The 72,089-nt window shown below is 37.1% G+C and overlaps 3 protein-coding genes across 5 annotated transcripts in view; 1 reads left to right on the forward strand and 2 right to left on the reverse strand.

Annotated features, from left to right (window-relative positions):
- Positions 1 to 10,348: 10,348 nt before the first annotated feature.
- LOC121995638 (phototropin-1A-like) lies at positions 10,349 to 45,900 on the forward strand. Of its 3 annotated transcripts, XR_006115883.1 has the most exons (26): positions 10,349 to 10,618; positions 10,739 to 10,846; positions 11,038 to 11,761; positions 12,095 to 12,277; positions 12,568 to 12,659; positions 12,759 to 13,038; positions 13,243 to 13,459; positions 13,564 to 13,634; positions 14,042 to 14,148; positions 18,021 to 18,070; positions 18,182 to 18,286; positions 19,919 to 19,978; positions 20,049 to 20,138; positions 20,655 to 20,731; positions 24,188 to 24,272; positions 25,210 to 25,290; positions 29,665 to 29,768; positions 34,214 to 34,263; positions 34,586 to 34,692; positions 34,776 to 34,898; positions 42,138 to 42,189; positions 42,319 to 42,431; positions 43,314 to 43,454; positions 44,975 to 45,081; positions 45,183 to 45,275; positions 45,502 to 45,900. XR_006115883.1 is itself a non-coding variant. In XM_042549378.1 (25 exons), exons 3-24 carry the CDS (start codon positions 11,040 to 11,042, stop codon positions 45,071 to 45,073), a joined length of 3,009 nt encoding a protein of 1,002 aa, XP_042405312.1. In that variant the 5' UTR covers positions 10,349 to 10,618; positions 10,739 to 10,846; positions 11,038 to 11,039; the 3' UTR covers positions 45,074 to 45,081; positions 45,183 to 45,539. The 3 variants fall into 3 exon arrangements, 2 of the variants coding, with proteins under 2 accessions (XP_042405312.1, XP_042405313.1); XM_042549378.1 differs by having other exon boundaries at positions 45,183 to 45,539; XM_042549379.1 differs by lacking the exon at positions 10,349 to 10,618 and having other exon boundaries at positions 10,625 to 10,846; positions 45,183 to 45,539.
- Positions 45,901 to 46,797: 897 nt separating this feature from the next.
- LOC121995639 (EIN3-binding F-box protein 1-like) lies at positions 46,798 to 50,315 on the reverse strand. Its single transcript, XM_042549380.1, has 2 exons — positions 50,047 to 50,315; positions 46,798 to 49,492 (listed from the first exon to the last, which is right to left on the reverse strand). The coding sequence occupies exons 1-2, from the start codon at positions 50,069 to 50,071 to the stop codon at positions 47,556 to 47,558; spliced, it is 1,962 nt and encodes a 653-aa protein (XP_042405314.1). The 5' UTR covers positions 50,072 to 50,315; the 3' UTR covers positions 46,798 to 47,555.
- A 20,404-nt stretch (positions 50,316 to 70,719) lies between these two features.
- Positions 70,720 to 72,089, reverse strand: part of LOC121995641 (EIN3-binding F-box protein 1-like) — a 3,241-nt gene continuing 1,871 nt past the window's right edge. Inside the window, exon 2 of the mRNA XM_042549381.1 lies at positions 70,720 to 72,089. This exon is cut by the window's right edge and continues 1,286 nt beyond it. Coding sequence (XP_042405315.1) covers positions 71,433 to 72,089 — 657 coding nt within the window. The 3' untranslated portion in view covers positions 70,720 to 71,432.

Consider the following 72,089-nt stretch of genomic DNA (forward strand, 5'->3'; position numbering starts at 1 on the left):
AATTGAAGAGGATACTGAGCAAAGAATTTGACATGAAAAATTTGGAAGAGACCAAGAAGATTCTTAGGATGGAGATTCACAGGGATAGAGCTACAGGGAGATTATGGTTGTCTCAATGTAGATGATGCGACGATAGGAGGAGGCCCACCTGGTACAGGGTCAACCGCCAGGGTGGAAGTTAAAGTCAAGACAGTCAACGCCCAAGTGTCAAAGGGTCGAACGGAGGATAAATGCAACGGCCGGTAGGGACAGGTAGGGCTCGATCAATAGGAGACATGTCAGAGCGGACAATCCTTATGACTTGGAAAATGCCATAGGCCGGCGCTCAAACCATATTATCTAGACGCTGAGGGAGATCGGACATTTTGTATGAACTGAGGAAGGCAGGTTACTACACAGACGCTGCACGGAAGGGCAACTGAAGTTGACAGAGTGGAGGACTTCCGGCTGAGCGGCTACCAGCTCAGCCAAGCAGCAAGACCTGACCATGGATAAAGAGCACAGTCCTTGCTGAGCGACTGATCCGCTCGGCCAAGCAGCAGGACGGTGGTCCTCGTAACATCCTTTCATAGGACAATGGTGGGCATGGCCCCGAACACGTTGCAGAACAAGGCCACGAACGTGGTGGAGAACATGGCCACGAATATATCGTAGAACGTGCCCGCGCCTCAATAAAGGGTGTACGTTGCCCACCAGGGCTCTATATAAATGGGAGTCCATCACCAGCGGAGGTAGGCGTAATTTACTTTCGAAGCATAATTTTACTGCTGTTCCACTTCTTCTCTGTATTTTGGGACAGACTGGAGCGTCGGAGGGTCAACGCTGAGGACCCCTATTGGATCAGTTGAGTGCGATAGAGGGAGGGGGTGAATATCGCGCTCTTAAAACTTTTTCTTTTACTTTAGAAAACAGAGTCGTGCAGAGGAAAGTAGAATGGAAAACTCGTTCGGTTACTTGGTTTGAAGTCTAGGTCGACTCCTACTCCAAGACCCACGATCCTTGATCGCACTGATGGGCAATCCACTAAGTTTCTTCTTTCCGAAAACCTCGGAAAAAAGCAGTGCGTACAAAAGATGAGTAAGATAGTAACAACCTACTATCTTACTTGAGTTAATTACAATGCAAGCTAAAAATATACTGACAAATATTAGAGTCGAAGTTTTGGTTGATACTTCCGGACGGAGTAGCTTAAAGAGTGGTAAATGTCTTGTAGCACGAGCAGCTTGCACAGAGGAGAGCTTTGAGATGATCAGTAAGCGTTGTCCAGCCTCAGACCTCGAGCTCCTATTTATAAGTGTCATTGTCGTTCGGTCGACCAATCCCTTTATTCGGTCGACCGAACCAACTCCTTTCCTTCCTGGCTGGGTCGGCCGATCCCTTTATTCGGTCGACCGAACCAACTCCTTTCCTTCTTGGCTGGAGTCTGACACTGATTCTATCTTTTGACATTAACTGGTCATTAAGGGTTCGATCAACCGATCCCTCTTTTCGGTCGACAGAATAGGCTCCTTCACTGTCCGTCGAAATTTGTCGAGATTCACATTTAATGCTGCATTAATGGTTGATTGGTTCAGTCGACCGATCTAAGGGTTCGGTCGACCGATCAGCTCTTTTTCTTTTTGCTTCTGATCGATACTGATGAACTGGCCTATGCTGAGTCATCATGGTTCGGTCGACCGATCTTACTATTCGATCGACCAATCAAACTTTGATCGGACTCTGACCTATTTTGGTCTGATCTGAAACTGCTTTGATTTTTTCTTTGACCGGTTAACCGATCCACCAGTTTGGTCGACCGATCCAGCTAAACCTACAAAACAGTGTTAGAAAAATATTCCTACAAAACAGATGATAGCACAGTAGTATAATGCATATGTAATATAAGACAATAGAACTGTCTTGATCTCAACTTGGAAACCTTCCCGATTTCTTCAGTTGGATCAGTGATCTTAGGTTGTTCCCTTCAGGAACCTGACCTCACTGTCGCTCCTCCAGTTGTTTATCTCAACCTACCTGCCAAAACTTTGATCCTCCAGATCCAGTTTGGACTTTTCACTTAGCCTTGATCGGCTCGCTAGGACTTTTCTCTTGATCTTTGATCCTCTAGACCTCTCGATCACACCGCCAAGCGTTGGGTCCCCTTGACCCTCTTGGACTTTCACCTGGGTTCCACGATTTGCTAAGACTTCTCCTGTCTAGCCTCCAACTAGGTCTTTCTTGGTTGAGTAAACAGCCTGCACACTCAGTTAACTTATTAGATCACAACAAGACTTAACTTGAACCTTTAACAACATCAAAACTTAGGTTTGATTCTGGTACAACTTGCACCAACAACCCCTTCCTCGGCTCGGCACTAACATCATTTGCTTTGTAGAGTGAAGCGGAATCCACATCCGATCAGCGAAACCGCCGCCTCCCTAGCTTTCCACTCACCCATTTCCGGACAGGATCAGTAGCTATGTGGAGAAGGTGCTGGATAGGTTCAACATGAAGAATGCAAAGTTGGTGAACACACTCTTGGCACATCACTTCAAGTTATCCAGTACAGTGTCCAAAGACGGATGAAGAGATCCAAAAGATATCAAAGGTTCCTTATGCTAGTGTAGTTGGTTGTCTGATGTATACCATGATTTACACTAGACCAGATTTGGCACAAGCAGTTAGTATGATAAGAAAGTATCTCTCAAATCCTGATCGACGACATTGGGATGCAGTGAAGTGGATTTTCAGATACTTGAGAAATACAACTGATTATGACATCATGTTCAGTAGACAACCGGAAGATCCTTCAGTTACTGGGTACGTAGATGCAGACTATGCAGGAGATTTAGATGACAAGAGGTCTACTATAGGATATATGTTCACTGTGATAGGAGGATCTATTTGTTGGAAATCTATGAAATAATCTATTGTTGCATTATCTGCTATGGAGTCGAAGTACATTGCAACAGCTGAAGTAACAAAGGAAGCTTTATGACTTACAGAGTTGGTCAGAGAACTGATCAATGTTCAGCAAGGTGGAGTCAAGTTGTTATGTGATAGTCAAAGTGTTATCTATTTGGCGAAGAATCAGGTGTATCATGCGAGAACCAAGCATATTGATGTGAGGTTTCACAAGATCAGAGAGTTGATTGCTTCCAGGAAAATTCAACTTGAGACGGTTCACACTGCAGATAATGCTGAAGACATGCTGACAAAACCAGTGACTATAGAGAAGTTCAAGCATTGTTTGAACTTAATCAATATCTCTAGATGTTAGAGGAAGGAAGCCTAGACCCAAAGATCCAGATGGAGCTTTATTCAGATACTCGTGTTCTTTGAAGGGATGAATATTCACCAAGGTGGAGATTGTTGACGGGTGACTCATATTTGGATCAAAGCCAATGTGATAGATGTTATAGAAGAAAATTTTGTTAAGATTTTTCATAATAAGATTCTGTTATGATTTTATATAATAGAATTCTATTACGAATTTTCATAACAGAATTCTGTTGTGATTTTTCATGACAAAATTCTGTTATGATTTTACTTGATATGGGGTTTATGCATTATTTATAGGAATCACTGTAAACCTATTGTACAACAACAATCACAAGAATCATGTAATATGATTCTTTTGTGTAGAGAGAATTCTAATAAAGCTTCGGTCATTTTTTTGGAGTAGACACATCGTCGAACTAAGGTAACTCTTCTTCTTCTTCTTTCTCTTCCTCTTCCTCTTCTCTTTCCTCGTGTTTACTTTCCTTTTGTGTGCCTTTCTTTTGTTGCTCCGCGCGATCTTTTTCTCTCTTCCTCTTCTTCCGCTTTAGAGGTTGAGAGGTGTCGCCCCCTCTTTGCGCAACAGAGAGAAAAGGCGGAGGAGAGTAACACATATCGACAGAGGAGGAGAGCAGTACAAATCATGAGTGAAAACTAGAGCCGGAGATTTAATCCTAAATTCAGCGATGAAATCGACCTTCGTCGCTAATTTCAACGATGAATACCAGATTTGTCGTTGAATCTAATATTCTAATAGATAATTTAGTCTAAACTTAGGGACAGAATCTGATTTCGTAGTAAATTTAGCTACAAATAAATAATTCGTCGCTAAATTTCCTTAATTTATCGCTAAATTCATCACTAATTTGTGATAAATAATAAAGTCATCATAAAATAGCGATGAATTAAAATTTCATCCAAATTAGTGACAAATTTAGTGGCAAAGATATTTGTTGCTAATTCTATGACAAAAATATTTTTATTGTAAATATCCTTGTTGTTTTATAACAAAAGAGTTTTTAGTGGCAATATATGTTGCTGATTTGCGACGAATAAATTTCTTCTGTAAAAATTTGTCACAAATTAGAATTTTTTTTATAGTATTTCTCTTCAACTTTTCTGCTAATGGCACCTTAGTTGGGGGAATTATCAATGCTCGAAACCTACAACACACTGTCACCAACTTGGGTAAGGTTCAATACTTCATCAGTCGAGATACATTTCCTAGCTATCTCCCTCAATGGAAGAAGTAATTGAGCCACCTACGCCACCATCATGGCAGGCTAAACTCACAATATACGCGGAGTCCTCATCTTCAACCAGATGTGATAATTGTTGAGTTTCATCGCCACATAACTCTACTTGAGGAAGGGTACCGGTGACAACATATATAGTTAAAGGATCTAGGTGAGTTGAAAATCCAAGGTAAATGCTAGCAAGATTGTCTAAACTACTAGTTGTTTCTCTTGATAATGTGACTTGGATATAAACGCAGCTTCCACAACTTCCAAATGTACATCTAAATTCTCAACCTTGGTAGATTCACTAATATCAGACCCCCTTGTTGTGTCTCACCTTAGCCCAAAATGCATAAAGTCACTGAAATAAGGATTGTGTATAACCGAAGTGAAGAAAGTGACTATTCATCTTCTGTCTCATTTTCTCCTAATCAATGATCTTAGCCTTGCTTTATTTCTCTCGTGAGCATTGCTCTGTCCCACCATGTGGAGGCTTGGCCTCTGAGTTTCACGATAATCAATTTTACTCTATTGGATACTTATAATAAAAAAATTTCTCTACTTCATTAAGTCAATCAATGAATTCCTCGGTCCGTAGCATATCAAAAAAATGTATGAAGATCAATTGAAAATTCAATATCTCCATATCATTTGTCTCGACCATAGCTTTCATAATTGCGATAGGAGTTTTTAAAAGTGGAAGTAGAATTAAGATAAAAGAACTCATGAGATGTTGATTTAGTTCTACAACTTGTCTATATATGTAGATTTTCAAGTATTTTGTCTTGGGTGCTACGATTCCAGTGCGAGGCTTCTTCAGTTGGAACCTGCTTATCACGATCACGACGATTGTCCATGGGATATGATAATCTCTTATATCAATTGACGCCGAACAGAATAGCGATTATTCTACGAGTTCATTTTCTCATAGAAATTGTAGAGAAAGGAGTAGAGAATTCGGAAAATGAAGAAGAGCCGCCTCTAGGTTTAAACAAAAAAAAATATTTATTTATCAAAATAAAAGATAACGTCTAAACCAACTAAATAGACTAAAACCCTAACTCGCAAAGACAAAAAATATCCTTTAAAACAGAAAATTACTAAAAATAGAAAGAGCCTCCGAAAAGGCATTAAACGGTATTTTTCAGGCTGGAGACTGACATGCTACAAATTCCACCTAGTAACAAATGTAAATCGTTGAACGAGCTTCAATATGACACATAGATCGTCCTATCATAATACTCAAATCAAAAGTTAAGATGTATTGATGCTCGGATCCTCCTACATTAACTATCAAATGCATCAAACTTCTTGAGTTTGCTTAGATCATCCAGTCCTCCAAGCTTATGAGTCCAGTCCATTCTAGACTATCAAACCATTAAGAAAAAATCAACTCAATCCCATCAAGTCAGTAGGTTCCATGTACAGTATTTTAAATCTGTACAAATTGAAATATAGGTAAAACTAACTTAAACCACATTATTAACACATCAAATATCATAGTCAAATCTAAGTTTTTTTTCCCTATAGAGAGGTCCAGTAGAGCTCTAACTAAATGGTCAACCTTTGACCCAATTAGACTAATTGGGTTGGTTAGTTAGTCCAATTAGTTTGATTGGTCTAGTTGGACTGAACGAAGCAATTACAGGTCAATCAAACTAAGTGGGTCAATCAATTTGAATAGGCCAGTCAATTAATGATGGGTTAATTTGCTTGGATCAAGTCAAACCATCTCGATGATCTCATCATCTTAGGTGAGTTGATCTAGTCAAGTAACTGATTAGACTAGTTAGTTTGTCAAACTAGGCTAGTCTGAGTAGGCTAGGTGAGTAAGCAAGTGAGACAAGGTGCTTGTCCCTCCCAACTCAATCCATCTATGATATGATGTTGCAAGTGGATCTAGATGATGTGACAGTCAAAATTAAGATGAGAGAATGGTCAAAGTCAAGGTGAAATGCAGCCATAGTGTCTCTCGATAGGATATAGCTCTTTACTCAGTGCTAAGACCTTCGAAATAAGGAAGGCGAACCTAAAATCTGATTGGACTTGAAAGATCTAGTGCTCCACTTGTAAATAGTCGGTCGACATAAAGAAAGGTTGAACTTATGGACCTCGTTCTCTATTCTTAAGAGTACAAGTCTCTCAAGATAAGCTCGGCTACAATGCACCCACCATGTGTACGTGACTTAGCTCTCTAGCCTTCAGAGGCGGTCTCCATGCATACAACCTTGCATAACTAAGGTACTCAGTATACAATCGATCAACCCAATAACTAGTCAGACTCCCGAGATAATGGCCAGTCGATCACAACGCCGGTCGAATATACAGGGCTCAACGCCCTCATATATACGAGGTAAATGTGTAGAGCACTCAGAAAAACCTGATCGGTCTTAATGCGCTGGTCGAATATACGGGACCCAGCTCCCCACTGCTGCAATGTAACTCTCAGCTTACAATATAACTATCAGTATAAAAGTCGACCGACCCTATGGACGGTCGGACTTACAAGGCCAAGCTCCCTATTCTTAAGAGTTAATCTCCCATAATACAGCCGGTAGATCATAGCGCTGATCGGACCTACGAGACTTAACTCATTATTTGCATATCAGATCTTCAGCACCAGAGCCTACAAGCATATAGCTGCCCGACTTTAGGGATGATCGAATTTACGGGATTCAGCTCCCCGTTTAAACATACCAAGCTCCTATTACATATGGTCGATTAGACACAAGGTCAATCAGATTACATTCAAGGGATCATATTATCAGGAAATCATAACAATCTGTCAGAGAATAACATAAATTCACCAATGAATATTCTAATACAAACCTGCAACAAAATTGATATGGTGCATAAAGGTGGGGCTCGATAAGGTCAAACAGTCAAAGTCAAAGGGACATGACGGTCAATAGTCCAGGGGATGTGGCAGTCAAAAGTTAAGGCAACATAACGGTTAATAGTCAAGGGAACGTGACAGTCAATAGTCAAGGGGATGTGATAATCAAAAGTCAAGGCGACGTGGTGGTCAATATTCAAAAGGACATGATAGTCAAAAGTCAAGGGGACGTGACGGTCAATAGTCAAGGGATGTGACAGTCAAAAGTCAATGAGACATGACAGTCAATAGTCAAGGGGACGTGGCGCTCAAAAGTCAAAGCGACGCAGCGATCAATAGTTAAGGGGACATGATAGTCAAAAGTCAAGGGGCACGATAGTCAACAGTCAGGAAAAAGGAGTCGGACTGCCTCACGTCATCAGCCACATATTTCTTGAACGGTCACAGCTAGGGCAGATCTCCCAAATCTGAGACATAAGATGGAGCTCGTATGTACTAGTTCTTGACCTGCCCTTGACTAATAGGACTTCCCCAGCTTGGGCTGTGTAGCTAGGCCTGGTACTTTCACTAAGACAACTCCCGACCGGCCCTTTAGCGATCAAGGTGAGAAAGATGGGTCATTCGCCACAGCTCATCCTCCTCATCAAGACTCAAGCCGGGTGGTACATCTGAACAGTCATCTTGAGCTGTCTATAACTAAACCCGGGCGAGATGGAAAGCGCTAAGCGACAACAATGTCAGAGAATCGTAACCTTCTGTCAGAGAATAACTGCCATATGTAAAGGAATATTCCAGTGGTCTGCTATCACCTGCGAATGGAACATTCTTTCTACCAATAGGAGACCACCGTACATCCTCCCTCACCCGACAGACCCTGGCACCCGACATTTTCTGATAATAGGTAGGCTCTGAAGGCATACAACATCATATAAAAAGGGAGATCCTCTTCCTTAGCTAGGTACGCGCACATACGCACTCGTCTTCAACAGTTCTTTTTCCATCGTACATTATTTTTCTAGGGAAAAAGAACCTAACTTGAGCGTCGGAGGGACTGCGTCGGGGACTTTTCTCCTGATTTCTGGTCTCTAATGCTCCGGATCCTTGTCCGAGTGTGTGCAGAGTTCAGGTACTATCTGTCCTCATACTATAGATCAGGGAGTTCCATGCGGGGGTTGGCTTTTCGGACGTGCATACACCGGGTGCGTCAAAGTTGCATCCCCGTCAACACCAACGCCTTCTCCGTCGGCCTAGATCTGACTCAGATTCCGGACAGGATCAAGAACCTTCTTTTGAGGGTGGCTATACAGCTCCTATCATTTCTGTGGAGGTTACAAGAAACTGTTCATATACATGTAATAGAAGATTTCTTGGGGGAAGATTATACACCTTCCGTTATCTGACATCTTCTGACAACGAATTTTCTTTATCGCCACATTATTACAGAGGTTATATAACAAGGGGTTCTCTGCATTTGTGACGTACACAACATTACGCTTTACTATGCTTAATCATGTGCGCGTATCTATTGTTCATTTTCTCCACTTTTCGCTCGACCATTGCACGTTGGAGGACCTACGTCAGGGACCCTTTACCTGATTCTCGCTCTAACGTTCTGTTTGTTCTTTCAAGTGTGTACAAAAAGAAGCTAAAAGGAGGGCTAGACATCATCGTTTCTCTCTAGCAGAGTCATCTCCCGGTCAATAATAATATTATTTACCCAGTGTGTCATCTCCCTCACTTCCCGCATGATTAATTTGATTAGTTTACTGAAAAAAACCGTGTGATATAGAAAAAAAACCTACGTCTCTTTTACACCAAATAAAATAATAATCTCAAATGGATTCAGTATCATATTAAAATAATAAAAAACTAGTTTTCTTTAAAAAAAGTATTTTTCATTATGGGAAAGGAGTCTGGTACAAGCAAAAAATTCTCTACCAAACAAAAATTCTCTGATACATACACACCACCATGATCCCATGTCTAGCAAACTAAAAGACAACCAACTATAAGACAACGATCTGTACATACTAAAAATAATTTAGACAACGTGAAGCAACTCCAATAGTTCACGATAGGAGATGAAGCCCAACAGAGGGGAATGGAAAATCCAAACGACAGATATGCACATCTTGATCTAAGCAAAGAAAAATAATGAGATGGAAAAGCCACTAAGAATCCGACCATCCGCCCATCACTTTGTGCCAAAGTAAAACCTCAGAATAGGACTAGGATCTATCTCGTATCGTATTGTTAACTCTCTACCCAGCACCGTAGCCCTGGTTGCATTGTGCACGTCCCTCTCAATCTAAAACAAAGTCGATTTCCTCAAATTAATCTCGAGCTCACTGCAGACAAAAAAAACAACGACAGTGATAAAGAGATCAAGTACAACGACCGGATCAACGCTAGAAAAGAATAAGACTACTCATGTGTAGTCCCAAATTGGCAAATCAAACCGAAAAACTTAGTCTTTTTGAGTTGTGATCCGGACTGTTTTTAGTTTGAATTGATTTTATCAAACAGAGAAAAGAATCAGGATTGAGTTTGGTTTTATCAGTAGCTGAGCAGCCCTGATTTCTTTTGTCAGTTATCTTGTTTGGAACCGCCACTGTTTCAGTCACCGAGCGTGGCCAGGTTCCTTTACCAGTGACAGAGCAAATTCCATCGTTTCGAGATGCGCGAGCCGCGTTTCGAGATTTCTCCCGGAGAATAATTGCTCTCCTCCCCAACGTCACCGTGTGTGAGCCCCGACCGTTGTCACGTGAATGGACTTGATTTGGATATGGAACCGAACCATCGAGATTTAAACACGCAATTATTGGCGATCCCTCGCTAAGCTGCTGCTCCAATGCTCCATTTAATGGGGAAAAAAAATATCTAGTCGAGCGAGTCGCAGACCCACTGCGAACGTGGCTGGTTTTGTCCGCAAGCATTTTGAGCGCGTAGCTCTCAGATAATGTCGCTGGTTTTGGACCTTAATTGCCATTACGCTCTCGCATTTATTTCATCTATTTTTTTTTGCCTCGACGCCACTGACCAGCAGGAGGCCGCGAGTTCGCCGGCCCGAGGGCGACGGCGACGGCGACGGCGACTCGGTCGAAGAAGGGTGGGGCTGGGTGGGCCCCAGAGCCACGTGGCGAGTGTCTCCGGCAAGCGTGCATGGGTCAGATGGAGAGTGATCGCTGATCGCCCCCGACAGAATGGCACTGCAGCCTCATCTCGGATAAGGAGGCTAATTCTGCTGCTCCCTGCTGTTCTCTGCTCGTCCCATGCTCAAAGCCATGTGATTTTCTTCTCGCTTCTCGCAACCCAATTTTATTTATTTTTACAAGAAAAAAGAAAAAGAAAAAGAAAACTGGCAGCTTCTGCCTCGCCAATCATTCTTCCTCTTCCACTTTCGCAGATTTTAAGCGCAGTTGCTTCGGTCGAAGAAAAGATCGCCTGTTTAGTAGCTTCAGAGAGCAGAAAGGCAGCTCTGCTTTAGAGTTCTTCACCGAGACAACCCATTCAGGTGCTCGATTTCTTTCTCTATTCTTGTTCCCGTGATAATTTCGATGACATAAATAAACAGTTTTTATCAATATTCTACGAACTAATTTGTTATCGATATTCTGCTGCTACTGATGCATAATAATAACCGTTCTACCGGTCTAAATGCTAACTGAATTGATGACCTTTTAATAAAATGTAATTTTATTGCAGGAATGGAGGATAAGTCCCCGGCGAGTCGACCCGCAGTCATACCTAGTCTGCCGCGCGACTCTCGTGGGTCCCTCGAGGTCTTCAACCCCACCAGTTTCGCCGCTCGGCCCCAAGCCAAGAGCCCGACTCCTGCCTTCGCCACCTGGCAGCCCCGCTCCGACCCGGCGTCTCATCCCCAATCGCACCCGGCGTCCGCCGAGGACGACGACATCATCCGCCCATGGTTGGCCCTGCCCACCGGGCCAACGGCGGTGCCGCCGGTGCCGACGCATCAGCACTACTCCGAGACCGTCTCTGTCACCAAAAAGGATTCTGCTGCCTCGTCGTCCTCAACCGCCGTCTCCCAGGATGTCGGCGCGGCAGCTCAGCGGGCGGCGGAGTGGGGCTTGGTGCTGAAGACCGACGAGGAGACGGGGAGGCCTCAGGGAGTCGGGGTGCGAAGGTCGGGCGACGAAGTCGGGAAGGGTGGCCCGCATAGGGTCTCTGACGGGGAGTCATTCCGGAACTCGGAGGATTCGGATGCGTTGGGGTCAGACTTCGGCGGAGGGAAAGAGAAGGGAGGGATCCCTAGGGTATCGGAGGAGCTCCGAGAGGCGCTCTCCGCCTTCCAGCAGACCTTCGTAGTGTCCGACGCTACGAAGCCCGACTATCCCATCATGTACGCGAGCGCCGGATTCTTCAACATGACTGGTTACCTCGCCAAAGAAGTCATTGGCCGAAATTGGTATGCAAAATTTTGAACTAAATCATAATATATGAAGCTATGCTATAGATTTTCTTAGACGCATTCACACACACGCAGAGGCAAGCTTGTGTATCAGTGCGTGTGAAGCGCCTTGCTCATGGCCCGGCTACTCCAAAAATGTCTTTTTAGGCTTTTTATTGTTTTTTCAATTCCATTGACGAATATTTAGAGCTGTGATGTTTGAGTCCTGCGGATTGCATTTGTAAATCACCTATGTTTATGGTTTCTGAAAGGATAACAAAATTTTATGGTTTTGCTGTAGATTTTATTATTTAAACTTACAATTCTTCTGTTTGCTCTACTTTTTGACAGTCGCTTCTTGCAAGGTGCTGGAACTGATCCATCAGAGATTGCAAAAATAAGGGAAACGCTGTCATTTGGTGCAAATTATTGTGGTCGTATATTGAATTACAAGAAGGATGGTACACCATTTTGGAATCTTTTGACTATTGCTCCCATCAAAGATGAGGAAGGGAACACCCTCAAGTTCATTGGGTATGATACTGATAAAAACGTTGCTCATCATATGATGATTATGGTAAAAAAAACAAGGGCTGTTCCTGTTATTGGATTGTGTTAGACGGTACCCATAGCTATCGTCCAAACTGAATCATATATCATTCTTTTGGCTACAGTGCTTCTTACTTAATAAATGAACTGATATTGAATCTTGTATATCCTTGGACGGCAACTCCAAGTCTATAATGCTTTTGCAAAATGATTTATACTTCCGTAGATGCTCTCTTACAACTGATTTTGTTTTTTTTTAAAATTATTTCTTGCAGGATGCAAGTGGAAGTTAGCAAGTACACAGAAGGATCTAAGGACACAATGGTACGACCCAATGGATTACCAGAGTCCTTGATTCGTTATGATGGTAATGAGCCATTTCTGTATATAAAGTACATTGAAACTTTCAATTCTAGTTTGTAAATTAACTTCTAGACATGTTTACTCACATAAACAAACCTTACAGCTAGGCAAAAAGATAGAGTTCGCAGTTCAGTTTCTGATTTAGTAATGGCCGTAAAGGATCCAAGCAGACTTTCAGAATCAAGAAATTACACTCATATGAGGAAATCTGAAGGTGGTGGACAACCTGTGGCATCTGAAGTTCCTGAAAGGAGGAAATCAGAAAATACAACTTCAGTTAGGCGCAATTCACGTGGTGAAACAAGAATCTCAATGCAAAAAATTTCAGAACTCCCTGAAGCTACAAAAAAATCAAGAAAGTCAGGACTAATGTCCTTCATGGGGTAGGTTATAATGTGGTATATCTTTCAGAAGAATATACATATAATTGTGGCCAACTCAATTGAATAATCACCCTACAAGATCTATTTTCTCTTCCGGCATCGTGTAAGATGCCACTATTATATTACTGGTCTCATTATAGCAACAGAGAAAAATAACAAATGGAATAAATAACTTCATTTATATCTTTCATTTTTTGGTTGCAGACTTATTGGCTTAGGTCATGGGAATAGTGAAAAGCATGACCAGGCCGAAGCTATTGTGGAGGAACTATTGATGGAAAGTGATGATGAAAGGCCAGAGAGTTTTGATGATAAGGAAAGAAAAAAGGAGATGAGACGGGGCATTGATCTCGCTACAACCCTAGAACGCATTGAGAAGAACTTTGTGATTACTGATCCACGGCTTCCTGATAATCCTATTGTAAGATTCTAATACTTTTCATATTAACTGGGTTGTTTCTGCTGGATAACAACCTATTACGAAAATTGGAAACAAAAAATTAACATTTCAATTTTCCATCTCAGATATTTGCATCTGACAGTTTCTTGGAACTGACAGAGTACAGTCGTGAAGAAATTTTGGGAAGAAATTGTAGGTGGGCAGGATTTTATTTTATTTTTTTTATTTTTATTTTTATTTTTCAATTTCTTGCCGAGTTTTGTATTTGGTGGATTATGCAACTTTGTCTCTGCTACAGTTGATAGCTTCAACCATGCAAGTACATCCTCCTATGTGCAACTGAAGTGAGAACTAAAAAATGAATTGTGAAAGATGATTGCTGGCACCATAGTTTCCCATAGTATTGGTTAACATTTGTTTGTGTTATACTAATCTTCTAAAACACTTCTATTCTAATTTCTGTTGTTTTTTTAGTATTTGAGTATATTAGAATGCATACAATAGCTGACATTACTGGCTTTAGAATATGAAAGGGCCTCAGTTCACACCTCAAAATTCAATTTTGCCATTTCTTTTTAACTGGTGGTCTTTTTGGAATTGTAGGTTTCTCCAAGGCCCTGAAACCGATCCAAGTACTGTGAGGAAAATCAGAGAAGCTATCGATAACCAAAGAGATGTAACTGTGCAGTTGATAAATTACACAAAAACTGGTATTGCCTATTTGTTCATTAAAATGTGAATGTTTCTGTTCATTCTGGCTACTATGATTTCAGAGGACTGCACTTTCTGCTATTTTCTTAAGGGGGATAAATTTATAGAGATGGTTTCTTAAGGAAAGCTATGTTCTTTATTTATGCTATAACTATCATATGTTGCATTTTATTACAATCATGGTTTAAAGTGCCGTGCCGAGACGGTCGAAACGGGCGAAACATCTTGTTCCGCTCGGCGACCGGCACCGGCACCGGCACCGGCACGACCTTGGCACCATACCTGCAACAACTGTGACATGTTGCGCGACCCCGTGGTCGCAGCGGAGGGGTTGCTCAACCCCACAACATCAGTAACCCTTTCGCTGCCTCCGCGGAGGTATCGTGCGACCCTGCGGCCGCTGCAAAGGGACCACCGCGGTCGTGCTAGAGGAGTCACGCGATCCCTGCGGCCATGGTTGAGGGGTCATGCAACCCTGTGGCAGCGCTGAAGTCACGTGAGCTAGCAAGTGGTGTCGGATTTCAAATTTTTTTAATTAAATTTAGGTTAATTATTTTAATCAACTCCTAGCTATGATGGAGATAATCAAAAAGACTTTATTAAACCCTAATAAAATTATCTAATTAATTTTATATTTCATTTATTTTAATTTAAAAATTATAATAAAATTTTTATTTATTTATTTATCTATTTTCATATCTTTTCTTTTTTTAAAGATTATTTTTTATATTGTTTTTTAAAAAAAAAGCAGGGTAAAGTTGTTGCCATGTGACCAAAAGGTCACGGGTTCGAATCCTGGAAATAACCTCTTCTAAAAAGCAGGGTAAGGCTGCGTACAATGGATCCTTCCCCGGAACTCCGCATGGCGGGAGCTTTGTGTTCCGGGCTGTCCTTTTTTAATTAATATATTTTATATTTAGAAAATACCGAAACTATATCGGCACGGCACGATATGATACCGAAACCGTATCGTTCCGGTCCAGAACCGAAACTTCGACACGGGTCGAAATTTTAAATCTTATTACAATAAAATTATAGTTTCACCCTATACTATTCTGCCATTGGTTAAGTTGGAATAGGTTCTTGTACATCTCTGATTCAACATTTAATTGACCGACAAGAGCAAAATATTAACCTTAATATGCATCCCCCTCTCCCATGTTGGCAGAAGGATATGCCATAGTTGCATTATCACTATGATTGGATGCACTAGCTATTACGTTTTAGAATGTTTCTGGAAAAAACAAAGTACAAGTAAATATTGTTGTACTTATTTCCAGAACCTAATGCCACAATGATAACATGTTTATCATGATATTTTAATTTCAGTATAGGGGGTTATTGGAGTGATGAATTTCAAGCCAACCGATATCTTCACATGTTAAAATCTTATATTTGATGCATTTTGCCTTGTTCTCATGCTATCTCATCTGTTAATTTGAACCAACACTCCAGTAAATGCTGCGATGAGATTCATTCTAATACAAAATAAGCATTATCCCATCTGATGTCTACCTATTTAATTAACTAAAGCACTAAAGTTTGTTAGTATTAGCACTCAAGTTCTAGTACCTCTTTGATTATTACGTTGCACTTGGAATATCACATTAGAGAACTGCAGCAAATTGTAACATAGTCAACAACTGTTTTGTGTTTAAAATGACTTTCTATGAATGCAATTACAGAATTGTATTTTAATTTACTGAGGTGGTACAACTTCTGGAGTTTAACTAATAGATTTCTGGTAAATATAGTATAATTTTATAGAAGGGTAGACTAAGCTAAGTCCTTATCTTTTCAACCAGTACTAGATGAACTTAGTGGTCTTATTCAAGATACATCTCCATAACATGTCACTACTTGCAAATGATTTTTGTATTGCTTCAAAAATTATGTGTCAGAGGTTTGGCCTCTAGCTGAAACTGTGATTTCAGTTTCATGTCATGCAAACACTCAACACCTTTCCACACGCTTCATAGCATACTAAGATCAACCCAAATGATCTTTTGTTCTTATAATTCCGTTCCAGTTAGCTTGCCTCCAAATATAACATAGTAATTATAAAAAATTGGATTAAAAATTTAGAGTAATAAGGCATGAGGTTCAAAATCTCAAGTTCTCCGAAGTTTTGGTCTTTGAATAGAACGATACTCGACATTTCGATAGTACCAGTGGCAAATTGGAGGTAGAAAATAAGCTAACTATATGCTAAGTTCAAACTTTATTTTTCATTGGAATGTTTCAATTTTGATATTAGTTTGTATGGAGACAAATTAAAAAAAATAACATCATTATCTCAATTCATTGTGTTGTAGCATGTCAAGGGGTGTCGAGTGTTAGCATGAAACAATACTCATTGTCATAATTGATATAATGTTACATGAGTTTGCCGGTGCCGAATATTATTGAGTTTTGATAATTTATCGGAACGATATGTTTCAAGTACGAGATTACAAACCATGATAGGTATAAAAATGTAACACATTCCAGCTAATGGGTATATCTCCTAATACCAAAATTAGTTTCGTGCATTGGATGTGAGCATTGGTTCTTATAGCACTGTATCAAGATTAATCCCACAATTTTCTAAGAATTAAATAATGTTCCCAGTATTGGAGTTGATTGTCTCACATATGAATATTTCTTGATCAACTATTAAGAGTTGAACTTGAACAAGCTCAACTAGAATTGAAAGAGATACGTTTAGGATTGAACAAGCTCACATATGATGTGTTGCATTGCTCTTTGTTATTGCTGGTGCTTTAGTTGATGTATCTATTCTTCCCTTTCTATCTCTTTTTCGTACTCATGGAATTGAAGGATGAGTAATGAGAAGAAAATCTTCCTTACCTGTGTAGTTAGCTGGTGCTTTTCCTCTTCCCTTTCCCTCTCTTTTGGTGTGTTTGTCTCTTCCCTGTGATTGGTAGACATAATCAAAGAATGCCATATGAAGAGAATTTTCATATATTGTTCGATTTTAGATGACACGGACCCTGTTCTGGTTAGGACCATTATGTTGGCACGGACACTTGGCATTTACCTATGCTGTTATAGAATTAGCATCCGTTGGCTAGAATGATATGTTTTAGTAATGCCAAGTGTTATGGATCAACAGTTGAAAGTTGAAACCATGGATTGAATTACAATGGATGTCTAAGTTTAATTGCGGAGAAACATAATTTAGCAATAATAGAAGATCAGCAAAAGAATAATTACATTAGCTTAATATGAAATTTTTGATAAATGTTGATGTAACGATAAAGATTGGGTGGTTTAAATAAAGATGCGCTTTAGAGTGTTGTATGATTATCATATGCCTTTAAAGCTGAAAAAGAAATTTTTATAAGATTATATGTGGGTCAAATTGTTGGACAATAAAGAACAATGATATAACTATGTTGAGATGGATGCCTGTTACTGAGAATAAAAACATGTCACTAAGGTGAGTCATTACATGTAATTATGATAGATAGTAAAACAAGAAGAGGGAACATTTTCAGAGATCACAATTTGGTATTTACAAAAAGTAGATTAACTACAATTGAAGTGAAGATTTGAAGGATGAGAAAGATCAACAAAAACTAAACATAACTGAAAGAAATGGATGTTAACTAGGTTGTTCTAACAACACACTTTTACATTTGGCTCATTGGAGGGAGTAGAGCTATATAACTGATCTCAAGTTGTTGGAACACATGGCTTGCCATCTTTGGATAAAGTTCTCTTTGAAAACATCCTTTTGCACTGTTTTCTTTGTTAGCTTTGATTTTTTTGACTCTCGTATTACAATCTTAGCTAGTCAATCATCTTAGAGAAGTTTTATTGAATTCATTGAAAACCTTATATTTTTTTAAATGATTTCACATCTTAGGCAAAAAGTTCTGGAATCTTTTTCACTTGCAACCCATGCGTGATCAAAAGGTATATTCTTAAGATAGGATTATCCTTTTGTTGTTTCAGAACTTTTGACTTTGTTGTGTTACTTAGTCATGTTTGCCAGCAGATTTACATGTAATTCTGCTTCTTCAACAGGGGGAAGTTCAGTATTTTATTGGTGTCCAGTTGGATGGAAGTGAGCATGTTGAACCACTCCATAACTGCATACCAGAAGAGACTGCAAAAAAAAGTGAAAAGCTGGTTAGTAGTTCTATTCACTTGAAGATGTTCGTAGGAAGATTTGCTAATAATAAGCAATTAACACCATTTGCTGCTAAGTTGAAGTTAGATTTTTGTATCTTCCATATAGATGGTTCAGTGAGTACCTCAAACAAAATATTTTAAAATTGACGAATCAATTAATTGGCATGTGTCCATTTCTAGTTATTCATGTGGCTAATCCATTATTTCTAGATTTGATTTCCTTATTTGATTTATCCATCAGATTGAGAACTTTATTGTGTATGAGAAAAACGTTCCAAAATTAGTAAAGAAATTATAAAATACCTGATACGGTCAACTTTTCTTTTGCATTTATGAATTCAAATTATCTCATATTATCTGCTTTAGGGGATTTCTTATCTAGACATTGTGAGAGAAAACAAATTAGAGAGTATGCTGAACTCTGGAAGATATTCGAACCTCTAGTTTGCATGTTGACTTTGTTACATGAGTGTCACAAAGAAAGTCATGAGAAAGTACTTCCACCTTTAGATGAGTTGAATATTCTCTCACTAATTGAAAGGAATGTCTGAGAAGAAAGAAAAAAAGGCTTTATTTATCAATAATTAGGATGAGAAAACCGATGCAATTGTTTCTTACTAAATCGAAGCAGACTTCATTCATCAATAATTAGAATGAGAAAACCGATGCAATTTTTTCTTACTAATCAGAAGCAGACATTATTTGTCAATAATTAGGATGAGAAAACCAATGCAATTGTTTCTTACTAATTAGAAGCAGACTTTATTCATCGATAATTAGGATGAGAAAACTGGTGCAATTGTTTCATACTAATTACAAGGAGTCTCTGAAGCAAAAAGGTTATAGCAAAAATTGACTTATTGTAAAACAAAGTAAAGACAATGATCCATTAGTTTCTCACTCATTAGAAAGCTGTCCAATAAAAGATAATGACGAAACCATGCTTCACAAACTTGGAGAGTCAATTGTTACTTAGCTTTTTGAAGATGACTAAAGAAAGATGCTGATAAATTACCAGTGTTGAGTTCTTGTTGGTCCAGGAGATTTCCATTGTTGCATGAGTTTATTAAAAAAAAAAGCTTAGGATCCCATGTAATTCATTCATCTTGGAACTTATGATATATATGCTTTTTTTTTTTTCTCTGTGTGTTTTGAGTCTTTTCTTTAGCCTGGTGCTACATCAATTTGGTAATAAACTGGTGCTTTATCAATTTTGTACTTCAATGTTTCCGTGTTGCATGAGGCAGCCTATCCCTGATGCTATTCCTATGGCAAATCCCTGTCATATAGTCATGCAGAATCAATCTACCCATGACCCCAGTAACTTCTTTATAATTTGGACTATATATATATATATATATATAAATTCAACAATTTTTTTATTGTTCCTTTGAAATTTTCAGTTCATATTAAATAACCTTTGATATTTATAGGTGATGAGCAGGTTTATAATCTTGACATGATTAAAGTAAGAAGATTTCATGGATATCAAGTCTAGTATAGTCATCTCAACCTAGCACAAACCTTAATCTCATTGCCTCTTTTCATTAAGATTCCCCATCTTTGCATTTTCCATTTCCTCTTCTGATTTTTAGATTTAATTACAACTTGCAACTGCTTTACGTTTAGGTGAAAGAAACTGCTGATAATGTTGATGAAGCTGTTAGAGAACTCCCAGATGCTAATTTGGTAAGCTCCATTAATTTTCTTTTTGTCATAGTCAGTATTATTCTTCATCATATTTCGGGATTATGTGCAGAAACCAGAGGATCTATGGGCTAATCATTCAAAGTTGGTTCTCCCAAAGCCCCACATGAAGAGTAATCAATCATGGAGGGCCATCCAAAAAGTATGTGATATTGAAGTATACAAGGCTTACTTAGGGTATATAATTTAGTTAATAGCACAGTTGCCCGCTCCAAGTGGGCTGTATGGAAATTTTCCAATGATTAAGCTTTCATAGATTGAGGAAGGGCATCTTACCCTTACATAGAAGAGGCTGTTCTCATGAATTGAACCTTGTTTTCCTATGTTGCATGATTCTTTTTAGGGAAAAAAAAAACATCTTTCTGTTGCTTTCTGAAGAGAGAAAAGATGACATATCTTTTTATTAATTAGCTTGTTTAATGTTATGTTACTTCCTTTGAATAAAAGATAAGTTAATCTGTTCTATTGTCCCATCTGCGAGGGAGGAATTTGCTGCTTGAACAAGTAAGATAAAATGGTTGCATCAGTTTTAGTGGCAAGAAGCACAAGGCACAGTTAGCTGTCTTTATAGAAATTTAGTTTAAATAACTTGAGGAATGTTAATGGCTTTTGTTAGTTATGATGTAGTTTAAATATATTCAGTGTTAATTTTCTGCAGGTTCTAGGTAGTGGAGAAACGGTAGGATTGAAACATTTCAGACCTGTTAAACCTTTGGGCTCAGGTGATACTGGCAGGTGATTATACTCTTGATAATTTCTCTTAGTTACTGTCAGCCTAGCACACTAATCTGTTATTTGTATGCGTTGTTTACTTTTCTTGCTTAATATGTGTTTACTGTAACACAGTGGCCACATTTTATCTTATAATTTTGCTTTATTGTTAAAAGATTATGCCTTGATAATTTCTCTTAGTTACTGTCAGCCTAGCACACTAATCCGTTATTTGTATGCGTTGTTTACTTTTCTTGCTTAATATGTGTTTTACTGTAACACAGTGGCCACATTTTATCTTATTATTTTTTATTTATAGTTTAAAGATTATGCATTGTTAGTTCTTTGATTTGTAGGATGTGCCTATTTTGTAAAATCTCTACCACTGTTAAGGTGTTTGATATAGATTTTATGAACTTGAACCCATACAATTTTGTAACATGGAGATACCCTTGTTTGCTGCTTCGATACTTCGTAAAAAGCTAGATTATTAACTGTAAAACTCCTCTTTTTTGGAAGTGTGGACTGTGGATAGCTTGCAGCGTTATACATTTTTCCCTTCTATGCCCTTTCTATATTTTAAAGTCACTCTCAGTATAAACTATCACTTCAAGTCGCACAGATTTGACATCCAAGAAGCATCACAAAGCATAGCACATGAGGCACAAAAGCAGAGGAAATCCAGAGTCCCATTTGGATCTTTCACCTTTTCTAGTTCTCTCTTTTGTTTAGCCATTCCAAGCATTATAAGCAACTTTTCTTACCACATCTTAGAAGCAATCTCTCCAGGATCATCTCTATACTTCAGATTATTACAATAGCTCCAGACTTACTAATCATGATTAACAAGTGAGGCCCAAACCAAAAGTCAAGCTTCCAATCACTTCCTCAAACTAACTCAACCTATTCTAATTCCCAAACTTCTTAAATTAAACTCCAAAAATTCTTTCTCCTAAGCATGGAACTCATTAAATTCCCATTCGTACATGTCCTTAACATCATCAGGATTCAGGAGCATCCTTACAAAATGAACTTCGGATGCAGAAAGAATTCAGGATTAGCAAAGTTAGATCACCTTCTATATGTTGACGATTTACCCCAACCAAGCTTCCAAAAAATATCTTGACCACCCTTTGAGATCCAATGATGTTGACAATTCCAGCAAATTACTTACCTTTGACAATTCCTAGAATTAAGTGGTGGAAGTTAAAGGATGGGAAGCAAAATATATTTAAGGAGAAGGTAGAAGTACAAGCATTAGGTGAAATATATGATGACTCTAAAAATATAACATGGGATAAGATGGTATCAAAGCTGAAAATAGTAGCTAAGAGGGTACTCGGTGAGTCAAAGGGACATGCACCACTTAGTAAAGAATCTTGGTGGTGGAATGAGAAAGTACAAGAGAAAGTGAAGGAAAAACAAATAGCTTATAAGGAATTATATATTTGTAAGAACGAGGAAAACTTAAAAAAAATATACAATAGCCAAAAAAGAAACTAAGAAAGTAGTGAATAACTAAAGTGGATACAAAAGAAGGGAAAAGAGACATTTATAGAATAACTAAAGTGAGAGAAAGGAAAATAAGAGATCTTAGCCAAATAAAATGTATTAAAGATGAATGTAATAGGGTAATTAGTAAACGATGGAGAAATAAAAGAGCGGTGGAAGAGGCATTTTCATCAACTTTTTAATGAAGGTTTAGGTGACCAACTTAACTTAGGTAATTTAATTAGGTCAAATGAGCATAGAAATTTTAATTTTTATCGTAGAATTCAAACTTCAGAAGTAAAACAAACTTTAAATAAGATGTACAATGGAAAAGCCGTTGGACCAGATGATATTCCGATAGAGGTATGGAAGTGCTTAGGGAAACAAAGTATTGAATGACTTACAAAATTATTTAACATGATATTGAAAACGAAAAAAATGCTTGATCAATGGAGGATAAGTACTCTAGTTCCCTTATATAAGAACAAGGGAGACGTACAAAATTGTGCAAACTATAAGGGTATTAAACTAATGAGTCATATTATGAAACTTTGGGAAAAAGTAATAGAAAAAAGATTAAAGAAGGAGACCACAGTGACAGAAAATCAATTTGGGTTCATGCCTGGAAGGTCGACAATAGAAGCTATACATATTCTTAGACAATTAATTGAAAAATATCGGGAGCAAAAACAAGATCTATACATAGTATTCATTGACTTAGAAAAACCTTATGATAGAGTCTCAAGAGAAATTATATGTAGAATTTTAGAAAAGAGAGGTGTTAGCGTAACATATATTAAACTAATTAAGGATATGTATGAGGATGTAACGACCAGAGTAAAGACTTCAGGCGGAATAACTGAAGCATATCCAATAAAGATAGGGTTACATCAAGGATCAGCTCAGCCCCTATCTTTTTACACTAATTATGGACGAACTCACTGCACACATTCAAGACACAGTACCGTGGTGCATGTTGTTTGCAGATGATATTATTTTGGTAGATGAGACACGTGAAGGAGTAAATGCTAGACTAATCTTGGAGGGAAACACTAGAAGGGAAAAATTTTAAGCTTAGTAGATTAAAGACAGAATACATGGAATTTAAGTTTAGCAATATTAGAAGTAATTAAACAATTGTTAAGATAGGAGAGGACGAGTTGCCCGGAACCGAGAGATTTAAATATTTAGGATCATTTTTACAAAATGATGGAGGGATTGAGAGAGATGTCTTACATAGAATACAAGCATGATAGGTGAAATGGAGGGGAGCGTCGAGTGTTTTATGTGACCTTTTAAACTTAAAGGTAAGTTCTATAAAACCGTAGTTAGACCTGCTATGTTATATGGAGCTTAATGTTGGGCTATGACTCGAGCACATGAGCAGATGATGAGAGTTGCAGAGATGAGGATGTTAAGGTGGATGTGTGGATATACGAGGATGGATAAAATAAGAAATGAGAGCATTAGAGAGAAAGTCGGAGTTGCATCTATTGAGGAAAAACTCCGAGAGACACGTTTAAGATGGTACGGATATGTATTAGACGACCAATAAATGCTCCAGCTAGGCGATGTGAAACTATGATAAACATGCATATCAAACGAGGAAGAGGAAGACCAAAAAAGACTTGGTTAGCAACAATAAAACAAGATAAAATTTATTTAAATATAGATGATGATATAATATGAGATAGAGTTCAATGGCGTAAAAGGATTCATACAGTCAACTCCACCTAGTGGGAAAAGGCTTGGTTGTTGTTGTTGTGTTTGGAAATAAATTATATTCAACATGTGTGTTGATATGTTCTCTTCAACATTTGTGATTTAACCAATTTGATCAACTTGCTTATTGAGAATAAATGCTTATAATTCTAGTACGAGTTTGAAATTATTAATTTTATCTGGTGTTTTGTTAAGCGCTTGATTCAACTACTTAGCTTAGTATATTTAATTCATTGATCTAAGGACTCTATATGCTTTGGATGGCAGTGTCCATATGGTGGAGTTGGTGGGTACTGGAGAATACTATGCTATGAAGTCTATGGATAAAAGTGTCATGCTGAACCGTAACAAGGTAAGCCCTTGTAGTTGACCACATACTTACAAAATTGACAGATTTATGAATTACAAAAGGGTTCTTTCTATTGTCCAATCCAATTATCACGGTCTGGCTTGGTTTGACTTTGTTCAGCTAGAACTAGTCCAATTTGAGTGTGAATTGTGCCTGGTTTCAACATAAGGCAAACCAATCAACTGATACAAACCTCTATTGGCCAATCTAACACCAAATCAAACCTAAATGGGATTTAATTTGATTAAATCAGTATTAAAACATCTTGGTTCAGCTCAAGATAATCTTAATTTCTGCTAGTATTTCACAATTAACTATTCTAATCCTTGAATAACACCCTAATCAAACCTCCCAACACACCACGACCACCACTGCCACTACTTTTACTATTATAGAATTATTAATATGAGGAGTTTAATTTTTTTTTTAATGTATAATGATGGAGAATAGTGTCTCTTGGCTTTGGCTCAGAAAAAAATGACTTCTTTTTCAAAGGAAAAGTATTTTCTATTGCCTGAAGTTTTGTTTATCAACCAGAACATCAGAAAGTAAGTAAATACTCCATTGGATTCATCTTTTCAAGAGATAAATGGAGCCTAAGTTTCTTGTTGTGTTTCAAATTCAATTTTTTTATTAACCAAATTCTTATCTTTGTGCATTGGCTTGTGTCTTTGACCAATACAAAAAGAGTTCCTGATTTGCAGTATTATTTCCCTCATAATATAATTTTTTTGTCTCTTAAATTAAGAACCGGATCAATCTTGGATTCAAACTCTAGACAAAAATGAAATAATATTTTCTTTTAAGACATCTATGGCGTAAGACCTTTGTCTTTGCTTTTCATCAATGCCATTCTTTTTTTCCTATGTTCTCTGTTGTTTATAATATTTAATTTTATGCATCATCTGCTTTTTTTTAAAATCATTTTGTGTTTCTTCAGGTGCATAGAGCTTGTGCAGAAAGAGAGATACTTGATATGTTGGATCATCCTTTCCTTCCTACATTATATGCATCCTTTCAGGTAATTCACGCAACCCTTTTTTGGGTTGAATTTTGAAGTCCACTTAGGCAAATAAGTGGCTGTCTGATAGTATCTTTATAAACATCATTAGGAAACTTATTATCTGCTAATGTTTGTAAGATCACGGAACCTGGCAATTGAAAATGTCTTAAAGACTAGATTCACATTGCAGCTGCTTGTTTTTGTCCTAGATAAATTTAGTGAAGATAACATATATCATATACAAGGCTAAAGCTTTTACATGACCTCCAAATATATTGTTATAAGTTACATTATTTCTGAAAAGAGAAACATTTCAGAACCCATAAAGGATGTAATAATCAGTTACCTTTTTCTAAAATTTTATACACAAGGAGAATTTTCAATACTCATATAGAACTTATCCAAGTATGAGTTCAATGAGAAACTAATTTTGCTATATGATTTTCAAATACTAAGGACTAGATCCATCTTATGAGGATTGAAATAATAGTCCATACTATGTACTTGTTGGGCAGCTCATTTTTGCACCAGGTGCTTGAGGCCGTGTGTTTTTCTGACAGTGACAGCTACAAGAAAAAAAACAACCTATTTTACTTGTCATAAGTTGTTTGTCTGATAGTGACAATAATCTTTCACCTAAAAAAGCACCTCAAAAAAGCATGCCAAAAATCAGGCCTGGGGTTTGGAGAGAAGAACTTTGTTCTTGAGGAGAGCTGTAGGTGTAAAGGAGTGAATGAACTGTGGTTTTACTTGCTTCTCTCATCAGTAGGGAATCTAGGGAGGACTAATTGAGTTTCCTATGTTTTGCGGTCAGGCTTGTCTAAGTTGCCTTATATTTTTTGCTCTCATAGGCTTGGATTCTCTCTTTGAATAATTTTTAAGACAACCCACTGTATCTCTCTTCTTTTCTTGTGTACTTGTGTTTATTATTTTGTTGTGTTGCAAGCTGGTTGTTCTGGAATGCACAAGAGTTATTCAGAGTATTGCATTTACATTGTGATTGCATGGTGTGGATGATTTACACATTCAAGGCATACTGATTTTGATCTGCAGAGAATGGTTTGAGATGATGGATTCATATATCTACCTTATTGGGCTTACTAGGAATTCCGTGGTATGTCAATATCAACAAGTGAAGTTATAATGACCTCAATTTGACAACTTGTATTGAGCTGGAGTTGCTAGATTGAAGGAATGCATCTAGGCTATGTAGTGGGCAGATATGTTGAAAGATTAGAACTTACGTGGTACTCCCCTTGACAAGATAAATGCATGTCATCGAGTAAGAGTTAGTGATTGGGAGATAATGAAATCAAGAGAAGTCAATACCATTTAACTATGTATCATGAATAATGTCATCATTAGCATGCCCTCCCTCATGTCTTGGCCACTTACACTAATGGCTAGTAGCCACCCGTGATTTACCTTCATTGTGTTGGCCTAGGGACGAGTTGGCGGAGGCCTCGGGGGCGAGCGAATCATCTTTTGCCACATGAATAATGTCATCATTGTCCCCACGGGGTGTCCAGTTGGCTAGAGGACGACAAATTTGCTACAATGGGATAGGGATCAAATCCTCCTAGTCACTTGACAGTCGACTATAAGCTGACTCGTGATTTACCTCCCTTCACATAACTAGAGGACGAACTGTGAGGGATGCTTGGGGTGAGCATAGTCACCTTTTGCTATAATGAATAATGTCATCATTCATCAGTATGGTAACTAACAAGATTACATCGCAATGTGTGTGAAGAGATTGGAGGAGTGTTACATGATGAAAACACTACCATTAAAGAAAACCATCTGATGCAGAGGCTAGGGTATATGAATCCCTTTCATGAGGAGGCTACATAATCTATACATGGTAGAATATAAAAACCTAATTGAGCATTTGAATATTACAGAGGGCCTTGTGGAGGTAACTAAGCTTACAGACAAGGCATGCACAAACAATTGATTACTTTGTTACCTGTTTTGTTTGTTGCTTTTTAAAAGACAATCCAAATTGGTAGGAGATCAAGATGGCGCTTTAGGAGGTGACAACTGAAATTATTGCATTTATTGGCAAAGCGAGGAGAAAATTGTCATTCAGATTCAAGAGTAAATGCACTAGTTATACAAAGGGAGTAGGCTCTTGTGCTATTATCTCAGTAGTACAAATCTCAATTCAAAGTCAAATCAGAAGTTTGAAATTCCATTGTCACTCGAAACAAGTAGAATTTATTTTTTCATTGATTTTTTGAGATAGAAATAGTGTAGAGTTTGAGTTCACAATTCCAATTGGATCAGTTGATTTCACACCGGGGACCTACAATGGGAGAGGAAATTGGTGTCAAGGAAGGAAATTCAATATTAATTGACAAAGGGGAAGATATTTAAGATCAAAAACTACAAAAGGTCGACAAAGATAAAAGACGAGGTATGTTTCACCCCCCTCCTTATTCCTCTGCTCATTCTTCAACTCCCTCTGTCTCTTTCTCTTTTAACTGACACCAACACTATCTCCTTCTGGCCAAGCATTGAGACATCAACAAATAACAATACTCCAACACTCCAACCACTAGCAGATGTTCAATGCTTTATAGAAGTGACTATTCTTGAAAAATAATAAACAGTCAAGATTGAAAATGTTGTCTCTCTTGTCATCTTAAACGAACAAACTTTATCTCACAGCCTAGTATTTAATTTATATTTTGCAATGCCTGTTTGCAACAAGTTGTGTTTTCAGACGTTCTATGTAATTATGTATAAGACCTTAAATATGAGAGATGATTTGGAGTGGAAGTCATTGTTGTCAGCATAGTTAGATTTAATTTATCTTGACTATAGTACATTTTGGGTTAGGTGGCTTTCTTCCCAAAGCTAAGGAAGAATCTAAGTTCATCAAGTTGGTTATGTTCAAACAGGATCACTAAAACACAGCTAAGGGAATTCTGAGGAGGGCTCATGGGAGGTGAATTTACATGATAGCAAAAGGTGTAGAAAAACTTGTCTTCTATGGAGACATACTGTGGAGAGATGGGGTGGACGACAGATATAGTGAGCTCAAGTGGCACAATGTTTCTTAAAAGTCCAGATAGACAAAGTGAAGGTTTATTATTTATCTGAGAGTGGAGTGATCAAAGGTGTAAATAGGTTATGCCTGAGCACAAGGGCCTCTTGCTCAGGCTAGGTGTAGGTATGATGTGGAATTGGGTTTTAATGTGTGCAGTGGTAGAGCAAAGTGAGAGGAGTGAGATTGTGTTTGGAGTGTTTCCTTAGAGTTTCAGATTAAGTAGAATTCGTGAGGTTAGAAACTTACTAGGCAATTCACTTATCCTGATTCACTTGTCCCAATACAATAAGTCGAAAACTCTATTGTAGGATTGGAAGCTGGTTTTTCTCTTGGGGAATGTATTGAAGGCATGCCATTATCTCAGGGCTCATGAAGATGCTATTGGAGAATAGAGAGCTTATAAAGAAGAGTTTTTTGTTCTTAAGGAGAGCTTTAGATGGCTTAGGAATGTGCAGTGAGATTTTTATTTTCTTTGTTGAGGTTAAGATGGGAGGGTTAAGAAGGATTTTGGACACTATAGGAAACAATTTGATCAAATTTTATTATTTGCTAGGTGTAGACCACACCATGCTACATTGCTTATGTTTTTCTTCTTGTGTGTTTATATTTGTTACCTTATTTCAAAGGAGATTGTCTTTGGCACACAACCCATTTGGTATAGTGCTTTTCTGTGAAGATAAATTGTGTTACATAGCTTTAGTGACTGTTTTTCATATTTTAAGTGTAAGCGTACCAACTTCACAATACAGAGGATAGTTTGAGATGACAGATTTGAGGATATATCTTTGAGGTCGATCCTTCTAATATTTCTTGGCGGTGAACTACCAACAGGTGGAGCTAGAGAGGCTTAAACCTCAATGATATAGTCAGTATTTATCGGTTAGTTGAATGAGTAGTACTCAAAATGTTTCAGGTGATACACATTTTTCAGTTTGTGCGTTGTTACAATATGGTAGAAGATTGTATTGATGCACATTTTTCAGCTTTGATTTTGATATTTATTTATTTGGCTAAGGGATCCCCGAGATCAGTCTCAAACTAAAATCATAAATGTCTCCATATTATAGAAATCATATCTTTAATAAAGATCTGCTTCTATTGTAGAGACTAACATACAATAGCAGTTCTTCATTGATATTGGATTTTTATTTATCTGATTGATATTGTAATTTGTAAGTAAAACATTATAGTATTATACTCATCTTATTACATCATTTACTAATCACTCTTTTACAACCATCTATTTTTAACTATGATCTAAAGGTATTTGTTGATGCCAAATATACATTAATGTGTCTCTGAAGAATAATAACCAGGTATATTGTCATATATTGCAGACAAAAACACATATATGTTTGATAACGGATTACTGCCCTGGTGGAGAGCTTTTTTTACTTCTGGATAAACAACCTGAGAAGGTCCTCAAGGAAGATGCTGTTAGGTAGCTGTCATGCATACTTTTCTAACTGGTGATTCTTTTATTTCTTTACATACTACCTATAAATAAATTAAATATGTCATAAAAAGTTACCTAGGAGTGATACGGATTTTTGAGAGTATTTTATTCTATGTGACCTAAAATTTCTTTTATGGTTTACGTAGCTGTTAATCATGGATAGCTGTTAATCATGGATTCTATCTCCCGTGCATTCTTATTATATTAATTCTATAATGCTTAACAGAATTGAGAGTTCCATTTTTAAATTCTTTTGGTATGACAAGTTGTTGCATAACTTCTTGGTGAACTTGATACTGATATTGTTTATAGAAGGGTTGCTGCAATATTTAAGAATAGATTTATTACAAATGGTCATACAATACAGTAGTGTAGATGTCAGGTGATAACTGAAGCAATGCCTTTCAAAATGTGACCTACTTAACATTCTTTTGCTATTTCCTTTGTTGATTATTTAGCGTACCTACCAAATTGTAACCACCAATTACCATTGTCTCCTTATCAGGAGGATGTTTGATTAACTTAGATAACTGTTGTATCATTCAGGCAATAAATATCTTCAGGGTGTATTTTTAAACATTAAACTTAGAAATTTGCCAATCTCTTCTAGGTGCAACATGATTATGAAGATTGTGTGTTGTTCTTGATTAGAGTGTCCATCTACTGTGCTCAAGCCTTAAGCTCTGAAGTAATGAGTAGTAGAGAACTTCAGTTTCCATGGTCCCATATAAATACCTAAAATCTTCTCATTTCAAGGTTTAAAATTTCAACCCATGCCGAGGTTTCGGTCCTGGATCGGAACGATACAGTTTCGGTACCGTATCGTGCCATACCGATATAGTTTCGGTATTTTTTAAATATAAAATATATTAATTAAAAACTAAAATATTTAACATAAATATTTTAAAAATAAACAAGATAAAAAATAATCTTTTAAAAAGGAAAAAGATATAAAAATAGATAAATAAATAAATAAAAATTTTATTATAATTTTAAAATTAAAATAAATGAAATATAAAATTAATTAGATAATTTTATTAGGGTTTAATAAAGTTTCTTTAGATTATCTCCACTATAACTAGGAGTTGATTAAACAAATTAATCTAAGTTTAATTAAAAAAATCTGAAATCCGACACTACTGGCGAGCCCGCCCGACTTCGGTGTTGTTGCAAGGTTACGCAACCAGCCATGGCCGCGGGGATTGCATGACTCCTTCGGCACGACCATGTTGGTCGTGCGACCCCTCTGCAGTGATCGCAGGGTCGCACGATGCCTCCACGGCGACAGCGGAAGGGTTATGCAACCTCTCCGCTACTGTTGCAGAGTCGAGTCCTCTGCTGTGACCACGGGGTTGCGCAACACGTTGCACCTGTCGTGGGTCTGGTGCTGGGGTCGTGCCGGTGTTGGTCGCCTAGCGGAACAAGACGTTCCGCCCGTTTCGACCGTTTCGGCACTACACTTTAAACCATGTCTCATTTTCATTTTTAAAGAAGTGATATAGTTATGTGTCACTATTAGCCACCAAATGTTGACTCCAAGAGCAGTGGTAAACATTTTTCTCAACTTATTTCTCATATTTTATTCAACTTTAGAAGGCTTCATCTACAAGGATCACACCTTTACTATGTTGCACTTAAGAATTCACAAGTATCATGGTCGCCATATATTCAACTTAAAAAAGTTCGTTTACAAGCACCATGATTTGTCATGACCTGGGGTATTTTTCCATTTACCAGGAGGTACTTCACTTGATCATGTGTTGATAGAAAAATCCACAATCATGAAGATGATAAATAACACAACATAAGCAAATATCATACCACTGTAGTATACATTTTATACATTTCTTAATTAACAGAACAAATATACAAGAAAGTATATGCTAATCAGAATTTTCCTTTGACAAAAGAATAAAATACATTAAGATCTACAATTAAAAAAAATGATAAACTAGATGAACAATAAGTAAAACATGAAATGAAAATTTGGTTTTCAGCATGTATTTGATTTTCAGCATGTCGGGAAAATCAATTAGCAAGCAACTCTATATATGCATGAATTGTAACCTTAATTAAGAATCTAATAATTCAAATGAGTTACAATTCTCATTTCAGCTTCATGGTTCCACTTGAGCATATAGTAAAAGGATTCAATTTTCAATCACTTATAAATAATCATATATGTTTTTCTATCCAATTTTAGATATTTCATCTTTGTTTAAAATAAGAAAATCTATTAAGAAGTGAACTACTAGAGTCAGGATCTCAAAGAAAAAATTTATAATACACAACAACAATCAAGCCTTTTCCCACTAGGTGGGGAAAATTTTTTTATAATAGCGAATCACAAATAACTGTAACATGTTTTGCACATTATTATAGAACACGATTTGATCAAAACATTACCCTATTTTGCAATAGGGGAAAATATTGCCTTGTCGTCTTTCAAAATTGTGGTTGCAACAATTGTTCGATATTTCTTCATATTTGCTTATGTGAAGTGCATGATTATAAAGTCGACATTAGATATATCACAGAGAGAAGAAGGTACAACCATTTGTGCAAGATAAAAATCTATCGTAGTTACAAAAGCATAACAGAAATGGGGCTTAAAGATTCCATTTATGATGTAAAGACAAGGCCAATCATTGAAAGGATAGTATTCTTGTAAACCCGGGTGGGTTTCTTTGAATTGTTTGACCTCTTAGGTCAACATACAGAAATATTTCTTAGTTAAGCGTATAGAAGATATGATATTCAAATGTTTTCAAAAAAATCATTTTCTCACCACCAACTTGAATCAATTGTCATAATCATTGGTATAGCTGACTTATAATGATGGAATGTCCATGTGTGGATGTTCATCATGATAGTGGGCATTATTTGTGTAAATTTAGTAGAATTAAAAGATTGACCTTTTTATTGACTGGGTCAATTTTCTTTAGTGTTAGAGGTGTTGGTCTCAAACATGCGTAGATGTTTTTCAAGTGTTCAAATTAATTAATTGAGATGTAATAAGACCAAAGAATTAGGGTCATTTGAAAGTTTTAACATTCATGACCTTACTTGGAACCGAGTTGAATAATAAATGAATTTGTTGTATGACCTACTAGAGATAGGGATAATTCACATTAGCATAATAGGAATCTTGGATCTTGAAGCTTGAATCTTGAATCTTGAATCTTAATTCATCTGGATAAAATTCAAAACTAGAGTGGCCTTTAAGATCTGTACTGCTGCGGTCTCACTGCTCACGTGAGCATTTTGATTAGTTTAAGCTCACCATTCATGATAGTAGTAGGAACTCACCAACAGTTTAATCTATTTCTCATATAATTGTTTTCATGATATTCGTATATACACATGCATGTCATATCTAGTCCACCCTCGATTTAGTTCCACATAGAGGTTCTGGGCTCAAGGAGAGGTTATAGACTTAGGCAAGTGAATTACCATTAACTTGGGTTTCAACATTTTGGGCCAATGATTGATCTTGATAAGTTAATAGATTTGAACTCTCATTTGTTTGGATTATTATAGTGAAGGTTTGAAATCTTGTTTTGAGCTTGGAAATTGGTTCCTGACTGAAAAACTAGATATGTCGGTCATGCTGCTGCTGGTGCCTATGTTGATCCTCAACAGTAGGATGCTATTGGTGGGAAAAAGAGAGGAAAGTTGGAGAAGAAGCTACCGGTTGGTGCTTGTGTCCCACCTCCTGTGTTGCACAATAGGTTTTGAAGTATCCATTGTGTTGGTTAGTGAGAAAAATGAGATGGTTCACCTATGCCAACCATCACAAATGGTTTTTAAAAACCATGGTCATAATTAGACCAATGAGCCTAATTATAGGCATGGTGAGGTTTTTCTATGACTTTGGTGGTTGAGTTGCCATTAGTTTGTCCTTAGATATTGCTAGTTAGAAATGATAATATGCTGTGGTTGGACTTGTGCATTTGATGAAGACATTAAGCTTTACTTGAGGGAGATTTTAGTGTAGGTACAATACAAATGGCTTGCCAATGGGCAATGGTGGCTGAGTTGTCATTGGTTGGGTCTTACATTTAACTGGTTAGGAGTGATTATTTGTGATGACGTGAGCATTTGAGGAAGATATTAAACTTTAACTGAGAGATGTTCCACTGACATCACCAAGCACTTGATGTGAAGAGAGTACTAAGAAAACAATTTTACCAATTTTGCACTATTCTTTATTCAACATAGTATAGCCCACTTGAATTTCTTCAAACTCTGATTTTTGACATTGTCATTCATTGGAAGAAGTCTGCAATTGTTCTTCTCATTCTTGAAATGCGTGTTGAAGTATTTCAAGCAAAATACACATTTTTTAATTTATTTTAAGGTATTCATTTTCTGTTTCTAAAGAGTAATTACTCTCCTTGAATGCTGCTAAGGGCATCCTATTTGTACAGGTTCTATGCTGCTGAAGTAGTTGTAGCACTTGAATACCTTCACTGTCAAGGTATGCAGATAGCTCTTTGTAACTCTGAGCTATTAATTGCTATTCTTGTTCTGAAAAATGTCTCCTTTCTCAAGTAAGTGACTGAATCAGCATGCACGGCACAGCACTGACACTATATGGTTCTGACTGGAGACTAAAACTCCGGTTCAGAATCTATTTCAAACCTTGACTAGTTGTATATTTATTTTTCTTCGACTCGCTCGTGGTAATGAAAAATAACACCTTTAGCTTAACTTAATGAACTGGCAAAGATTTTTCTATTGAATTTGTATGTTGTGTATCCATGTCTTTTTGATGTTTAATGTCTACTTATTTGCTACAGGTATCATATACCGGGACCTGAAACCAGAGAATATCTTGCTTCAGCGAGATGGCCATGTTTCTTTGACAGACTTTGATTTATCATGTTTGACACCTTGCAAGCCTCAGGTGGGTTGATTATTTGACACCATTATATATGAAACTGGAAATGTTGTCTTTATTTACCATTTTTTTTTGGGCATCCATCTCAGCTTTTCCTCCCAAATGATGAGGGTAAGAAGAAACAGAGAAATGGAAAGGCTCCTCCAATATTTGTAGCTGAGCCAGTGCGTGCATCAAATTCATTTGTTGGAACTGAAGAATACATTGCACCGGTATGTATTTTTTGAATGAGTCAAGATCCTCCTTGATACAAATACTTCTAGCCATGCTACCGTTGGACCGGATCGTGCAATAGAAGGGGGGATTTGAATATCACGTTTTAAAAATTTTTGTTTTATTTTCTAAAACAAAGACAGAGATGCGTAGCGGAAAACTAAAAGCAAGATAAAGACTCGGGTGGTTACTTAATTCACAGCTACTCCAAGCCCACGATCCCTTGGACCGTTTCAAATGAGCAATTCACAAATATTCTCCTCTTCGAAAAGCTTTTAGAGAAGGAGGAAAGCATACAAAAGATAAAGAAGATAGTAACAAGCTACTATCCCTTTTAATGTAAATACAGTAAAGTATATCGACAACTTAAAGATAGAGCTTCGTTATAGGTTGTCGGAGAGCCTCTTTGCGTAGTAGTAGCAATACTTGCACGAACATAATAGAAGAGAAGGAGAGATCATTGAGCGAATTGGATACTGAGCATCGGATCCTGAGGCTTGTTTTATAGGCTTCCTTCGGTAAAACCAATCTAAATCCTTCCGGTCAACTGCAGGCGACTGGTCCCTCTTCTTTCCTTGCTTACTTAAATCAGATCAATCCCACGAATGCTCTTTTTCGGTCTACTGACCAAACTATTGGACCGCAAAATTTCCTTCCCTGGTTGATCCAATCATATCCGATTTCCACTGCTTTCCATACTTGTTCGGTTGACTGAATCCTCCTGATTAGAGATCTTTGTTTCCATTTTTGGACTTATTTGTAATCCAATTGTGCTTATCTTCTTGGGATTGGTTGACCGAATCTCCCTATTCGATTGATCGAACCCTTCGGTCAACCCAAACTTTATTTTTCTGCAAAACAAAGTTAACACAACAAGAATAACAATAATAGATCTGTAAAACAAAGTTAGACATATATAAGTATGCATGAATCGATCTTGATAGTTAGGATTGTCTGATCTCGACTTAAAAATCTTTGTTGGTTTCTTTAGTCGGATCAATGCCAAAGATTGTCCCAACTGGGACACACCCTTATTGCCGAAAGGCCTCTTCAAGACTTATCTTACTGATTTGTCAAACATTTGGTCTGACTTTTTTGAACATCTTCTACTTAGTGTTTGATCGATTAAGACTTTCCTGTAATACTAACTTAGCACAATAGCAATGCAAAATAGTATTAGAAATAGTATTCTTCGATCAACCAAATAGTTGGTCTCTCGACCGCACGCGGTCGACCAAAAACTTTCTTTCGATCACACTTGTTTGGAGTTCACTCCTTCAAGACTTCTCATTTGCTTAGGTCAACTTTGACATGTCAAGACTTCTCTCTTGCCTAGGCCAACCTTGACATGTCAGGACTTCTCTCTTGCCTAGGCCAACCTTGACATGTCAGGACTTCTACCTTTGCCTAGGTCAAGATAACCTTGACCTATCAGGATTTCTAATTAACTTGGTCAACCTTGACCAGATCTTATTAAACGTATTGTCAAACAAACATCAAAATCCTGGAGGTCGATTGCACTAATAGCCACTACCTTGCAAAAGCCAATATGGGCATCTATGTTAGAGGTCCTGTGACTTATTAGGTTATGAGTGTCGTCCCACATTAAATATTATAATTTTTAGAGTTTATGTTGAGTCCTATATATGGCATGTGATAGTTGTCCCCTAGAATAGCAGCAATATACAAGAGTTCTTTCCTGTTTTCTACACAGTGGGGTAGGTTTTCCAAAAGAAATCCCCCTAAAGTGGAGGCTGCCAATGCTAATGGCCTCCTCTCATCTAATCTACTTTTGTTGACAGCAGCCCAAACAGCTTGAAGATGTCATGGCTCGAACCAACACTAGTACACTTGGCCCTTCATGAAGTTGGAGTCCAATGGCATCCAGATGATATTGGGTGCCTATCAATCGCATGTAGTTTACGTGCCCATGAGGTTCCATCCCCTAGCTTCTTCCCTCCATCATCCCCTCCTTGGTCGCCTCTTGTCATGTGTTTGCCAACTAAGCCATGTCAATGACCACTTCTCCTCCTTGTCTAGGTCATGATCACTTGCTTCTCCTTGGTCTTAAGGTCTTGTAGCAATGCTCGACCATTGACAGATCTACTCAATCAATGCCTCTTTTCTTCTCGTTGCATTTTCAGTCTTCATCACAACCTGAGCCCTCATGTTCCCTGCTCTTTTACAATCACCAAACCTTCTTTTCTTTTTTGCTTCCTTTTCCAGCAGCAACTGCTTGCGTCTTCATCCCAGCTTCTCTCCCCTCTTGGTCTTTCTCATAAACATGCTTTTCTTTGGCGCTTCTTGATAATGCTTTCTCCAGCAACCCAGTCGGCATCAACAACCCTTTCTTGATTTATTTTACAAATCTCATTTCTTCCTAGGGTTTAACTTTACTTTCTTGTTGCATTGTTTTAGCTTCTACATTCTTCTAGATTTGCTCAATTCCTTCCTGTGTCTTTGCCTACAAGATGCTATCTTTCTAGTAGACTCTAGGATTGTCGAGTGTTTTCCTTCTCTTCTTCATCCATTTGTTTCATGCTCTACTATATTTTCTGTCATGGGGAGAAGCTCGCTCTAGAGAGCCTTCTCTTAGTATTTAGTTCATTCTCTCAGTTGCTTCCTGAGCCTCATCAAATGCTTTTCTTCTCCCTTTTGCTTTACTCAGTTGTTTGCTAGTATATGCGCTCCACAATGAGAAGCTCACTTGAGAGACTTGTTTCATGTGATCATGCTTCCTTCTCTCCTTATCGACGTGTTGATATGAGGTTAAGGAATTGATGTCTGTATGCTGCATCTACTCTTCACCAAACTTTATTTTGCCTGTGTATGAGAATTCTGTCAGCATTTTCTCTGTGGTCATAACTTTAGTTAGTTTACATTCTATTGTGAGGGCTTTTCTAGTTTATGATAAGTTGGACACAAGATTTGTGCTCCAACTTTAGGGGTGTGTGTTAATAGGTATAGATATTAGGTTATCTGTAGTGGGTTTAGTCTTACGTTGAGGATTTATGTTTCATCTTAGATATACATGTAATAGATGTGTCTCACGCTAAGAAGAAATAGAGTTCTTCTCCACTTTCTTTATGGCTGATGTAGCAGAAGCATGTAGTAACAAAAGATTAACTGTCGATTCACACACAATAGCTAGGAAAATCTCAAGAAAAATATTAAAATAGGATTGACATGTTGATTCACACAGAATAGGCATGAAAATCTTGAAAATAGAACACTCAAAATAAGTTTATCAATCTTCAATCATCCCATTAACCAAAAACTACACTCATATTTATAGGACAAGCTACAATAAGCGAATCCAGAAAATATTTTCCAAAATGGAAAGTACATATTTAAGGAATAAAAAATATCACATCATGCCTAAGAAATAAGGAAATCAAATTGGAATCAAATTTCAATTTTCCTAGACTGATTTATTAGCAAAACAAAATTCAACTAAAAACAAAAAAAAATGCAAATTTAAAGGTTGAATGAAGGAATTTGTTCAAATCCACCAATTTGGATATTTTTGCCTTATTTGGCCTTGGGGTGATCCCGACGTGCCAAAAAGGTGTCTTAGACCGCATCATTCTCCTAGGGTGGAAAGAATTCGCCCTTGAATGCCCAATTGCATTTAGTGATGAAATCCTCGACCTTCATATGAATACGAATTTTGTTGGGCAGTGGAAGTACATCAATCTAATGATGAATATTCTGCAATGGTGGTAACTGCTTTGGCAAGTTGGCAAGAAAAGCATTAGAAAATTCCTCTACCAATGGCTTACTTCGGGACTCGCCTCTTTGCCAAAGAGACTAAATACCATGCCAGATTCTTCCATCTCGTCTTCGAACATTGGTAGAGATAATAGATTTGCTTCTGGTTTACAATTGATAGGCTCTTTTGAGGGTAGCAACACAATTTTTTTTTTTTATTGGAATATGAATCTGTAGGTATTATTTCAACCATTATGATGAACCAATCTATCATATTGTCATGATCTCCCATAGCATAGGTGGCATGCATCCATGGCTACCATGTCACTCCAAATCTGATCTTTTTAATGTATCCCATAGAAATTGAAATCATCACTCATTTAGAGTGTTACCTCACTTCCCTTTTGCAACCAGGTGGGTTTGTAAGGCTTGGGGTGTTTTTTAGTCTTGATGCCCAATTTTTGTATTAATTCTTCGTACACCATATTTTCACAACTTCCTGAATCATTCATGAATTTGCATACCTTCCCATTAACTGTGCATGTTGACTGAAAGATGTTGGTTTGCAGCCATTCGTCATCCATTCTCATCATAAACATCCTCATTCATGCCTATAGTTTCTTCATGTGTGCCTATCATCAACGAAGGCCTCTTGCCAGCCTTCTTGCAATGTTGTTGCCGGTGTCCTGATTCACCATAGCCATAACATCTCACATTGCTTCTAGGTTATTGGTTGGTAAACTTCTTCCAGTGGTGTCACTCGTTGATCTCATCTAGGTGGCATATTATAGGAAACGTAGTCAGCTTTGATACCAACTATACCAACTGATGTAGCGGAAATGTGTAGTAACAAAAGATTAACTGTTGATTCACACAGAATAGCTAGAAAAATCTTGAAAATAGAACACTTAGAATAATTTTATTAATCTTCTATCATCCGCTTAATAAAAAAACTACACTCATATTTATAAAACGAGCTAAATGAGTGAATCTAAAAAATATTTCCCAAAATGGAAAGTACATATTTTAAGGAATAAAAATATCATATCATGTAAGAAATAAGGAGATCAAATTGGAATCAAATTTTGATTTTCCTAGGCTGATTTATTGGCAAAAATAAAATTCAACTAAAATGAAAAAAATTTGCAAATTTAAAGGTTGAATGAAGGAATTTGCCTTAAATCCACCAATTTGGATATTTTTGCCTTATTTTGCTTTAGGGTGATCCCAACGTACAAAAAGGCATCTTGCACTGCATAAATTGCCTGTGTATTAGTTCTATGTGCTCAACAGTCTCTATTATGTTTTCACTTGTAATAGCTACTGCGCTTCTGTTGTGCCCCATAGTGCAGAGGGAAGATCTAATTAAAATGGTCTTAAAATTTGGAATGAATCGATCATAATACAAAATTTTCTCCTTTCTCCACTTTTGTTGCTGTATGTACTAGTAATAATGATTAAAATTGCTACCTGTAGTGAGCTTTATTAGTGTTTCAAGACTTAACTGAGCTGTTCCATCATAATTTTGAGCTCTCTTGTTTTACTGAGTTGTTAAGCAATGATCCTTTCTGGTCTTTTTCATGTACTAGGAAAATGCTATGATATCTATTTTTCTTAATTGGATCGAGTCAACTACTCGCTAGAATCACATTCATCCCATCAATTCTAACTTTCACAAGTTTTAAAAGAATTCACTAAATGTAAAAAGCAGGGTAAGGCTGCGTACAATGAATCCTTTCTCAGGACCTCGCATAGCGGGAGCTTCGTGCACTGGGCTGTCCTTTTTTTAAAACATAACATAAAAGGCATTAAAATTTTAAATTCTGGAGTCTATTTCATTTTGTTCAGTAACTCTTGATTTCAATGTATTTTCTGCAATATGATATCTAATTCAGTTTATGTTCAAGTCTAGGTTAGACGACCAGCCAGAAGTTCTGAATATTCGATGTTGATTATATGGATCCTATTCTAGCATTGAACATTATAACTAGTAGTGTACAAATGTTTTCAATTATTTTAATTATGTCAAATAGAGTTTTGCTAGGCTTCCACACATTCAATTTGAGTCAACTCAACTTGTCTAATAATATAACGTATCAGCCTTCTTTGAAAATGTTCAGGCTTTTAAAGTTTATTTTTGTTATTTTAGCATCTATTGAAGCTATACTTGATTGCTCTAGAATAGTTTTTTTTTTTTTTTCATTTTTATGGCTTTACACATCCGTCTTAGTGTTCTCTTCTTTTATATATTAAAAGTGTTTTACTAATTGCCAACTACTTTGACATAAAGTATGGTTAGTCAGATTTCATCTTCTTTGACCTACATATCATAAATTCAGTTTCTATACTAGAATCCTTTATTTTACAGAGTTTCTTTCTACATATCAACCTTTGAGTTTATTCTGTTTACATTCGGCTTATCAGTTGCTGGCTACGATGTTGTCTGCATAAACCATGTTTAAGTTTGTGTTAGAGCAAAATTAAATTTGATATATCTGATTAAGGAAAAATATTTAAATTTAATAATTAGAATTAAAATTACATAATAAATTAAGATTAGAACAACATTACCTGGAGATTTTGTTGGGTAACCACACTCTAAGATCAAACTGGGTCAATGGACGAGGAATATCTAACATTCATGTTTTACCACTGTATATACCATCTCTCTCACCCTCTTATGTGGATGATAATAAATCCATTTTAGTTAAAATGCATTAAGACATTTGTTTATATAGCATGTGAAAGTAAGTTCTATTGACCACATCACATGCATATAAATTTGAGTATTCTTATGCACATCTAATCAAAAGAATACAAGCTGGTGCTTCCTTCTTATTCTGATTTAGATGCATGCTTTATCAGCACATAAAGATGGCTAGTTGGCTAGGAAGTGATAGATGTATTATTAAACATCATTGCTGACTGCACTTTTATGAAGTTTAAGTTTATGCAATGTGGTTTCTTCCAATTTCCAAGGGACAATTACAGTTTCACTGGCATGTGATTCGACCCAATTTTTACTTTCTTGACTTACGGTTCAAGAAGTAACACCTGCAACCAAAGTCACCTTTGGCTTGTGTTTGTTTCGCTGGCATGTGATTCAACCCATTTTTCATATCCTTGACTTATGGTTGAAGTAAGACTTGCAACCAAAGTCACCTTGGCTTGTGTCTATTTATGGATACTGACCTAGTTTTAGATCCAACATGGACATGGGTGGTGCTCAATTCTGACCATAAACCAAGCAGCACTCAGCAAATTGTTAAACATTATACTAAGACAAGAAAACAAAGACGACTATAGGACTAGAAAAGGGCATTTAGATGCAAGCACCTGGAGAGCAGAAAGCCAGAAACTACTTTCCACATTAAATTTATCTAAATTTCATGTAACTGTAAACTAAAAGATAGATGTTTAAGCTAAATGAGTGTCATTCTCCGCTTTAATAAGTTTGCTATGCTTTTTTGTGAAGTTAATACTTCTATACTATAACTGTTCATAATATCGATGATCTTCTTTTTCAGGAGATCATTACTGGAGCTGGTCACACTAGTGCAGTTGATTGGTGGGCACTTGGTAGGTGGTGCATTTTGTTGCAATACATTATCCAGCTTTTACTATGATTTCTGTAACTGCATATGTTGTTGCAATCAATTGCAGTAGTTTTACTCATACTAATTTAATTCCTTAAAATTTCTTGGATAGGAATTCTTCTTTATGAGATGTTATATGGTTATACACCATTTCGAGGAAAGACTAGGCAGAAGACATTTGCTAACGTTCTTCACAAGGACCTTAGATTTCCTGGAAGTATCTCAGTGAGTTCATCAATTGAAGTATCTATATCAGATGACAAAATTGTGAAAATTGTTTTTTTTGTGGCACAAATACTTAGTTACTTTCTGTGAAAAATTTGAACATTTGCTAGTTAAAACAAATGATCTCGTAGAAATTCTAGAATCTAGGTGATTTTGTTCTCTTTAGACTGTTGCCAAGCTCATTTATTCTCATTTTATTGTCACCAATGAAAGTTGTAGAGTTCTAAAGTTCCAAAAATTAAGTGAGCAAATGCTTCATCAATAACAATTAGAGAAGAATGATATAAGCACATCATAAAATTACAGGACTCTCTGTGATGTTGATCTCAAAAGCACAGAGGGTACCAACTTATACATAAGTTTGTTAATACATGGATTCATAACAAGAGGCTCAGAGGGGCTTAATGATGATTCAAACTCAACATGTGTTAAGATGTGATTTCAATAATTGTCTACTCTGAAAGCTTAGCCTGTAAGGTGATTATGGTGAAAGGTGCAATGCAATCATCATTTCATGGTTTAACACTTGCTCCAAAATTTTGATTTTTGCAACTTTTCTTGCCAGGGAAATTAATAGGAATCTTCAGTCCTATCGTAGGAAATGACAGTTAATGTAACATGAAGTTGTTTTCACTTTTCAACATCTTGGAATCAATTATTGAGTCCAGACCTAGTTCCTGGAATATGACACTAAATGCTAGGTGTACAGTGATTGATTGGGTATTACAAAGAAAAACTTTAGCAATCCATTTATTGATTACTATTATTTATATATTGCATGCATCTTATTGGATGTGCACTGTTGAGATCTATCTGTTGTGAATTTAGTTGGATTTATTCTACTTTACATGGTTGCTAAGTGTTTTTTTTATTTTTGAGTAGGTAAGTCTTCCAGCAAAACAGTTGATATATCGGTTGCTGCATAGGGATCCTAGAAACAGATTAGGCTCGTGCCATGGAGCTAATGAAGTCAAGCAACATCCGTTTTTCAGTGGCATCAATTGGGCTCTTGTGCGTTGCATGGTAGGATTATTTGATCAAATATATGCCATGATATCTGTTACAAGCGGAGTGTTTTTACTTGTTTAAGCTTCCTTTGATTATGTTATATGTTCAGTATGAATTTAAAGATTAATTTAACTTATAATAGGAAACCAGTACCAGCTTAGTTGCAACTATAAAGGAACAACAACAAACGAATTTGCTAATGTTGCACTGCTAAATCATCTTGTCTTTGGACATTATTATTTAAAAATTCTAAAAGATTTATACAAGGTTCCTGTCCGCAAGATGATCCATCCCTGTGCAAATAAGTGCCTGAATGTGAGTTATCTCATGTGAACATTTTCCTCTTACTACTGTCCTTGATTTGTCAGAGGAAAGGTACCTAACTTGTTTCTAGTTACCTTTCTACTTCTTTGACATTGCTTCAGAGCTTATCTACAGAAATCCCAGAATTCCAGTTGCTTCTATTGTTGACTAGTCTATCTCGGCTTTCATTTTCCCATATGCTTGAACTTGGAGCAATAACTTTCTTTTTCTAAAAGTTTGGTCTTCAAATTAGCCATCTTCAACTTATCAAATCACCACTTTACATACTCTCTCTTTAAATCTTGGTTGCCATTACACACAAAAAAAAATGCCAACTGAAATAGGCTGTTTTCAGCCATTCTGTTGCCTAGGCTGTTTTCTTACCTATTCGCTTTCAGGCTTTTTTTTCAGGACAATTTTTTCCTTTAATTATTTTGTTAAAGAGGATCTTAATCTGCAATATTTTTCGTAGTCATCCTTCTACAAGTTGGACGACAGCTCTGATGGGCAAGGGTCCTGATGTGGTTGGTCTTCAAAATGAGATGGGCAGTAAATAGCTGGTCTTTTGGATCAGATGGGCTCCCCATCGTTCTCTCCTCTTTTAACCATTGGCAAACTTATTAACTACCTAGTATCCCCCATCACTCCCTGATTCATCTTCGATAGTTTGAAGAGTGGAGACATGCTCCTTACAGGAACTAGATTTGTTTGCAAAGACATTCAAAAGTTAGAATAGCTGGTTAGGCTTTTAACTGATCTGGACATTTTCACAACACTGATGGGGCATAAGAGAGAGCGTAATTAAAGGAGCTTAAGAGACGTGTTTCGGTAATTGAGCATTGAAAAAATGGTGCCAGTTAATAAAATTTACAATGAAGGGCTACAGAATAAAATAAAGGACATGAAACAAACTCTTTAACTTTGCAACCAACACCAAAGCCTGCAAAAATATTATCCAATCAAAACATCTAACTTAAACATTTGTTACAAGCAATTAAATAGTAGCTCATGAACAAAATTGCTTTTCATGGACATTGAATACCACAAATCATGTTGGGATCTTCCTCCAACTAAGTAATTTTTAACCAATAACCGTATTGGTCCTCATTATTACTGGAAGTTCTGTGTGAAAAGTAGAATGTGATTTTCTTTCTTGGTAATCAAAAAGTTAACTTGCATGTTTGATTGTTTTGGAGATTTTTCATCTTATTGAGTGATTCACCTTTGTTTAGAACCCTCCCAAGCTGGCTACTCCTCTATTTGATACTAAAATGGCAGAGGACCCTACGATGGCATATACAGACCTAGATAATCTTCAAACGGTGTTTTGAACAAAGAGGTATTTTCTTATATTCACAAGCATGTTATATATAAGCCTGCCACTAGATTCATGTATTTAATATACCGTTGAATTTATAGCACTAATTCTTTTCCGCACAGTACGGTTTGGTCTTGCATTGTGATGGCGTCGAGTGTTGGCTTGGTCTATGTTGGTTTGCTACATATCTAGAAAGCTCCATGATTTGTGCTAAGGTAGTTCTTCTCAACGAGCATATCTGAGATGGAACTTCCATGCTACTTGCTTTTCCGAGTTTGATTTCATGCTACAAGATCGGAAAGATATTATGTAGTTGTTGTTCCTTCTGGTCGAACAGTTTCACTTTCCCGTCATAGTTTCTTGTATGTTCTTTGTTAAATAATTACGTGGATTTCATTCTTATTGGTAACTGCTGAAGCGTATCCAATTTGGATTTTCCAGATCAAAATATCAGTAGATTTGTTGTGGTGATGCCTTCACAGGATTTGAGGCTTCGTATAGTGACTGACTCATTATATGGATGCTGATCTAATTCATTTATTATTAGACTAAGCAACTGATGCTTAACGGATAAAGTATGATTCTAATGCGTCATTGAGATTACAATAGTTATAGCCAGACAATTAACAGATTGTAGCAGTCTTAGTTTATCACGTGAATCTTAATTTTCAATATAAATAATGTCTTAGTTCTGGATACTTAGTCAACAAGTACATTCAGAGAGAGGGTTTGTCTGATAAGTTTGGTGCATCTGATTTACGGGAATAATGTATTTATTCTTTATGAATTATTGTAAAATAAGTATTTTTTATATTTGGTTATACAAATACATTCAGATCATCGGTTCTTACAGAATTGTTATTTTTAAAATATCTATTTCGGACTGGTAAAACTTATTCTTAGTCAAAGAATATCTATTTTTTCACTTTATTCAACAAGTTATTTCGGACTATGCATCATCCGTGTTTTGGTGGTAAACGGAGTTGCTCCAAGGGAAATATTGCTCAAGGAACTCTTCACTCTGTGGTTAGGGATGAGAAAAAAATTCCGTATATACTATCAAAATATGTTGAATTATTTTAATGGTATATTTAAAATTTTAATAAGATAATATATCATATTAAAATTTTCAACATTAGTATGAGATTTATAAAAATATATTTAATATATTGCACTTTTTTAAGACGAGTTGATATATCATGCTAAACCATCCCTATTCACGATCACCTTTTCATAATTCACAAGCACAGATATTTAAGTCTTCTCGGAATGATTCATAATTCACAAGCACAGATATTTAAGTCTTCTCGGAATGATTCAGTAGTTAGCACATAAAATATTATCATCATAAGATATGAAATTTGAATCTCGATAAATTTGAGATAAATATTTTTTTTATGTATTAATTACTATTTTAAAAATTAATAACCACCCGTAATTTATCGGAACGGACTGATGAGAACGCTTGGGACAAACATATTAACCTTTTGCCATCACAAACATAGACATTCAAATTTATTATTGATGCTAAAACATTCCATCCTAAAAGTAGCATATACGCATTAGGCAAAGCTGAATTAAAATTTATTAAAGAGCAGAAGGGTATAATCCTAATTAACCAATAAACCAAAGACGAAATGAAGATGATGTGTCATAGGAGATTAGGAGATACGCACCAATCACACCGGAGGCAAACAATAATTAGTTCAACAATACTAGCACAGAAAAATAAAGAGCTTCATACTAAAATATCAGTTTATTTTATCATAGAGAAGATTGCAAACGTTACAGTCCATGATCAACCTGGAAAAAAAAAGGATTTGGCGAAAAAACAACCAAACATGGTTGTCATGGCAATGCTTCAATAACATGCAGCCATAGCCAAATACCTTGAATCTCAGGCATCAAACAAACTGTGCAAAAGCAACCCAACAGGACCAACACTACAGAGGACAGACCCGAATTACAGAGCTGACATCGAGCACACACTGCAAACAACAAAGGACTCAACACACCTGAAACTCAGCACGAGTTCAACCTGCAGACTTTAACAACATGATAACTTGGCTAAAACACCAGAGAAGCAAACTATCAAAGCTTCCTTGGTAACACGAACCAGGATCACAGTTGAAACATCTAAGACCATGACATAACTAGGCTCGGAAGTAGAAAACTACAACCAAAACCGGGATTGAATATGGTAATTCCATAACCAAGGCCAAAAATCGAGGAAAGCAAGCCATTGGATCGGATGACTGCTTGCCGCCTCAAAACAGAGTTCCTTTCCAAGAACAACTGTAAAAATGAACTCAGCCATAGGTCCATGGAAATTGACCAAAAGGTGAAAGGCCAAGTCCGGAGGACATGAACCAAAAAACAAACTGAAAGATACTTATGTTTTTCCACACTTTTCTGGCGCTGAAGGTCATGAAAGAAGTCCAATGACTAGACTCCAAAGAAACTCCCTTGCACCATTTGTTTAGTGTTCTCTACTTCTAGGAAATGATATCGCACCACCATAGTTTTTGCTCAAGCACCGCAACTGCATCACTGGTGATCAAGCGGCACTGCTGAAGATTCAGGCCCACTACTGACTGCCCCATATTTGCCAAGAATGGCAGACATTTTGTGGTGATTGAGCAGCTTGCAAGAGAGAGAACACGCAAGCTAAGCTGCTTTGCAGATGCAAGAACTGCCACACCATAGTTACCTATCGAGCAACCTGATAAATCCAGATCATCAAGCACAGAACAACAGTTTGCAATGGCCATGAGGCTCCTGTCGGTGATCTTTGTACAACCATCAAGATTAAGCATCTTCAGAGTACTTCCATGTGCCCTTGCTAATATGGTGATCAATGCATCAGTAACATTAACACAACCTCTTAAATTTACTTCCACAAGACCCACTTTAGAATTCTCGATTAGTGGGATAAGCAAAGCATCAGTAACTCCAGCTTGACCACCCAAGTCTATTTTCTGTAACTGGGGGCAGATCTTCCCCACCATTTGTAGGCTAGCACTTGTTACATCTGGACAATCCTGAATTATCAAGGACTCAAGTGACATACATGATGGCAGTTGGGCAGGGGCATAAGGTAAATCTCTGATGCCCAAGCATCTCATTAGGGCAAGTGAGTTCAACTTTGGACAATTGGAAAGAACACTGAGGACACCCAAAAAAGTTACACGGTTACAGTTCTCAAGGTGAAAATTTTCAAGTGCCCTAGCTTTTTCAGCAAAAGCTCTCAAGCCAGCATCAGATAGGTAGCAAGATTTGCGAACAAAAAGCTGCTTCAATAATGGGGAACCTTTTGCAACAGCTTGCAAGCCTATATCAGTAAGCCCGCTACAACAGGTGATACTGATGGATCTCAACTTCTGCAACCCACAAGTATTACCCATAACCCAAAATCCCTTCTCCCCCACTTTCTTCAGGCTAACCAGAGACAGATCTATTAGATTCTTCCCATATTGGCCAATAACTGCAAGGGCTAAGTCAGAAATGTTCAAAGCTTGAAGTTTTATCCTTTCCAACGAAGGCGAGGGAGAAGAGACCAAGCTTGCAATTCCTTGGTCGCCAACTTCTGGGCAGTCTTTAATAGTAACATATTTCAATTTTGAACAGCAACGACCAACAAACTGAAGAGCTTTATTACTTATGTTTGAGGAGGCTTCAATAGTGAGAGTCATCAAGTTGGGGCACTTCAGAGCAACAGCTATCAAGCCCTTGTCTGAGATCTGAGGACAGTGACAAAGATCTAATTTTTCCAACAATGGGCATTCATTGGCAATCTCTTGTAGACCAGCATCAGTGACCAATGGTACCTTCCACATAGATAAGGCCCGAAGTGAAGGGCAAGCATGAGCAATTGCAGAGAGCCCAACATCAGAGACCTTAGTTGAGTCATTTCCTTGGATGAAAAGTTTGCCCAGTCCCCCACGGCTACAGGTTCCCAGTGCAATAGCAGAGAGTCTAATATCAGTAGCTTCCTCTGCTTCCAAGCGCCTAGTAAGAAAGCCATTGTTCTGAATTTCCTGGTCATTTACAGACGGATGCTCATTCAGATCTGGCAAGGGCTTGTTCACAGATTGGAGGCTAGGCTTCATCCTACCAATAAGTTGAGAAGAACAGATGCTGCTCAGTAGCATGAGCCAACGTTTAGAGACACAAGCAGAGTTGCTTCTTTCTTTATCTCCCGGCAACCGTCTGAGGATCTCAAAGAGGCACTCGTCAGGCAGAGTGTCAATTGACCGAGGTTGCTGTTTCCCCTCTGCAGCTTTCTCTCCAACACTGAGGATCAGCGGAGCAGTGACTCGGGACCTCTTGCTAGGAGGGCAGTAAACATCAACTGTACGAGCGAGAGACACAAGAAGACCCGCATCTACAAGATTTGAGAAGAAAGGGCCACCAGGATAGATATCATCACTGCCTGCAGAGACAACGAAGACAAAAGGATATATTCAGTCCAAGAAGCTGAGCATATTTATGTAATTAAACCTCTAAAATGAAAAGCTGATTACCATACAAACAACCATCCTCAACATAGCACTAAAAACAGACAAGATGCTATTGTCGGAATTGCAGGTTTCACTTTTTTTCTGAAGGTATTGGCGAAATACAAGAACTTATGTTCAATATCCTTAAAGGCATAGCACAAAAATCTAACCCCCGAAATAGCAACAACAACAACAACAACAACAAAATCTCAGAAGCAAAACCAATCAAAGATCCGTAACTATGAGCTGAGAAGTTTAAGTCAAACAAATCTTAGAGGTAAACAGCACAAAGTATCGACAGATCTGCCGCATCACCTCGATTTTAGCAGATTTTATAGCACAAAAAGTGGCTAACCATCGAAACAAACAACAGGAAGCTATCTCAACAAGGATCTCGGAAAACCCAGCAGATCCAGACCCAAATCGGCCAATTTGTCCAACAACACGGAAAGACAAGCTAATATTACAGGGATCGAAGAGGGATCACCTCCTCGTTTGACAAGAGCTGCCATGAGTGCGGACTAGGAGGAAGCAACCCCGAGGAGCCAAATCCGAGCACCAGCAGCGGAAACAGCAGCAAAATCCCGAGAGAAAGGCCGCCGACGAACGGGAAGCATGAGGAGAAACCGACCCTGACAGATCGAGCAACCCAAAAGGGCAAAAAAAAAAGAATTAGAAGCGAGAGGAAGAAGCGGAGAGGAAAGAGGGAAACGGATTTGGGGAAAGCGGAGCGTCCTGCGCACCTCACGAAATGCAATAAGAAAGTAGGGGAAAGATCTCAAATGAGATTCGGGGGATGAACGTGGACGGACCGAGTGGGTCAGCCATGACCAAGTTGGCTTCTAATTAGTAATTACGCGTTTCTGTCAATGTTTTTTTAAACTATAACCCATCGCATCAGCGGGCAGGGGTATCGATGATTAGTTGACAGCCCGGCCGGGTCAGAGTGAATATGGGACCGTATCCGAGGATGGACACCCTTTAGTATTGGGAGTCAGGATTTTTTGATCCACGTTTTTGGGATTTAAGTGATGTGTCATTTGAATTTATGATCGAATAGTAGACATGATCCTATCGTAATTAATTATAATTTTTATTTAATTTTTTTGTCTTCATCAAATTATAGTTTGGTTCTTAGCGGATGATCGGAGGATATCCTCGTTCGGTGGCCAGTAATATGATTACTTATCCACCCTCGACGATCTTGAGATATTAAAATTTTAGACTAGATGCATCTAATCTAAGGGGGTGTTTGGTTCTTTGTTAGGAATAGGAATCGGAATGAGAATCATTGTATTATGGAATGAGTATGAGCATGAATATCACTCTTAAAAGCAATGTTTGGTTAGTTGCATATTTTCTATCGGAATAAATCAAAATTTCCTTTTTTACCCTTAAAGAAAAATAAGAGAAAAAATTAGATATGAGAGAAAGATGAATGTAAGAGAAAAATATGATGAAAGAGAATGATGAGAGAGAGTGTGATGAGAAAAGATGAAGAGAGAGAAAATGTGATGTGAAAAAATGAAGAGAGAGAAAGTTTGATGAGAGAAAATGAGAAAAGAGAGTGTGATAGGAGAGAGCATGATGAGAGAAGATGAGAGAGAAAATATGATGTGAGAGAAAGTACGATGGGAGAGGATGAAGAGAGAGAAAATGTAATGAGAAAAAAATGAGAAGAGAGAGTGTGATGAGAGAGATTGAGGAGAGAGAAAGTATAGTGAGAGATAAAGTATGATGAGAGAGAAAGTGTGATGAAAAAAAAGAAAACATTGAGTGTGATGTGAGAGTGAGGAGAGAGAAAATATGATGAGAGAGAAAGTGTGTTGAGGAAAAAAAAAGAGGGAGTGTGACAAGAGAGATTGAGGAGAGAGAAAATGTGATGAGAACGAAAGTGTAATGAGAAAAAAAGAGAAAAGGGAGTGTGATGGGAGAGATTGAGGAGAGAGAAAGTATGATGAGAAAAAAAGAAGGAAGTGAGTATGATGGAAGAGATGAGGAGAGAGAAAGTATGATGAGAAAAAAAGAAGGAAGTGAGTATGATGGAAGAGATGAGGAGAGAGAAAGTATGATGAGAGAGAAAGTGTAATGAGAAAAAAGGAAAGAGAGTGTGATAGGAGAGAGAAAGTGTGTGATAAAATGATGAGAGAGAAAATATGATGAGAGAGAACAAGGAGAGAGAAGTGATATGAAAGAAAAAATAAATAAATATATTTTGATATTTGATATTAAGGGAGAAAATTTTAGTTTTAGCTCAAGGGTATTTTTGGAATAAGGGAATATTTTGATTGATGAAAATAGGGTAATGACTCATTGAAGGGGAGGTACATGAGAATGAGTTATTACCCAATTTCAAGGATTCATTCCCTTATTTGCATTCCTATTCCTATAATCCAAACATTAACAATGACAATCAATGATTTTCATTCCTATTCCCCACTCCTATTCCCCTAAACCAAACACCCCCTAAAATTTTAATATAGGATTAAAATTTAAATTAAATTAATTATGATCTATCCTGTTAATTTGTAAGCGTAGGACATTCGGCAATTTATCAAAGGGCGTACGTGGTATAATATATTTACCAAAAGGCGCATCATCGTTTTATATTTACCAAAAGACGCAGGTAAATGATGTGTAATACCTAATATACCCCTCCCGCCAATCTTCTCTGTTCAGCCGTCTTTTCCCAAGCATCCGAACCACTTTTTGACTTTGATTTTAAAAAAATAATTTCGATCGTTTTTCTACCTCCCTCCAAATCGTGCATGGCTCGGTGCTGTTCGTAACACTGCGAGTGCAGCTCCAATTCTATGGAGAAATCTTCCCTCTTGTGAAACCCTAGGTTAGTTACGTCGAGTCTTTCTCAAGCGGCGGCATCAAGCATTTCGGTGCTTAAAAATAGGACTATTCGGGAGGAACTAGGGAAGGATTCTAGGGTTTACGTGAATCATCTCGTCTCATAATGGCGCAAAGAAGTCGATCGGATGTATCATCATCCTCTCCACATCAATTAGTTGTAAAGGTATAAAGTTACAAACTCTGTGATTTTGAGAAGTTCAATGAGTATGATTAAAAATTTTTAATTTGTATAAACTATAGGGCTCAGTTGATGTTGGACAGAAACTGCATTGGAACAGTGTCCTAGGTCACTTTAAAAGTTTTTTCAAACATCCACGAAAAAAGGAATGCATCAAGGGTTTGTTATTTTACATGACCGACACATAACGCTGATAAAACAGTCACCCTTTAGTATTTTTTTGGACATACAAGATATGCAGCACATCTGTGAGATTTTGGTCAATATATTTCAAAATTGGGATTCAAGTAGTCAAACCTTTAGATTCTCAGGTACAATATATAATTTCGTATTTTAATCACAAAGTAGTTGTATGGTAAAATTAAATCTTTTGCTAAACGTGGGACTGATACGATATCACATCAGGGCTAACGTTGGGCCTGATACAATGCCATATCAGGGCCAACGTTGGGCCTGATACGATGTCATATCAGGTCCAATATGGGCCTGATACGATACAATAACAGACCTAACGTGTGCTTGATATGGCATCGTATCATATCCACGGTGTTCCTAATACTTTTTAATTTGTTCGTAGAAGTCAAATAATCATTTAACTTGGTCAGGGGTTCCGGTTGACTTCACAAGAAGAGACGTTTCATTGCTACTTGGTATTGCAGACCGAGGAGCTTCAATTTCGATGAATTCTACTAAAGCATCTGGTGACCTCTTTCTAACATACTTCTCAAGCAAAAAAGAAGCTACTAGATCAAGAATTGAGGAGTTGCTTAAATTTTATGGCAATCGCGTTGAAGGAGAAGATGATGTTTTATTATTTTGCAAATTCTATATTTTGTATATATATTTGTTTGTGTCTTATTTTCTTCTAGTACATATAAGGGTCCCTTTATGTCTCATAGATATAGTAGATGATTTTGAGAATCTTGCTAGATTCAACTCGGTTGAAGTCATCCATGAATTTATGGCTCAACAATTACCTAAGATTGGGGACATATTTTTTATCAACTGCGATAAAACATTCTAACACTAACCTCCCTTACCTAAAGGGGTTTGCTGGTCTTTTGACAGTAAGTTTATAATTTATGTGAAATTTATTAATATTTTGCGGACATTTATCAATAGTTAACACTTGTGATGGTGAATCAGGCATGATTTTTGGAGCATGTTCCAATCCAAAAACCATACAAAATAAAAGGAGCAAGAATAAATAAGTGGAGGAATATTCCTTCACATATTAGTAAGGTGAGGGAATTGTTTGATCAAGTCTCCTCTGAAGAGGTAAATTTTGAATACTTTGACTATAGTTTGGTTAAAAACTCTTGTTTTAACATGTGTTTTAATATTCTTACAGGTTGTCATAGACCTAATCCCTACCCAATATGAAAATTCATTGTTTGAGAACCTTGTTGGCTTTGATGACAGTCCACATGCAATGGAGACATCACAAATTGAAGTCACTGAAGGAAGCCAAATTAATAAGGGGTGTTGTAATTGCATTATTCAAGCTAACAGAATTAAAGAGCTAACAAGAGAGAACATGCAATTGAATGAGAGGGTGAAAGAATTACTTAAAATAGTTGAAAATAAAGACATGAAATCTCAATATAGCGAGCCTGTAGACGATCCTCAATTTGAACCTGTAGGTGTTACAACAAGAAGGAGGAGAGGACGTGACAGAAGTTGCTATGATTACAGGGATACTCCAATTGATAGCCCATTGTGGCTCAAAACTTTACCTAAAAGGCAGCGTAGAAATATACATATAAGTGAGCCTGCGGAGAAAGTTTCAAGTCTAGGAGAAGGGAAAAAAGTTGTAAAAGAACCTGATGTTGTGGGGAAGGGGAAAGAAAAAATTGATGTGGATGAAATAGAAGAAGAAAGAGATATTGTAGAATTGATGGAAGACAAATCTGATGAAGAGGTAGAGAAGGATGCAGATATGTTTGGTAAATATGACAAAATGAGGAAACAAGTCATTGTTGTAAGACGATATTTGCAAATTTCATTTTAATTGGTTAGATTTAATAGATTATCTAAATGTCTTTTATGTTTATGCGCATAGTATGTGAAGAAGCAATTTAAGACTTCCAAGAAAAAAAAAAGATCAAGATGTGGCGTACTTGGTAAAAGCGTTGGAGAAACTAAAGTATGTGAATTATATAGTTGATCAGTCAAGACAATTATATGTTTCTCTAATTACATAGTTGATGTATGGTTCTCAAAATTAATTTTGTAAAAATAATCATTGATTTGTTTAATATGTAGGGTTACAAATGATTTAGTTTGGGAGGAACCACCCTTTGGTTTAAATGTGTATTCCCTATTATCTGGTGTGAATGAAGAAATGTTAACAAAAGGGGACGTAATCGACACATATTGTAAAATTCTATTTAGGGGGGTAATCTTGTCTGGAAGGACATACAACAAGTCTATATATTATTCAACATTCTTCACAGTAAGAAATTTATTTGAGAATAGTAAAAATTAGAATTCATTTTATTACTTGGATATGTATGTATGACTTTGCATATTTGTAGTCATTAATGAAATCGTCAAGTAAATTTGCCTTCTAGCACCTGATAAAGACAGATAGAGGAGATGAAGAGATTAGGTATATTTTTATACCTTTGTGTAGTGATAATGCACACTTCCACTTGCTGATGGTGGACACCAAATCAATGACGTTCAATCAGTACAATTCTCTAGCAAGTGGAAGTAAATACAAATATGAATTTGAAGCAGCGGTGAGCATCCAATATTCATGTGTATGTTTGTATTCTAATATAAATGCTAGTTGATGGAAAATGTAAATTTCCTGCTCAATCTTACAGGTATCAGATTTTAAACTCTATAGTCGTGACCACATTGCTGCTATTGATTCAAAATTTAAAAGGTATTATCCGTTCGATAAATGGGTGTCTCGCACAATAGAATGTCCACGACAACAAGCCAGGTAAGTCGAGCACAGAGTGTGAATAGAACATATTGATAACAAATATTGACCATTAAAATGGTGTTGTTATTTATAACGTTGACTGTGGCTTCTTTGTGATGCAATACATTTGATGTCTCCTATACGATATGAAGATGTACTTCACACAAGGAGACATGAAAAAGATTAGAATTGATATACTGGTATCAATTTTGAGGGATAAATTTTTTAAAACATTGGATTAAATATCCATAGTCTTGTAAGGCAAAAACTTGTAGAGAATGTAAATGAAGTTACGTAGTGTAGGTAGCTTTATATGTTTGCATGTAGTCTTTGTTGTTTGATACAGTGTTATGTATTATATGAGAAGAGTATAAACTGCCACTGGAATATTAATTATATTGCATAGTGATTAGTCAAATATAAGTCACAATATCCTGAGACATCCAAATTGCGATGTTGGTGCTTATCAGTGAAAAGAGAGATAATGTATATAAGTTGTACTACACACCATATCTATCTTGTCAAAACTAAAAACATGGTAACGGTTGGGATTGTTTAGAAAATCAAATAGGCTTGGACCAACACTCGGTTTCAAGAGCACAAGGTAGGCTTTGAAATTTGAATTAGGCATGTAATTATGGAACACCAAAGTAACTAAGTTACGAGGAAAAAAATTGGTTCTTAGTCCTGAAACTGCAAGAAACACATGGTGTTCCAAATGATATGGACAAAGAACTTCTTACCAAGGGTTTATAACTATGTTTTGAGACCATATATACCTTTCCAAATGAATTTTCAGAAATCCCAGTAGGATAGGTACAACACTAGGTTTCAAGTGTACAATGGTTGCATCGATCTTTACATTAGGCATGGAAATCTGAAAAGAAAAGAGATGCAGTATTTTGTACCAACTGGAACGGAGTCATACCTTCTAATCCATGATGTATAAATTTTGTTTGACACCATATATACCATCTCCCCACCAAGACCTTCACAGGGGACAAGTGTTGGGAAAAAAAATCAGGCACCGTTGGACCTGATATGCTTGAATATCAGGCCCAACGTGGGCTTGATATGAGAGCATATCAGGCCCAATGTGGGCCTGGTATGGTATCCTTTCTTAAAAAATGATACTATCTCCCCCTTTCTATAAACTCAAAATGTGCTACCATGCTCTTTATAAAATAAATCAAAAAAATAAAATCAGAAGGTGCTACCATAGGGTTTAAGTTTATAGCATGGCCATAAGTGGAATATGTGCCAACTGGCACGGAGGCATAAGTTCTACTCTATGGTGTATAAATTCTGTTTGACACCATATATACCATCTCCCCACCAAGACCTTCACAGGGAACTTGATTTCAGGTAAATCCAAGTAGGGGAGGGCCATAAGTGGGTTTTGGTCAAAACCCACTGATGGACCTAGACACCTCTGATTGTACTCATTTCAGTTCGAGTGAGATTCTAGAATTCCAAGGACTCTATATGTGCTAACAAATCATGGTTTAAAGCTCCATAGGTGTGGTGGCAAGTGATGAAAAAGAAAACAGCCATCGTTGGACCTTATATGCTTGAATATCAGGCCCAACGTGGGCCTGATATGAGAGCATATCAAGCCCAACGTGGGCCTGGTATGGTATCCTTTCTTAAAAATTGATACTATCTCCCCCTTTCTATAAACTCAAAATGTGCTACTATGCTCCTTATCAAAAAATCAAAATAATAAAATTAGAAGGTGTTACCATAGGGTTTAAGTCTATAGCATGACCATAAGTGGAATATGTGCCAACTGGCATGGAGTCATACCTTCTAATCCATGGTGTATAAATTCTGTTTGACACCATATATATCATCTCCCCACCAAGACCTTCACAGGGGACTTGATTTCAAGTAAATCCAAGTAGGGGAGGGGCATCAGTAGATTTTGGTCAAAATCCACTGATGGACCTAGACACCTCTGATTATACCCATTTCAGTTCGAGTAGGATTCTGGAATTCCAAGGACTCCATCTATGCTAGCAAATCATGGTTTAAAGCTCCATAGGTGTGATGACAAGTGATGGGGAAAAAACAGGCAACATTGGCCCTGATATGCTTGAATATCAAGCCCAACGTAGAGTATATCAGGCCTAATGTGGGCCTGGTATGGTATCCTTTCTTAAAAATTGATACTATCTCCCCTTTTCTATAAACTCAAAATATGTTACCATGCTCCTTATCAAAAAATAAAAAAAAATTAAATTAGAAGGTGCTACCATAGGGTTTAAGTTTATAGTATGACCATAAGTGGAATATGTGACAACTGGCACGGAGTCATACCTTTTAATCCATGGTGTACTAATCCATAAGTGGAAAGGGGGAGATAGTATCAATTTTTAAGAAAGGATACCATACCCGGCCCACGTTGGGCCTGATATGCTCTCATATCAGGCTCACGTTAAGCCTGATATTCAAGCATATCAGGCCCAACGGTGCCTGTTTTATTTTCCATCACTTGCCACCACACCTATGGAGCTTTAAACCATGATTTGCTAGCACATATGGAATCCTTGGAATTCCAGAATCCCACTCGAACTGAAATGGGTACAATCAGAGGTGTCTAGGTCCATCGGTGGATTTTGACCAAAATCCACTGATGGCCCTCCCCTACTTGGATTTACCTGAAATCAAGTCCCCTGTGAAGGTCTTGGTGGGGAGATGGTATATATGGTGTCAAATAGAATTTATACACCATGGATTAGAAGGTATGACTCCGTGCCAATTGGCACGGAACAGTGTCCTGTTTTCTTTTTCAATGACCGAGAACCGTTGTCCAATCTTATTTTTCAAGGATGACTACAATCCCTTTGTCTGAGTTTTACCTCATTTAAATTTCAAGACATATTTACATGACTTTGAAATTACAAACCCCTTCCTATTAAATTGAAATGCAGAGAGATACTAAACCTATTATAATTTTGAATATTCACAATTGGTATCGCGTTTTTTTTACCCAATCGAGATATGGTGTGAAGTATTAATTCTGCGTTGCAGGTGATGATTTACACTTCTCATACCTACAATAACACTGTATCATAAAATAAATACTACATAAAACGATATAACAGAAACATCCCTTTCCAAAACTGTTTTTCTTACATTTCTATGTATGTACTGCATACAAAACATATGAATCAACTTCTCCAATTTACAATTAAGTCAAGAACCAGGGGCTAGCGGCATTCTACAGGTACTCCGATTATGGCCCAGTTGTTTGCACCTACTGCATTTGACTTTTACCTTCCCATTATGTTTCGACTCGATCCTTGTCTTCTTTCGCCTACCCGGCTGCATAAGGCTACGGGGACATAGAACTATAATGTTGTTTACTCCCCTAGGCCAAAATTCCTTGCTTCTACAGGGGTAAATGCGATCCATGTATGTCGCATTCCAATTCTATGAATGAAAATAATGTTCATAATATGGGAGTGTATCCATGTTCCAGTGAATGATGACGGCAATTGCATGTGAGCAAGGCAATCCTGAAATTTGAAACTCCCCGCAGTTACAATATTTTCTCTCCAAATCAACAATGTATGAAGCGCCCCATGTCTCTACTTCCATTTTAGATTGAGAGTAGGGGTGGACTTTATATTGTCTAGCTTTCTCCCTCTTTGATTTCATTTCTTTGGTAGCATGAGGTGTCAACGCAACATACCATTTCGACACTTCCTCCCTACGGTTATAGAACCATTGAGCAACCTTTTTTCTGGTATTATCAATTAATCTGTTTATGAGAAGTTCACGCGTCTCCTTGAACAAAACATTTAAACTCTCTACACAATTGGTTGTTAGCATTGTGTACCTTCTGCCACTAAAGTGTGCATTATCCCATCTTTTAGGGTCAATGTTCTGAAGCCACTTATGAGCATCTGGGTGTTTTTCAAGCATGGATTGTATTATGAGATCAAATTGGAGTGTTGTGTTTGCTCGAGCTGCTGCCCAAAACAAGCCTAAACCTGATCTACTGCCAGTATCTGTTACCATATTGCAAGACATGTGGTGGCAACAAAAAGCATGATGGGCGGTAGGGTAGACTTTTCTGACTGTTGATATAATGTCGTGATGTCTATATGATACTATACTCATTGACTCTGGATCAACATCAAAGAATCTCTTCGTATGATCCAAAAACCACTCCCACGCAGACCCACATTCAACTTCAGCAATTCCAAAGACTACTGGGAGGACATTGTCATTAGCATCAATTGATGTAGCCATCAACAACACACCCGGATATTTGCCTCTTAGGTGTGTGGCATCAATTCCAATCAATTTGCGAAGATAAGACCTGAATACTCTTCTACAAGCTCCAAAACTCCAAAAACAGCGTTGAAACTTATTATCCCCATTCCTGTGTAGTGCCACATATGTTTCAGGATCCCTGACTCTTAACTCACGCAGATATAGTGGAAGATCTCTATATGATTAGTCATAATCTCCAATGACTTTCTTCATCGCTTTCTCTCGAGTTATGTATGCTTTTCTGTATGATATGGTCACTCCAAACCTAGCTTTTATATCTGCTATAATCATACTTGGCTTATTTTGTTCATTAGCAAGAAATTGCTCTTCAACAAAAGAAGCTACAAAGGATGAAGAGCATGCTTGATGATCAACACTTTCCCTAATGGTGCCACATTGGTGTTCCTTTATATATTTCATAACAATGAACTCTACATCCCCCGAGCAATTACTCTCCATTTACACGGTTGATTGAAGTAGACGGCTTTTACTTTATTTTTTCGAGTGTCAACTGGGTTATATCTCATATGTTTAACCATGTCATGTTTCACAAGTGCATTCTTGAACTCTTGTCAAGAAGGAAAAATCTGTCCAACAAAAAATTCATGCTCGTTTGTTGCTTCTTCAATTGGCCTTTGGAACAATCGAGAATTTAGAATATATGGATCATCAGCTATTGGGAATTCCTCCTCTAAGTCACTGTACTACTCTGGAGATAATTCATATTGTTCAATCTGCATATCATCAGCTAAGAATTTTTGTACATCTGTATTATATTGCAATTCCTCTCCAATTCAGTTATAATACCCTTCCTCCTCACTCCAAGTAGGCTCAAAGTAATCAACAATTATTGTACAGGGATTCAGAACTTCATCTTCTTGAATACTAGCTTCTTCATTTAGATCAAATGTGAAATTACTACTTCTATTTCTATTTGCGTTAGGCACACAACTATACTGCGAAGATGATGGAATATTTATTCTGGATACTTCTACTTAGCTCCATTTCCAATGTTTGAATTTGTATCAAGTGTATTCCATATCTCAGAGAGAATTTCTTTGGTTATATCATCGTCCCTGATAAATAAATTCCAAACTAATTAAGTCAATTTTCAACTATATAATCAAGTGATGTAATAGGAAGGGTTGAGCGAGGAAAAGATCTATATGATGTAAAAGCAAACTTTTAGACAAAGATCGCGTTGGGCCTGATATAGATGATATCAGGCCCCTACTGAAGTTGACAATTCTTGTAAACTAGGTCCACCACTGACTAAACCCTAAACCCTAAATAAAAAATGGTTAGCCAAACTTAACTATCAACCTCAGAAACTAACAAGACTTAAATCAATTAAGTATTCTATTACATCATATTGCAGGTGTTGTTAAATATTTATTCCCCATACAACCTAAATAAACCATAGCAATCATTTTTTCCACCACCCTTTGCTACAATACTGTAATTTTTATTTACCATCACTACCCTAATTTACAGTAATAAATCTATACATACATGTCTAAATCTTTAAATGTATTCTGCTACTAATTTCCCTCTTGCAAGAAGTTTGTCCTTCTCGGCTGACATTCTTAACTGCAGTTGTCCTTTGATCTCCTCTTTAAACTCTTACGCTAATATCCCAAAAACCTAACTGGTCTATTGCAATCCCGCCAACCAACACGAGCAGTAATGGCAAGCGCAGGGTTCATATTTCTTTCGTGTTTATAAAACCACGCAGAGGGATGGAGGGAGTGAGACGGTGAGATGACATGCATCCGAACCACAAATTAATTTTCAATTCGATTTGTGCCTTGGATGCTTGGAAAATGGTGACTGAAAAAGGTGGTTGCCAGGTAGCCAGAAGGGTAATCTGGGAATTGAATTTGTTAAACTGCGCCTTTTGGTAAATACGAACCTACGATGCTCCTTTTGGTAAATACGAAATACAAGCAATTCCTTTTGGTAAATTACCGTAGGACATTTGATAGGTATTAAAGTCCTTATTAAAAATCAGGCAGTCATCAAGTATCTAGGCATGAGTTACGTTTTGACTGGGATCCAACAGATAAAATTTTAACTATATCTTAAGTGAATCAAGCTTAAGTAATTAAAATTTGAAAGATAAATTTTTAATAAAAGTGAGGTGAATCAAATTTAAGTGATTAAAATTTGACAGATAAAATTCCTTAGTGTTAGATGATTTAAATCTAAGTGTGTGAAATCTGTTAATCTAGTCAAGTGCGAGTAATTTAATATTATATATCATAATCATTACATGTAACAATTGCAGTAAAATATGCTAGACGGTTCTAGGCAACTAGATGGAGTCCGGAGGTAATTGGCTAGTGATAACTCTAGATGAAAAGATTTCAGAGGGTCCAGACAATCAGGTATACGGGTGACCGAGCAACTTTTAAGCGGCCATGGAGCAATGTTATCAGCAACTTGAACACGATGGTTAAGATGAAGTTTGACCCATGCCAAGGTGATTGAGTGGTACACAGGTGACCAAGAAGCTTTGTTAATGTTATCTTACGAATTGAAGTTGCAGCCATGTTAGCACTTGTACAAGCGGCCAAGCGAGTACTATATAAGGAGTTTCAAGGCAGAGCTTTCAAATCACCACTTGTTCAATCATCTAGTTCTGTCTAGTGCTCTTTTCGCTTTCTATGCTATGACACACTGGGACATAATTCATTTTTTATCAGCAACACATAGAGTAACTTTTTTATATTATTTTAGTGTTGCCTTAATCTTTTTATTGTGCTTAGTTTTTAGATTTTTTTTTTGTAAGGTTTCTCTGCCTAGGAGAAATTAGAAATAAAAATTAATTTTTAAAAATATTGTATGTCTATACCTTTGATTTGGTTAGTTAATTTGCATGCTTATACGATTAAATTTCAATATAACCTTTGTCTTTGAATTAGTTTAAGTTACTTTATTATTTCTACTATACTAACTCTGATTAATTTAATTACTATTTGCTCATTATTTCTATTGTAAAAATTCTCAACGATTCATCTCCTCTAGCGTCGATCTCAATCCTACAATTTGGTATCAGAGTGAGTTGAGCTAATAGAAATTAGGAAAACTTAGATAGTTACATGTCTAGGCTATATTTTCTTACCTGGTACTTCTAGTCAAGTGGAACTAGTAGAAATTATTGTACCTCACTCAAAATCAAGACATTGTATTAAAGTTAATTTAGCTCATGATTCTTAAAAAGGTTTTGTCTAGGAAGTGGTCATTGCTCCGACACTCAAAAAGGCCTTATGTATCGCTACCACCTAAAAGTCAATTTTTGAAACTCTTGCTAAATTCGCTCAAAGCAAAACTTGAATATAACTTAGATCAAAATTTACATTCAAAATCAGGGACAAACAATTAAATTAATTAATAATCTGAGCCTAGCCTATATCGAAATTCAAACTCTAATTACAACCATACCAAATCAAAACCAAATCCATATAATGTCCTAAGCCTTAATACAACTTGAACAAATACTTGTTTGCAGATATGTCTTTGCAGGAAGGATTCAACACAACCCACTCGCCACTTTTCAATGGCAATAATTTCACCTTTTGGAAAATCAGAATGCCAATTTTTGAAACACTTGTTAAATTCACTTAAAGCAAAACCTAAATCTAACTTAGGTCGAAATTTGCGTTCAGAATCAGGGACAAACAATTAAATCGATTAATAATCCGAGCCTAGCATGTTCTCAAATTCAAACCCTAATTACAACCATACCAAATCCAAACCAAACTCATATCATGTCCTAAGCCTTAATACAACTTGAACAAATACTTGTTTGTAGATATGTCTTTGTAGGAAGGATTCAGGACAACCCGCCTACCGCTTTTCAATGGTGATAATTTTGCCTTTTGGAAAAGCAGAATAGAATACTATCTGATGGATGGCATAAAAAATTATCTTATCATCAAGATGGTTAAGCTACCTATACTCCAGATGGCATACCAGTTCTTTATGAAAACTAGACAAGTGACAATAAGAAAAAGGCTCAAGCCAATGCTAGAGCCACAACTATATTACAATGTGAGCAAACACAGAAATAGCTAACCAAAGTTAGCCAATTTAGCAGTGCTAAATAGCTTTCGAAGAAATTAATTGAACTACATGAAGGTTCAGTTGACTCAAGAATGACTAAAAAGGACTATTGCTAAGTCAACTCCAAAACATCCATGAAAGAAGGCAAAATGGTAAGTCAACTACACAACTGCTTTAAAGAGATACTAAACGGTATCCATAGAATTGGAGAACAAGTAGACAATTGCGATATGATCAGGTATTCACTTAAGACATTTTCAAGGACCACCTTGTAGGCATCTATGGTTGATACGTACAAAATGTCTAAGAACTTATCTACTATTAAACTAAATGAATTCTCTTGTGATTTTGAATTGTATGAACAGACTAATCTTGATTAGAAAGAGAAGGGTATAGTTTTAATTGTAGAAAAATTCAAACCAAGATCCAAATCTAAATAAGAGATCGAATCAGAATCTGAATCCAAATCAACATCCAATGAAGATGATCTCTCTTCAGAGTCGCAAACTTGGTTAAAAGGATAATTTGATGGAAGAAATTCACTCAAAATTTTTTTGAAAAAAGATCTCAAACAAGGACCTAGCAAACATTCGATGCTTCGAATGTAAGAAGAAAGGACACTTCATAACCAACCGTCCCTTATTAGAAGAGAAGGAGAAAGAATCTGAAAAGAAGGAGGAGGAGGAGGAAGTGTAGGGATATTTTGTGAAAAACAATAAATATATGCAATAGAAAAATTGATCCCTCTAGAGATCCATGTGAATATAATATGCATGTTTGATCGAGTTGTTACCTTTGTTGCGTGAATGATACAATCCCCGCAACAATTTTGATTCATTGACAGATCTCAACACGATCAGAACATCCGAGCATCTACAGTATCCACATGAACAAGTCCCTCGGTTCTTTTCCAAGAACTTTGGAATTGGAGCTCATTCTTTTCACATGGAAAATAGAAGAAGAGAAAAAGGATTCATGTCAACCCCTCATCTTGCTAGAGATGACATATATATTGGTAATCCAAGGGACACCAAAAACCTTTTCACCTTCTTAGCCTATTTATGGCTATTTAAGGTGATATTAAAAGGAAGATAAATACCAACTCTTCATCTTCTCCGATGACTATTAGTGTTTATTTTAGTGGGCTCTTCATTAGGTTGGGTCATAATAAGGTCCGAAACTAATTTCAGGATTAAGACTCAAACCTATACAATTTTAGTCAAACTAAAATAAATCAATCTCTAAGTCAACATGCTATTTATATGTGACCCAATAGGTTCTTGTAGCATTGACAGTGTTTCTAAAACCATTTTATATACACAAGTAATGAGTGACATCTAGCAATGCATCATTACTACCCATGTGACGAGAATGTCGAGATTCAACCTAACCTGTCTATGTCTATTATGTTGTATAAGTCAATCATTCTATCCTTGATATCTAGATTGATCCATGAGGTATAGACCGTGTCATCCTCTTATCAATCTTTGTATTTCTTGATCTCTAAGTATACTCACTTAACCAAATGAGCTCAATATTTCCTATTGACTTATTTGAGCATAACCATATATTTTAGTAGTCCTACTTAATCAAAGGGTACACAGATATTACTTCCATCATATGGAAGGGATAGATCTCATCTACATCACTCATATTCTTCCTCATAACTTATTGCATGCCTAGTGATTGACTTTATAATCCACCTATTACAAATGATGTTTGTCGATACCAAAGTACACAACTCCTAATGTAGGGAACCGTAGTGACTTCAGGTCTAAGAACTATTCATATCAATAATTATTATGAGAATATTTATAACACTCATATAATGATCCATGAAACATTCTGATGACGGATCAATTTAGTACATATTCTCTAATATATACTCATGTGTCAACTTGATATCTTATATCCATGACTTGTGAGATTAAGTTATCAGTTGACCTACATGCTAGTCTTAACGCATTAATATTGTCCTTGTATATTAATGTTTGACTAGGAATAGTTAAGACTAGTGTTCTATATATATATATATATATATACAACCTCTCACTATTAATTCAACCAATTGATATGTTGTAGATTAGAACCTACTACCCTAGGACATTATTATACTTATTCATCTAACACAGATCTGAAGTAAATATAATAATCAAGTCCCCGGCGCAGTCCCTCCCATGCTCAAGTCAAGTACTTTTTCCCCAGAAGAATAGTGTATGAAGGAAAAAGAAATGTAGTAGATGAGTACGAATGTGCGAGAGAGCGTACCCGCTCAAGGGAGAGGACCTTCGTTTTTATATGACTGTGCGTACCTCTGAAAACTGACCGATGTCAGAGAATGTCGAGTGTCAGGACTTGTCGGATGAAATAAGACACGTGGCACCCTCATATGGAGTGAAAGAATATTCCATTCAGATGATAGCAAACCATTGGAATATTTCCTGATATATGATAACCATGATTTTGGCTATATTATTTTGAATCATAATGCATGTTTTTATTGGTTTATTCATAGTTTAATCTCACATTAGCATCATATCTCAATATTGCATTTGATTTTGGACCTAATTACAAATTAGCTAATTTTTATGGTATTTGGTGCTAATATTTGATTCTGATTTTGTAGGCATCAAAAGGGTCATGGACCCGATCAGATCAGGCCACATTTGGGCTCAAATCTAAGGCTAAACGAAGTGATCAAACCTTGAAGTGTTTTGGACCGTCCATTGAAGATCAAGCAGATCTGAGCCATCCGTTGAAGATCCGGCTCATCCAACCTAATGAGGAGTAGATCTGGACCATAGATGAAGATCAGTACCTTTTGATCCAGATCTGAGATATTTTTCCACCGTTGATCAAGCGCCGAGAATCCTCAGCCGTCCGATCAGAACTGAAGTGGTTTAAAAGGCAGTGAGGAACTACAGTGTTCCTTGGCTCGGCGATCTCGCGATTTTGCTACTGTGCATCTTTCTTCTTCTCCGCGACGCCGAAGTCTCGTTCCTTAATTCCAGATCCGATGAGCAAGCTTCTCCTCCGACGGCGATCCTGAGCTTCCGGCGACCATCTTCCGGTGATCAGAGAGTGTTGAGGGAGGTTTCTCGGTGCGTCTCGGCTCTGTTCCATCGCCGCGATCTTGTTTGAGGGAGGTTTCTCGGACAACGATTTTCGCATCCAACTGAGCTCAGAGGGAGGTTTCTTTGAGTCTTAGATCCATTTACGTTCTCCATTCCACAGCAAAACTTGGATGAATTGGCCATTTGGTCCGGTTTGCACATTCACAGAGTCAAGCTCTGTTTCTTCGGTTGTTGGGATTATCAGGCGATTAGGAGTTTGAGGGGAGGTTTCCAAGGACGATGAGCATCTACTGGTAATAGTTGGAAGTTTGGTGATAGCTGTTGGGTGCTTGAGGGAAGGTTTCCGATAGCACATTTGTTTTTCAGCAGATTGGAGAGAATTGGTTTCGGTTTTGGGATGTGGAATGATTAGGGTTTAGGTTTCTTTGTTTTTATCTTTGAATTGTCTTGAATCTGTTCAGATCTTCAGATCTTTACATTGTGATTTAGTTTTTGTTTGAATCTTATATTTCCGATTTCAATTTCATGCTTTGAAACCCCAACCTTACTAATCTATTAGAATTGATTTAGATCTGATACTTTTGCATGTTTGTTTGTAGGTTAGGTTATTTAGTTTGGCAATTTCTTGTTCAATACAATTAATCTCATGATGGTTAACTTGCTTGTATGTTGGATATTAAAATTGAGCTTTTGAGTATTGTCTTTGTTAAACATCACTGTGGTTGAACTCTTGAGGTTAATTGTTGCTGTGATTTAGTTTACTAGTTGAGAGCTTAACCTGAGGATTTGATTGTTTATCTTAGATGAATGTATTGTGAATGAGCAATTGAGTTTAATTGTTGACTTTGATTACGAGTGTGAAAGAAATATAAATTTGGCTTCTATAAGTTTGATTGGTGATTGTATATGCTGTGATTGAATTATGAATGGGAAGATATTGAATCATGTTAAGAAAAGAATCAAATGGAATTGCTATACGAATCTTGTAGATGTAATAATTTAAGTTGAATCAATTCTAGAGTACTCACACGATTTATTAGTTAGCCTTGGAAAAAAATACGACTTGAGACTCCTTACTACACGTATTGTCTTTATTTTAGTTGAGTTCCTAATCTTAATTAATTTGATGTGCCTTGTGACATGAAAATGGCCTACACCACTCAAGTCAGGTACTTTTTCCCCAGAAGAATAGTGTATGAAGGAAAAAGAAATGTAGTAGATGAGTACGAATGTGCGAGAGAGCGTACCTGCTCAAGGGAGAGGACCTTCGTTTTTATATGACTGTGCGTACCTCTGAAAACTGACCGATGTCAGAGAATGTCGAGTGTCAGGACTTGTCGGGTGATATAAGACACGTGGCGCCCTCATATGGACTGAAAGAATATTTCATTCAAATGATAGCAAACCATTGGAATATTCCCTGATATATGACAGTTATTCTCTGACAGGCGGTTACAATTTCCTGATATTATTTTCGCCTAGTGCCTTATGTCTCGTCCGAGTTTAGCTACGGGTAGCTCGGGATAGCTGTTACAATGTGGCGCCTGGCTCAAGTCTTGATGAGGGAGATAAGCTACGACTAGGGTCTCCTCCTCCATGCTTGGAATACTGGAAGGTTGGCCGAGGGCCGTCTTACTAAAAGTACCAGGTCTGTCCATGCTGATCGGGTTGAGGGAACTACACCAATCGAGGAAGGTCAGGTCTTACTCCAAGCTACGCCTTATGTCTCTAATCTGGAATCTCAATCTGTAAGCACCCGACCGAGAATTATGCAACTGATGATGTCAGGCGGTCTTACTCATTCTTTCCCTAATTGTTGACTGTTACGTCCTCTTGACTTCTGACTGTCATATCCCCTTAACTTCTGACTGCTGACTGCCACGTCCCTTGACTTCTGACTACCACATTCCTTTGACTTCTGACTATCATATTTTCTTAATTTCTAACTATTTAGCTCTATTGGATCTCACTTTTATGCACTGTATCAGTCATCATTGACGACAACTGCAGATAGATAATTTCACCTCCAGTCGCGGTAAATAATGAGATAATAGCATCCACATCTTTCAAATCAACTAATTTTAATGGGACTAGCAGTGCTTGCAGTGAGTTCAAACAAATTACCCGAAAGAAGAACGAAAGAGAGAGAAGCGTGGCAACAGCTAGCAACGAAGTTTTACCCGCCCATACAGCAGCTGAAGAAGCTCAAAAACCGACTTGGTAATGTGATTCATTAGGACCTTTGGTAATAAGAGGTGATTTTAATGTGATTCTCCAAAACTAGGGAAGTTAAATTACATTGGGAGAAATAAAACTTCAGGTTTCTTTACAAGATGGTATGATTCGATAGAGAGATGAGAAATCCAAAATAGTGGAAACAGCATTACATGGTATAATGGCCAATATCCAGCATCATTTGCTAAACTGCACAGATTTCTTATAAATCTTGTACTGTCTGAAAACCCCTCCTTAATTCATATTGCAAATTCTGCTTGATCATCATCTACAAGCCAATGACATTTAAAGGGAAGGCTTTCTCATATTTAAGTGGATATTTGATAGACAGCATTACTTTGCAATCAATGATTTCAACCATTATAAACTTTTAAGCAGTACTGTACAGTAGTAGATTGATATTTCTTGTGTTAAAAATGAGTTCATTTTATAAAAATGTTACGGCAAATTATTTTATAAAAGTGTGCGCACATCATATATCAATTTTAAGAGTGCAAATTTATTTATAAATTATTTTGTGCTTTTAAAATCAAAGATTATTTTCGATTTTTATGAGTTTCAATAGTTCCTAACTAAACTAATAATATTTCTAAATTCAAAATATATTTTAATTAAAAATATAACTGTAATATTATTTTTTTTTGCTAAGTTTTTGTAATTCAGTTTGCGCTTTCAAAATAAAGATTCAATGTTGATGCTTTCTTTTGTCAAAAATAGTTTTTAATAAAAAATTTATCTGTGAGATGTTTTATAAAACAAGAAAAGAAATGTTTTGGTAGGTAAAAAATAATTTAGAGTCATTTTTTGTTCATCTTTTAGTGAATTGCCCTTTCGCTATGAAATATGCACTGTTTAGAAAACTTATTAATTATTTAAATTCAAACATTTCTATAAGCCCTATCAGCATAATAAACTTGTAAATTGTTATTATTACTTTTGACATACATCCTAATGAGCTGTAAGCAAGTCATAATCAACAAAGTTAAAAAAGATGATTTCTTTTACCCCGAACGTTCTTCATCGTTAGCCTCACAACAAAATGAGGAGAGATAAATTATATACCGAGCGATTTTTTATATGAAAAGATATTTAATTCTCAAGAAAATAAACTCTATAAAAATTTATCATTGCAAATAACTCTACCACCTGAATACCAACTTTGCTAGGGGCAAGCATAATCAAGCTCATAAATAAGTATACCATGATGACAAAAAATGAATACGCTCATCGATAGCTCCTCCGTCAATCCATCCTAGGGTCAATACGGAGGAGACATAAATAAGTATACCAGCACTTTGGCAAAGTTGCAAAATCTGTAGCCACGAAATCTAAATGGCATGAGTTGCAATCACTCCATGTGCAATGGCAAGTCGGAACCAAAAGAATAAGGAAACAATGTTGAAGAAAAATGTAGCACGCCAGAGGGAAAATATCATTATTATCACATTCAAAGCATGCACTACACGAACATAAAAACACTGAATCAGTTCAGAATTAGCAGCAACCCACAGAACCAAGAACACAGGATGACCACAATTAAACAACTTTATTTGATTATAAAATAAGGATGCGTAGATTACAGTTTTCCATCAGCCTGTAAAAAAAGAATTTGGCGAATAAAAAACAACCGAACAAGGTTGTCATGGCATGCACAATAATAGAGAATTATGCAGCCTAGCCAATCCCCATGCATTCAGGCTTCTGAAAACACTGTAAAAGCAACCAAACAAGACCAGCATTACAGACTCCAACAGACCCAGATGACACGGGACACGCCCAGAGCAAAAGCACTAGGACTGACTCACTTGACAAACATTACTAATATGAAAACTTGGCTAAAACACCAAGTGAAACAATGTATCCAGCTTCGTTGGTAATAAGAACCATGATCACAGAAAAAAACACGAAGAACATGAGATAACTAGACTCGTAAGCGAAAAACTAGGACTGAGACTGCATATGGTGATCACCGTAGCCAAGGCCAAAATAGAGGAAACCGGCAGACACTGGGAGCCTGCTAAATTTTCCCAAAAAAACAGAGTTCCTTTGTTAAGAACATCTGTAAAAATGATCAGCCATAGATCCACGGAGGGTGACCAAAAGTTGCAGAGCCGAAGCCCAGAGGACGGTGAACCAAAAAACAAACTGAAACGGACTTCTGTTGCTCATGGTTGGCAGCGCTGAATGTAACGAAAGCTTGGTTATTTTGAAAGACTCCCTAGCACCATGCTTCTCTGCATCTAGAAAATGATATCACACAGCCACAACCTCTCCTCAAGCAAATTGATTGCATCAGTGCTGATCAAGTGGCAGTGCTGCAGATTCAGACCCACTATCGACTGACCCATGTTTACCAAGAAGGGCAGACTTTTCTGGGTGATCTTGGAGCAGCTTGCAAGAGAAAGCATACGCAGGTTAAGCTGCCTTGCTGATGCCAGGATTGCCACACCATAATCACCGATCGTGCAACATGATAAATCCAGGTCATTGAGCACAAGACAGCTCTGTGCAATTGCCATGATGCTTCTGTCAGTGATTTTTTTGCAACCATCAAGATTAAGCATCCTTAGAGTGCTTCCATGCGCCTTAACCAGCATAGTAACCAGGGCATCAGAAACATTAACGCAACCACTCAAATTGACCTCCACAATACCTACTTCAGAACTCTGGATCAGTGGAATAAGTGAAGCATCTGTGACTCCAGCTTGACCACCAAAGTCGACTTTCTGTAATCTGGGGCAGATTTTTCCAACCACTTGTAAGCTGGCACTAGTGACACCAGGACAGTTTCGAATGGTCAAAGACTCAAGTGACTTGCATGATGGCAGTTGGGCTGGAGCAAAATCTATATCTTTGATACCCAAGCATCTCATTAGAGATAGTGACTTCAACTCTGG

The sequence above is a fragment of the Zingiber officinale genome, chromosome 6A (assembly GCF_018446385.1).
Source record: "Zingiber officinale cultivar Zhangliang chromosome 6A, Zo_v1.1, whole genome shotgun sequence".
NCBI lineage: Eukaryota > Viridiplantae > Streptophyta > Magnoliopsida > Zingiberales > Zingiberaceae > Zingiber > Zingiber officinale.

What these genes read in the sequence shown, in the direction of transcription:
- LOC121995639 (XM_042549380.1), bottom strand. Translation starts at nt 50,071, where the DNA reads ATGGCAGCTCTTGTCAAACGAGGAG. An exon ending in AGCTCTTGTCAAACGAGGAG is followed by an intron (nt 49,493 to 50,046) that starts GTGATCCCTCTT and finishes TTGTCTCTGCAG; the next exon opens with GCAGTGATGATATCTATCCT.
- LOC121995638 (XM_042549378.1), top strand. Translation starts at nt 11,040, where the DNA reads ATGGAGGATAAGTCCCCGGCGAGTCGACCCGCAGTCATACCTAGTCTG. An exon ending in CAAAAAAAAGTGAAAAGCTG is followed by an intron (nt 18,287 to 19,918) that starts GTTAGTAGTTCT and finishes CTTTACGTTTAG; the next exon opens with GTGAAAGAAACTGCTGATAA. An exon ending in CTCAAGGAAGATGCTGTTAG is followed by an intron (nt 29,769 to 34,213) that starts GTAGCTGTCATG and finishes CTATTTGTACAG; the next exon opens with GTTCTATGCTGCTGAAGTAG.